A 72,089-nucleotide genomic window follows, 5' to 3' on the forward strand; every position below is an offset into this window, starting at 1 on the left:
AGTGAAATTGATGAATATTTACAAAAGCATTAATTGCCCAGATGAATAGAAGAGAAAATAGAATACTTAAATAATTCTGAGAAAAATAAATTGAACAGTCATAAATTATGTTCCAAAATAAAAATCCCCAGGACCATGTGAATTAACAAAAGTGAATTCTACCAAATACTTAAATAGTTATTTCTAGTACTGCATTACCTATGTAGAAAAATAGACAAAGAAATAGACCTATCAAATTTGTTTTACAATACAACCATAGGACTGATCTTTAAAGCGAGAAGAGCAAAAGCAGAGAAAATATATCACAGACCAATTTTCATAATAAATACTGATGCACAAATAATAAATAAAATGTAGGCAAGATGATTAAAGCAATGTATCACAAATATCATACACAATAACCAAGAATTGCAAGGCAGACTCAGTATCAGGAATATTGTCAGCATAATTGATCATATCAATAACAAAATCTGTAAAAATCATATGATTATCTCAATAAATTCAGAAAAATGAGGAACTGAGGATAATACAGAAGTTATAAACCCAAGAAACTAGAAAAACGTTGGTAACCTTAATAAAATAGTGAACCTTGAAACAGGTTGGTATGTGTAGAAAAATAATGAAATCTATTTGGCACATATTGAGTTTGAGCTATCTCAAATTAGATGTACTCCTAAACCTCATCTCTCACTTACAGGTATTTCCACAAGCTATCCCCATGATGGCTTAGGTATTGATTCTTATCAGAATTATTTTCCTTTAAGCCTCATATTAGATTCCAGTTATCTTTTTTTTATTTAATTTAATTTTTTTGTTTACAATAATCACTTTATTTCCCTCCCTCCCTTCAACCCACCATTCTCACAGCCGACACGCAATTTCATTGTGTATTACTTGTGTCCTTGATCAGAACCGATTACCATGTTGTTGATTGCACTAGGATGTTGATTTAGAGTCTACATCCCCAACCCTATCCCTTCCACCCATGTATTCAAGCAGTTATTTTTCTTCCGTGTTTTTACTCCCACAGTGTTTCCTCTGAATGTGCATAGTGGTTTTTCTCATAGATTTCTCCAAGTTGTTCAGGATTACTGCATTACCACTAATGGAGAAGTCCATTACATTTGATTGTACCACAGTATATATCAGTCTTTGAGTACAATGTTTTCCTGGTTCTGCTCCTCTCATTTTGCATCAGTTCCTGGAGGTTGTTCCAGTTCCCATGGAGTTCCTCCACTTTATTATTCCTTTGATCACAATAGTATTCAATCACCAAAAGATATCACAATTTGTTCAGCCATTCCCCAATTGAAGGACAAGCCCTCATTTTCCAATTTTTTACAACCACAAAGAGCACAGCTATGAATATTTTTGTACATGTCTTTTCCCATATTATATCTTTGGGGTACAAACCCAGCAGTGCTATGGCTGGATCAAAGGGCAGACAGTCTTTTAACACCCTTTGAGCATAGTGCCAAATTGCCCTCCAGAATAGTTAGATCAATTCACAACTCCACCAGCAATGCACTAATGTCCCAACTTTGCCACATTCCCTCCAATATTCATTACTTCCCTTTGCTGTCATGTTAGCCCATCTGCTAGGTGGGATGTGATACCTCAGAGTTGTTTTGATTTGAATCTCTCTGATTATAAGAGATTTAGAACACTTTTTTCATGTGCTTATTAATAGTTTTGATTTCTTTGGCTGAAAATTGCCTATTCATGTCCCTTGCCCATTTTTCAATTGAAGAATGACTTGACTTTTTGTACAACTGGTTTAACTCTTTATAAATTTGAATAATTAGATCTTTGTCAGAAGTTTTTATAATGAAGGTTGTTTCCCAATTTGTTGCTTCCCTTTTAATTTTGGATGAATTAATTTTGTTGTACAAAAACTTTTTATTTAGTGTTTAATTTAATTTAATTTATTTAATATTGATTTTACATTTTGTGATTTTTTTCTAGCTCTTGATTGATTTTAAAGTCTTTCCTTTCCCAAAGATCTGACAAGAATACTATTCTATCATTGCCTAATTTGTTTATAGTTTCCTTCTTTATATTCAGGTCATTTACCCATTCTGAGTTTATCTTGATGTAGGGTGTGAGATGTTGATACAAACCTAATCTCTCCCATACCATACTGTCTTCCAATTTTCCCAGCAATTTTTATCAAATACTGGGTTTTTGTCCCCAAAACTGGGATATTTGGGCTTATCATAGATTGTCTTGATGAGGTCATTTACACTAGTCTATTCCACTGATCCTCCCTTCTGTCTGTTAGCCAGAACCAAATTGTTTTGATGAACACTGCTTTATAGTATAGTTTGAGATGTGGGACTGCAAGTTCTCCTTCCTTTGAATTTTTTTTTTCATGATTTCCCTGGATATCCTTGATCTTTTGTTCTTCCAAATGAACTTTGTTGTTTTTTTTCTAATTCAGTAAAAAAAGTTTTTTGGAGTTCAATGGGTATGGCACTAAATAAATTAATTAATTTGGGCAGGATTGTCATTTTTATTGTGTTATCTCATCCTACCCATGAGAAATCAATGTTTTTCCAATTGTTTAGATCTAGTTTTAATTGTGTGAAGAGTGTTTTGTAGTTGTGTTCATATAGTTCCTGTGTTTGTCTCGGGAGGTATATTCCTAGGTATTTTATTTTGTCTAAGGTGATTTTGAATGGGATTTCTCTTTCTAGTTTTTGCTGCTGAAATGGGTTGGAGATATATAGAAATGCTGATGACATATGTGGGTTTATTTTGTATCCTGCAACTTTGCTAAAGTTGTTGATTATTTCAATTAGCTTTTTGGTTGATTCTCTAGGATTCTTTAAGTAGACCATCATATCATCCACAAAGAGTGATAGCTTGGTCTCCTCATTGCCAATTTTAATACCTTCAATTTCTTTTTCTTCTCTAATTGCTACTGCTAGTATTTCTAGTACAATGTTAAATAATAGAGGTGATAATGGGCATCCTTGTTTCACTCCTGATCTTATTGAGAAGGCTTCTAGTTTAACCCTATTGCAGATGATATTTGCTGATGGTTTTAGCTATATGCTGTTTATTAATTTTAAGAAAGGCCCTTCTATTCCTATACTTTCTAGTGTTTTCAATTGGAATGGGTATTGTATCTTATCAAAGGCTTTTTCTGCATCTATTGAGATAAGCATGTGATTTTTGTCAGTTTGCTTGTTAATATGGTCAATTATGTGGATGGTTTTCCTAATATTGTATCATCCTGGCATTTGTGAATTTTAAAATTATTCTACTCTAATCAGACCATTCTTTAGAAGATTTGATTTAGTTATTTCCTGATCAATAACATTAGAGATACTTGGAATAACAGAATCAGGTCTTGGGAAGTCCACATTTTCCCTACCCTCCTTAGATTAACAAGATTAGGAAGGTCTGCACCAAACTCAAAGATTAAGTATCTGAGAAAAAGGCAATAGACATGTACAGAAAAAGCGGACAGACTGCTGGGCAGTCCTAAGTAAAGCTAAGAGATCAATGGTAAAAATGAGATGCAGAAAAGTGATGTAAAACCGTCTATATAAGGCACATCACTTCCTGTCTCTTACTCTTTCCCTGGAGAGGCGACTCAGTGTGCTAGGCATTTCGACATCTTGGAGTGGTGTTGGTGAGTTTGCCTGGAGCTGATTCAGATTTGGGCATCTGGGTTTAGCCCTTCTTTTTCTGGAGTTCTGGCTGACTCCTTCCTACTTCATATTCCAAATCCTTACTTCCTTATCTGTTGATGTCCCTGATCCTGATACTAGCTAGGCGGTGGGAGAGGGAAAGAAAAAACCTACTCCTTCTTTCTTCTCCTTAATTTCCTCCACTATAAATTAAATAACCATAAAAATTTCCAGCTGACTTGAGTATTTTATTATTGGGGATTTCCCTAGCGACCACTTAAATTTAGATTTTCAATCTCAATCATAATTTTAACCTTTACACATTCCTGGTATGAATCTTACCCGGTCATAGTGAAAAACTCTTGTGATGACTTGCTGGAGTCTTTTTGCTAGTATCCTATTTAAGATTTTTGCATCTATATTCATTAGGGATATTGGTCTATAGTTTTCTTTCTCTGTTTTTGACCTCCCTGGTTTTGGGATCAGTATCATGTTTGTGTCATAAAATGAATTTGGTAGAACTCCTTCTTGGCTTATTCTGTCAAATAATTTGTATAATATTGGGATTAATCATTCTTTGAATATTTGATAGAATTCATTTGTGAATTCATCTGGACCTGGGGATTTTTCTTAGGGAGTTCTTTGATGGCTAGTCCAATTTCTTTTTCTGATATGGGGTTATTTAGGTAATTTATTTCTTCCTCTGTTACTCTAGGCAATTTATATTTTTGTAAGTATTCATCCATATCATCTAGATTGTCATATTTGTTGCCATATAACGGGGCATAATAGTTTTTAATGATTGCCTTAATTTCTTCTTCATTAGAGGTGAGGTCTCTCTTTTCATCTTGGATACTGTCAATTTAGTTTTCTTCTTTCCTTTTTTAAATTAGACTGATGAGTACTTTATCTATTTTATTTGTTTGTTCAAAGTACCAGCTTCTAGTCTTATTTATTGAATCAATAGTTCTCTGACTTTCCATTTTATTAATTTCTCCTTTTTTTAGGATCTCTAATTTAGTCTTTATCTGAGGATTTTTAATTTGTTCACTTTCTAGTTTTTTGATTTGCATGCCCATTTTATTGAATTCTGCCCTCTCTAATTTGTTAATATATGAACTCCATCCTTTTACTTTCACCCTATACGTATCTTCCTTCCTCATGTGTGTTTCTTGTAGACAGCATATGATAGGGTTTTGGATTCTAATCCACTCTGCTATTCACTTGTGTTTTATGGGTGAGTTCATTCCATTCACATTCAGAGTTATGATTACCAGCTGTGCATTTCCCAGCATTTTAATTTTCACTCCTATTCGTGCCTTTTCTTCTTTTACTATTTCCTTCTACACCAATGTTTGTTTTTAATCAGTCCCCCTAGTTCCCACCCTTATTTTAATTCCCTTTCTACCCCCCTCCCTTCTTATTCCCCCCTTATTTTCTTTGCAGTCTTTTTAAAGCTACCCCCCACCCTCCCTTATAATGCTTCCTTCCCTACCAGTCTGTTTGTTGCCCTTCTGTTCCCCTATAGGGCACAAATTTATTCTCTGCCCCAATGGATTGGATTGTTCTTCCCTCTTTGGTCAATTTCAATGCACATAAGAGTTGAGTATTTCCTATCTCCATCCTCTTTACCCTTCCAGTGTAATGATGCCCCCCCCCCAGCATGAGTTTCTTTGTGACATATAAATTTATCCCCTTGTGTTTCTTTTCCCATTTCTTTTAGTATTGACCCCCCTTTTTAGCTCTAGTTGTGTATATATAGATAGATAGATAGATAGATAGATAGATAGATAGATAGATAGATAGATACACATACACACATATATGTATGTATGCATGCATATATCTATATACCTATTTATGTCTTGTTATTTCATCCTATACAGTTTGTCACTGTTCCCTCTAAGTGTAATTCTTCTAGCTGCCTAGGTGATAACAATATTTTTTAAGAGTTACCAATGACTTCTTATAGGGACACATATCATTTTAACTTATTCAGGCCCTCTAAAAAAAGTTTTTTTGGTTGTTTTGTTTTGTTTTTCTATTTTCCCTTTTTTAAAAATTACCTTATGATGATTCTCTTGAGTTCTGTGCTTAGACATCTAATTTTCTATTCAGGTCTGGTCTTTACAAATTCTTGGAATTCGTCTATTTTGTTGTATGACCATACTTTCCCCTGTAAGAATATAGTCAGTTTTGCTGGGTAGTTGACTCTTGGTTGTAGACATAGTTCCCTTGCTTTCCAGAATATCATATTCCATGCCTTTCAGTCCTTCAGTGTAGATGCAGCCATATCCTGTGTTATCCTCACTGTGGTTCCATGGTATCTGAATGACTTTTTCTTGGCAGCTTGTAATATTTTTTCTTTGGTCTGATAGTTCTTGAATTTGGTTATAACATTCCTGGGTGTTGTCAGTTTGGGATTATGTATAGGAGATGATCTGTGAATTCTTTCAATTTCCACTTTTCCATCTTGTTCTAGAATGCATGAGGATTGCAATTTGGGAACTCAGTCTCTAAAAGGTGTGCCATCACCTTTATCTGTGGCATAAACTAAAGACTTTTTTTTCTATGTAGACTTAACCATCCCCTCTGCCAAATACTCACTCATCCACTCCAAATTTTCTCCCTTTTCTCTGAGAAAGTAAAATATAAGGAATCAATATTGGGACTATTAGCTACTCCAGTGATTCTCAAAAGGTGTTCTCAGGATTCCTGTAGATCCTTAGGACCCAGTTTGCATGGTCAAAATTATTTGCATAACAATATTAAGAAAAGTTAATTTCTACACCCATGGACACAAATCTTTGTCAGAAGATTTATGCATCACTGTACTCTAGCATAAGCTTAGTTGGTGAGGAATGGGAATGAAAGGTCAGAATAATTCTCTTTCTTTAAAAATAAACATTTCCTACAGAAAAAAATATTAAAGACAAACCTGAGTAAGACTGAAGTTTGGGTTCTTCTGACTCTGAGGGCTTCTGGAATTCTTAATCATTTGATACATTTCCAATTTCATAAGAGATATTTTGTCCTTGACATTTTCTTGTAGAAAATGTTAAATTTACTACAGTTTGATGTTTAACAGAACGTTGTCTTCATGAGAAACCAGTGATTGTTTATATTATTGTTTCTGACTTTAATAATCTATTTGTATCTGGAATCATTCTAAACTGGCCAAACTCAGAAAAATCAATTTGCTGAGAAAAACAATTATTTGATGAGGAGAGATTATAGCAAAGCTCATCTTACAAAACATGTTTTGTTATTTTTTTTTTCTGATACCAAATAATGCTTTGGGGATTTTATTTAGTTTCTGCATTAGGTTATGTAGTAGGTCAGCACTTGGAGACATGAAAGGTCTTGTAGTATGACTTGGTATTTTGGTATAATATTCAATCTCTACCTCAGAGTTCTTTTCATCATCCTTCTATCTCATGGGAGGACAGAGACTATTCTAAATAAAAGAAACAATAGTTGCTAACTTGGCCCCTTCCTTTAATTCTCCCAGGAGATGAATTGTAAACTGTCTTCTATCTCACTATAGAGGAAAAGGAGGATAAATGGAGCCTTTTTTTTTTGATAGTATCATTTCTCTTGCATGTTCCTTAGCATTCTCTACATAGGACTGGTACTTACAGGAATTTAATGAGCATCCACATAGTAATTACAAAGGGGTATAGAGGTCTTGGATATTTTTCCACAACAAAGAACATGTAAAAAATTGTGAAATTTAGGGCAGAAAGCTTTTCTTTAATAAATTAGTATGGTGAATAGGGAATCCAGAGGGCACAAGCTTAGGTTTTTCTTATTTCACATTATTCACAGGTAAGAAGACTCAGAGCAGAAAACAACATTGCCTATAATATACCTATATTATGATTCCCACATTTAGCAAGTATTGTGTGGATATCTGTCTGGGCTCCTGGTTGTATTTCTGAAAGTTTTCCTTTCCTAAGTAGGTAATCTAAAATCATTCTCAGATTAGATATGTGTGTAGTAGATTTAGAAGTGCTATGAGGTCCTGAGGTCTTGAATCCCAACAGGTTAGCACTGGCTAGTGGAAGGGGAAATTTATGTATTAGAGAGAGTGGACAAAAACAAGTTGATTGATTTTAGCCTCTTTCCTAAGCATATATGCAATCTGAGTTGAGTGGATATTGCAAAGTTGAGGCAAAATAAATTATTCCTAATTGTAGTCCTGAACACTATTTTATATTCGGTTGAATTTTAAGTATTAGCTTTCCGATAGATTGTAATAGTAGTCATGAAGTTAAATCCCACTTTGTCTTTCTATTAATTAATACTATGATTCCATTATGTTTATCATATTTTGTGAGTAAATAAATGTTCTTCCCCATTCCTGATTCACATTGTATGAAGGAATTGCCTCATTATAAAAAAAACTATCAGTGAAAATTTTAGCCTAAAAAAAAATAATAACAGCCATCCCTGGAGCACCAAACTAGGGATTTAATGAGGTTAAGAGAACAGGAAAAGGAAGAATAACACCTTTTATTAAAGAAAAGGCTCTTCCCCAAGACAGTCCAAACTACCTGCGTGATGTAACAATTGAAATTCTCAAGAAGCAATATTTCATAATTTTTCAGTTAATTTATAAATTAACAAAAATGTAAACTAGGTAGCTGACTCCCTCAATAATCTAAAGGGAGTCGGGGAATTGAGAAGGACAAAAGAGCAAGTAAACTCCAGCACACATCTTTTATACCCCCTTGTAACCTCATCAACCACCCCTTCCCTGAGACTCCCAAGACATTTCTGATTAGTAAATAGCCATTAAGGAGGTAGACTCAAGAGACCTTAATTCCAACTTTACTTCATCACAAAAAGAGGCAGACCTCGTCATTGATTTTTTAAGTCTTTATGGAGTCCTTCCAGAATCTTTGTCCAATCCATATTTTTCTTTTGGACTTTGTATGTGTTTGCTTTACTTTCACTGTCCCCTTCTGGTTCTGTATGTTGCTCTTTGTCTCCATAAAAATTCTTTAGAGTGTTTTTGTTTTTGTTTTTAGTCATTTGCCCATTTTTCCTATCTAATTATAGGCAGGTTCCGTTTTCTGGAGAGTTGGGGTAGACTCTTAAACTTTAGTCCTTTCTTGGTGCTATTCTCTTCTGATTTTCTGGGTTTTTACCAATTTCAGTTCTTGAAGGATGATGTGATGGTCTGAGAGCTGAGAGTTCTGAGAGTCCCATCCCTTTGCTGATTCAATTAATCCTTGGGATCCTGATAGCTCAAAGACTTGCCTTAGGCTTGGTTATAAACTTTTGGTCTTACTTTAATCTTGATCAGGTCAGGAACTATTTAAATTATAGCCTCTGGCTTAGGTGTAAGTTTTTGGTCTTGCTGTATACTTGTTCTAATAGGGCACAACCTTCATTGCCCTGTCTTGGTGCTCCACCCTGAGCTTTAGGCAAAAATATGTGTCCTCCCCTTAGTACTATCAGCCACCCCCAAACTGTGAACTATGTCCTCATCCCAAGCCCAAACTGGAACCCCTGGCTTTGCTCTGGGCTCAAACAGATCAGCCCTCTTCAGTCCAGACTGGCCTTGGACTTTTGGACTCCTCCACAGGTTTGAAATTTCAAGGGGGGTGGGTTGGTTTGTACAACTATTGCCAAGCAGGATCTCAGGATCTGACTGATAGCTTGGGTTAAGTTTCCAAACCTGGAACAGCAGACATGGGGTGGGGAGTGGGGGTGGCTTGCTCTTCACTCCTTGCTACAGCCTCTTGCTGACTTTGCCAGAAGGCCCCAGATGTTCTCTGCCTATTTTGGGGGTTTTTTCTTGAAAGTTGTTTCACTCTCCTTGTTGATTCTTTCATTCCTGTATTCATTTTGTGGCGATATTTAAATTTTGGTTGGAGAGGATTCTCATGGTGACTCTGGAATGGCTCTGATTTAGTCTGCCATCTTGACTCTGTCCCCAGAAGTCTCTCCAAGAGGCAGATCTCATGAGGATACCAGAATACCCCTTTGATCCTCACCAGATGGCTGGGTCACTGCATTCCTAAATATTGACTATAACTTGCGATGTTTAACACTTAAGAGAATTCTTGTTTATAGAAAATTAAGGAGTAGGTCTTCACCCTACTTGTAACAAAAGCCAGGTCAATGAGACGCCTTGATTTTTTGGAGAAGATTACTTCAGAACTGGTTGATCCTCAAATCCTGAGGTTCAAGAAAGGTTTCACATAAAAATTATGGCAATTCAATATTTATTTTCCATACTAGGTAAACTATTCAGAATTGCATAAGGCCACAGTCCTTGTTTCCCCAACTTTGGTTACTTAATGACAGGTGCCTGGCAGCTACTTAATCTCTCATTAAATACTAATGTAATGATTGACACCTGCATAGAATATTTTATATTTGTTTTATTGGCTAGAAGTGAGTTGTTATTGTGAAACTGATCTGTTTTCAGATTCTAGACCTTGAACATGGATGAGCATAAATGCTAGGTACAGGCTGACAGATATGACTATTTGACAACTAACTCACCTATGTTGAGGAAATTCCTTATGTTTTCAAACAACTGTGTGGTCAGTTATATATGTACGTTATGAATCACAAATTCAAGGTTATAACTCTATCATCTGGAGTTGCATGCTAGGAGATAAGATGGCAGATGGTTTCTCCAAACAGACAAAAAGAGAAAATAAAGTGCCTCAAAACAAAGGAAAGCAGGGTGATAAGGCTCACTGTAAAGGTCAGAATGTAGGGGGTTAAAATTATAGGGTTGGATAAGATATTTAAGAGTGTGGTCACCAGGAATAATTACTCAATTCCAAATGCTTTTTTATGGTAATTTATTTACAACAGGAGAAAGAGTGAAACCTATAAAATAAACAAACTTCTGTGCCATGGCAGAACACTGTGTGATGCCTACATACATGGGATTGAGCATAAAGTGTCTCTCACTCCATTATTTGACTTGTGAATTTTAAAACTACTCCACCCTACTCAGACCTTACTTTAGAAGATCTGATTTAGCTATTTCCTGATTAGTAACAATGGAGATACTTAGTCTAACAGAATCAAGTCTTGGGAACTCTACATTTCTCCACCCTACTTAGTTTAACAAGGTCAGGAATGTCAGCACCATACTCAAGGATTAAGTATCTGAGAAGATGGCCTTCAACAGACATGTGCAGAAACAGTGGACAGACCCCTGGGCTGTGCTAAGTCAAGCTAAGCTAACATTGGTACAGATGAGACTCAGAAAAGTGAGGTAGAAGTGTCTACACAGGGCATGTAACTTCCTGTCTTTGGCCTCTTTCCCTGGAGATGAGTCTCTGGCTGGCAGCATGCTAAGCATTCTGACATTTTGGCATGGTGGCAGCTATTTGTCTGGGTTTTAGTGGTGAGTTTGCCCTTGAGCTAATTCAGGTTCAGGCATCTTGGTTGAGCCCTCTTGGAGTTCAGGCTGATTCCTTCCTCTTTTACTCTCCAAAACCTTTCCTTCTAGAACCTCTAATATTCCCTCCTGGCACAAGCCAGGTAGGAGAAATCCTACACCCTTTCCTTCTCTCTTCTTCTTAAATTTCTTTCCACTATATTAATTAAATCACCATATATTTCCAGACTGACTTGGGTAATTTTTTTTATTATTTGGGATATCCATGGCAACCAATAATTAATATAGTTTAGGTCACAACGCTAAAATTATCCTTTACAGACTGGACCATCACACTTAGGCAGAGGACCCTCACCCTCTGAGAGACAGCTGGCTCAGCTCTCAAAGATAGTAGATATTTGAGCATCATTAATTCGTTCCAACCATTTTGATGTACCAAGATTATAGTGTTAGAACAGCCCAACCCTAGCTTTATCTGCTTCCAATAGCCTTAGGACATATGGGACGTAAGTAGGCTGCTCCCTTCCCCCTCTCCACCTGTACCTAAGGACATTTCCCATATCACCCACCCCTCTATACAACAACCCAATGGGGTATGGAGGCAGCTCAAATGTGACATGAGGGTTGTAGTTTAGGCATTCGATCTCTAAACGGTTCAACATCACTGGTAAGGTAAAGAGATAGCAGAGTTGGGGGGAAAGGCCAACTTAGGAGATAACAAGGAAAACAAAAGCATTTGGAGCAGAATCCAGCTGGAAAAATTTCTACAAGCCCCCAAAAGAAAGGAAGCTGGTTCACCCCCTAAAAGTGCACACTGAGGAGCTCAAAGATAGCTGAGCCTACTCCAAGTAATCACAGAAGACTACACTGCAAACCTAGAATAGCACTCCCTCTATCCCAGGAGTAGAGAAGAACCTCAATAGAAAAACAATGTAATGAGGGGAGAAAAAAAATTATAACTGGAAAAATTGGCAAAAGAACAAAATTAAAAAAAAAAACCTTAATCTCTCAAAATTACTTAGTGATAGAGAATATCAAATTATAAACTCAGAAGAGGACAATAGCAAAAAGACAACATATAAAGTTTCAAAGGAAAGCAAGAAAGGATGTCAGGTCCCCCAAAACACTTAGAATAACTTGAAAAGAAGTTAAAATCAAATAATAAAAGAAATGGTAAAAATATTTGATAATTTGGAAACCAGAATGGACCAAATGGAAATAAAGACCAAAAAAAAAACCCACTAAAGAAAAAAACTCCCCAAAGATTACAATGGGTGAAAAGAAAATGGAAACACAAAGGTTGAGGAAGAAAATAAATTATTTTAAGCATATAGAAGCTGATGACTCCAATAGGCATCAGAAAACCATAAGACAAAATCAAAAAGCAGAAAAAGAAAAAAATATCTCACTGGAAAAATAACTGACCTGGAAAATAAATCCAGAAGAGACAATCCTAGAGTCATTAGAATGTCTGAAATGTATGAATTAAAAAAAAAAAAAAGATCCTGCACATGATATTGAGATAAATCATTGAAAAAAAACTGCCCTAATATCTTTGAACAAGAGGAGAAAATAGAAATATTAAAAATCCACTAATCACCTTCTGAATGTGAGCCTAATAAAAAATATCCCAGAACCACTATAGCAAAGTTCGCAAACTCCCCGACCAAGCAAAAAGTACTGCAAGCAGATAGAAGCAAACTATTATATGGAGCCACAGTTACATAAGACCTGTCAGCTTTTACATTAAAGGACCAAAAGGCAAGAAATATGGTATTCCAAAAGTCAAAGAATCTAGGCCTACAACCAAGAATCACATAGCCATCAAAACTGAACGTAACACTCCAGGGGTAAAATGTGATATTTTAAGAAATACAGGACTTATACATATTCCTGTTTTTAAAAAAATCTGAAAAAAAATTTTTGATTAAAACATTTGACTCTCAAGAAAAAGCATAAAAATGTAAGCAGAAAAGTGAAAAATGTATGGATTATAATTATATTGAATTAAGTATATTCATACCTGCAAAAATGATAATAAAAATTATTAAATATGTTATATAAATGACACAAGTCTTCTAGGGTATTTGAATATTCAAGATACTCAAAAAGCTTAAGATACTTAAGTACTTGATCAATCATAGGATAGTAAAAAGGTGAAAGAAAAAAAGGTGATAGAAAAGAAAAAAAGGTGATAGAAAAAAAGAAGAGAGTAAACAGAATAGAATGGGTTGATATCCAAAAATTCAAGGTATTGGAAAGAGGAACAAATGGAGAGAAATAAAAAGGAAAAATAGAAGGAGTTAAATTTCTCATATAAAGGGGAACCTAAGAGAAATATGGAGAGTATGGCAGTCAATGCTTAAATTTTACTTTCATTGGAATTAGCTCAAAGTAGGGATAACACCCACACTCATCCAGTTATAGAAATCTATATTACCATATATGGAAAAAAGGAGGGGGGGGGGAATAAAAGAAGAGGGTGTAGCAGTCCACCCCTAGCTATGGGCAAGGGAAACAGTTGGTATGTACAGATTGCCTTAGAAGACAGCATGCTCAGTATTGCACATGGCTGGGAAAGCCTCTGACCCTTGACCCCAGCTTCCCCCAGGTTAGGCGGGAAAACAGGTTTCTTTGTGCTCACCTGGTTAAGAGAAACCACACCTATACCTTGTCATTAACCAATGAGAATCATCCCTATGTACTGTGTATATTTGCATATCAAAGATTATATTTAGCCCAGCAAGCTCTGCCTCTCTCTCTCTCTTTCAGGCTAGCTGATGGCTGTCCATGCTGGAGCCTGGCCTTGGGCTAGGCTCCATTTCTAATCTTTCTCTATCATCTCTCTGACCTGTGTGGTATTAAATGTGGATCTCTGGACTGGTAAAAGCCTTCGGAAGGGTCCTTTGATCAGAGCTTGGCTGTGGCTCATGGAAAACTAATAAAGACTCATTCCTGCCACCTCATATCTCTAATTTGACTCCGTCATCCCCCTCATGGTATCTAAAACTTCTATCCTGTCTCTATCTTCCTACCTTAAAGCTTCTCTCCCCTCTGAGGAAGCTTTAGAGGGGATGGTCAATAAGGAGTATGATCTTGTGTAGATGATGATCAGAAGCAAAACATTTGTGATTAGGGATAGGCTAAAAGGATAAAAAGAGAAAAGGGTAAACTATAGAAGATAAGATTAAGGGAAATGCACAAGTAGTAATAATAACTGTTAATATAACAGTGGAATGAGTAAGGAGAGCAAACTGGATTAAAAACCAAAACACCACAATATGCTGTCTACAGGAAACATTTAAAGTAGGAGACAAGGGAGTATGGAGCCAAGATTGTAGCTTATTAGTAGCAAAACCTGAAACTGCTCTGACAATTCTTTCAAACCATTTTTTAAATTGATTAATTAATTTAGAATGTTTTTCTGTGGTTACATGATTCATTTTCCAACCCCACTTCTCTTTCCTCCCCCCTCCCAAAGATGACAAGCAGTTCCACTGGGTTACACATGTATCATTGTTCAAAACCTATTTCCATGTTATTCATATCTGTAGTAGAGTGATCTTTTATAGAACTACATTATTGATCATATGTTTTTCTTCTATAATTCTGCTCCCATAATTCATTCTCTGAATGTAGATAGTGTTCTTTCTCATAAATTCCTCTGTATTGTCCTGGGTCATTGCATTGCTGCCAGTAGAGAAGTCTATTATATTCAATTGTGCCACAATGTATCAGTCTCTGTGTACAATGTTCTCCTGATTCTGCTCCTTTTACTCTGCTTCATTTCCTGGAGGTCTTTCCAGTTCACATGGAATTCCTCCAGTTCATCATTCCTTTCAGCACAATAGTATTCCATCACTATAAGATACAACAACTTATTCAGTCATTCCCCAATCGATGGACTCCCCTCATTTTTCAATTTTTTTGCCACCAGGGAGAGCAAAGCTATAAATATTTTAGTACAAGTCTTTTTCCTTATTATCTTTTTGAGGTACTAAAAGAGCAGTGGTATAGCTGAATCAAAGGACAGGCATTCTTTTAAAGCCCTTTGGGTATAATTCCAAATTGCCTTCCAGAATGGTTGGACCAATTCACAATTCCACTAGCAGTGTATTAGTATCCTGATTTTGCCACATCCTCTCCAAAATTTATCATTTTCCTTTGCTGCCATATTGGCCAATTTGCTATGTGTGAGGTGGTAGCTCAGCATTGTTTTTATTTGCATTTCTCTAATCAAGAGGGATTTAGAACACTTTTTCATATGCTTATTCATAGTTTTGATTTCCTCATGTGAAAACTGCCTATTCAAATCCCTTCACCAATTGTTGATTGGGTAATGACTTAATTTTTTGAAAATTTGACATAGTTCCTTATACAGCTGGGAAATTAAAATTTTGTCAGTTTTGTTTGTTTGTTTGTTTGTTTGTTCCTTTCCTTCTAATTTAGGTTGCATTGGTATTATTTGTACAAAAATTTTAAATTTGATATAATCAAAATCATTCATTCTACATTTTGTAATGTTCTCTATCTCTTGCTTGGTCTTAAATTCTTTCCTTTCCCACAGACCTGACAGGTATACTATTTTATGTTGACCTAATTCATTTGTAATTTTGCTCTTTCTATTTAAGTCATTTATTCATTTTGAATATATCTTGGTATAGGGTGTGAGATGTTGATATAAACTTGATTTTCCCCATACTGCTTTCTAATTTTCCCAGAAGTTTTTGTCAAATAGTGTGTTCTTGTTCCAAAAGCTGGGATCTTTGGATTTATTGAACACTAGTTTGCTGAGGTCATTAACACCTAGTCAATTCTATTGATCTACCCTTTTGTTTCTTAGCCAGTACTATATTGTTTTAATGACCACTGCTTTTTAGTTCAGTTTAAGATCTGGTACTACTAAGCCTCCATCCTTCATATTTTTTTTTCATTACTTCCCTTGCTATTCTTGATCTTTTGTTCTTTCAGATGAACTTTGTTATACTTTTTTTCTAATTCTATAAAAATAAAAGTTTCTTGATAGTTTTATAAGTATGGCACTGAATAAATAAACTAATTTGAGTAGGACTGTCAATTTTTATTATATTTGCTCATCCTACCCATGAGCAATTAATGTTTTTTTCCCAATTATTTAGTTCTAGTTTTAATTGTGCAAAGTGTTTTGTAGGTGTGTTCATATAATTTCTGTTTGTCTTGGCAGATAGATTCCTAAATAGTTTATGTTGTCAAGTGCTTTTAAATGGAGTTCCTCTTACTAACTCTTGCTGCCAAGTTTTGTTGGAAAAATATAGAAATGCTGATTTATATGGGTTTATTTTGTACCCTGCATCTTTGCTAAAAGTTGTTAATTATTTCCACTAGCCTTTTAGTTGATTTTCTAGGATTCTTTATACCATCATATCATGTGTAAAGAGTTATAGTTTAGTTTCCTCATTGCCTATTTTAATCCCTTCGATTTCTTTTTCTTCTTTAATTGCTACCACTAGCATTTCTAGTACAATATTAAATAATTGAGGTGATAATGGGCATCCTTGCTTCCCTCCTTCTATGGAAGACTTCTAACTTGTCCCCATTGCAGATGATACTTGCTTATGGCTTTAAATATATACTGTTTATTATTTTGAGGAATGGCTCTTCAATTCTATACTTTCTAGTATTTTCAATAGGAATGGGTGTTTTATTTTGTCAAAGGATTTTTCTGCATCTAATGAGATAATCATGTGATTTCTATTGGTTTTATTATTGATATGGTCAATTAGGTGGCTGGTTTTCCTAACATTAAACCATTCTTGAATTCCTGGTATAAATCCCACCTGGTCATAGTGAGTGAATAATCCTAGGAATAACATGCTAATGTCTTTTTGCTAGTTTGCTAGTATTTTTCTTAAGATTAGGAAAATAGTAGACTATATGATCTTCAAGTTCTCTTCTGGTTCTAAATCCTATGGTACTATGATATTTTTTATAGGCAAGTAAATCTCTATTAGTAACAGACTTTGTTCTACCATTGATCTAGTACTATATACATAAATACTGAAATGATTTAGCAGATTAGTTTTGAGGAGTAACTGGAGGTACATGGTGATTACAGGACCACAGGGCTAATAAATGTCAGGCAGACTTTGAATCTAGGACTTTAAACTCAAAGCCCAGTTCTCTATCTATCAAGTCACACCACTTCTTAAACAATAGGTATAGGAGCCTGGGAATATGTTTCATTCACATTGTTTTCTCTACTTTTCATCTGCTTCTCTGCCAAGGTTCAACTCCACTGAAAAAGATACCTCTCCCACCATGAGCTCATCATTTCTTTTTTTTTTTTTCTTTAAAAATACCCTAACCTGGGCTAAGTGACTTGACCAGGGTCACACAGCTGGGAAGTGTCTGAGGCCATATTTGAACCTAGGACCTCCCATCTCTAGGCCTGACTCTCAATCCACTGAGTCACCCAGCTGCCCCAAGCTCATCATTTCTAATCTCATCTGGAAGCTGCTAACTCAAACCTTTGACGCCTCAAATCTCCTCTCTTCTTGGATTGGAGGACTGTAAATAGAAAATTTTTCCTAATGCCTTCCTTTATATAGGGCAGAAACTGAACTTTTGGCTCACTCCACTTTGCATCTGCTGCTCTTCCTGTTTCAATTCCAAAGCCAATCCCTTAATGCTTTTCTTGCCTCTTTTTGTGTTGGCTGCCCAACATTGTAAGGTTCTAGAAGGCAGGGACTATCTTTCTTTTTATTGATTTTATCTTTAGTGATTAGTATAGTGTCTGGCACATAGTGGGCACTTAATGGGGTTAAAGTCTTCTAGGTGAACCACCACCTGTACAAATAATATAGGTTACCACATTATTTAGTCTTGAAGAATTGTTCAGAGAATTAAGTGGTTTGGGTCAGAGTTCAGATCCCATTCTCAAGTTTGTGAGACCACCCCAGACAATGTTATTGATATGCAGACTGTACTTCAACAATTGACAGATCTTTATTAGGCAACAGTGAAAACAACGCATAATTTGGAGTCAGAAAATTTGAGTTCAAATTCTTCTTATTCCACTTTACCAGTTAAATCATTCGATCTCTTTGGCTTCAGTTTCAGCTGCAGAATGAAAGGATTGGCCTAGCTGACCCCTAAAGTGCTCCCCGCTCTATATCAATAGCCATACAATCTACTCTGATCCCAGTCCAATTCTAAGCGGTGGATATCTCCGTGAGAGACAAAAGAAAAGGTCTCTGACCTCATTTAAAACCTCACTGTTTGGTAGCTGGAAGAGAAATGACCAACACAAACTGGAGACTCTGGTGACAAGCGTGTAAGTAATCAATGAGCCCTGGGAAAGTCGAGGGCCAGGAAAACTTACAGGTCTTACAGTTCGGGGACGGTAGGTCAGCCTGGACGTAACGCAAATGGTTTAGAGGTGGTTAGTGGGAAATCGGCCTCTAGCTATTCCAGGTCTACATTCCCAGGGACTAAAAAAAGTGTACTATTTCCTACTTCCGTCTAGTTTGTTTCTTCTTCCTCCCGGCGTCTTCCGCCCTGGGAGGAGCCAACCTCGGTTCCCCCTCTCAGCAGCGGAGCTTCTGCAGCCTCCTTAAGCTCTGCCTGATCTAAAACAGCGACAGCGAATTTCACTTACGAGTTACTTTCTCCCATACAGACCCATGTAGGGTCCTAAAAGCAAAGGCTGAAGTTCTCCTGGAGGATTCTGCCTCAAGATTGTTGCAAAGATGGACAATTTGGAGCTGTGTGTCTGGCATTATCTCGGGCAGCTTCGAGGAGGAAAGCCCCAGGTCCTCAAGTGACAGCGGAGGGAGACGTGGATGCTCTGAGGTGGGAGGAAAAAAGGCAGCTGTCTTGGCTGAGAGTACAGCGAAAAGTGGAACGGAAGGAAAGATCGGAGCACCACTGTCAGGCTCGCCTAGGACCACCCAAGCCCTCACCATGTGAGTGACAGGTCAAGTTGGCCCGCCCGGCGGTATCCCCTACCTAAGTGCCTGGAACCCTGCACCCACCGCCCTCCTCTAACTAGCCGTTTGTTTCTTTGCAGGTCGAAAGTTTCTTTTAAGATTACACTGACCTCGGATCCGCGACTGCCCTACAAAGTGTGAGTGACGTCGCCGCTGGGCTGGGAGCAGTGGGACCCTCCTCTTCCTCTCACTCCACATCCCCATTCTTAACCTTAAGCTGGTAATGGAACGGAATTGGGTGTGTTCTGTGACATCTCCCAATCTTCCATTCAGTGATGATTACCCATATGTTGATGAGGGAGATCTTTGGTTTAGGTCTCAGGGGAGGAAGCACTGTTCCGTCTCCCCTCATTGTACAGGAAAGACAACTGAGGCCAAGGGAAGTTAAGTCTAATTTACTAAAAGGGCATTTATTAAGCACCTACCAAGTGCCAGGCACCGGGGATTCAAAGATAGAAATGAAACAACCTTTAAAAACTAATTTTGGGAGACAAGGCTCAGGAGGCTTCTTGAATCAGTGTTCTTTCCATTGATCCTCTGAAGATACACCTCAGCCCCTCCAAGTAGCATCCTCAAAGAAGACGATAAAGATTCGTTTCAGATTGTTCTTTTAGAGAATGAGTTATGGCATGCAATGCATATATTAAAAGCGTACTTTGAGCAAGAGAAAAAGTAGCGATTGTGTGGTGGATATAGGACTTTTGAGTCGAGAAGATCGGAGTTTCAGACTTAATTAACTATTAGAAATACTGACAAAGGGGCAGCTGGTTCGCTCAGTGGATTGAGAGTCAGGCCTAGAGACAAGAGGTCCTAGATTCAAATGTGACCTCAGCCACTTCCTAGCTGTGTGACCCTGGGCAAGTCACTTGACCCCCATTGCCTAGCCCTTACCACTCTTCTGCCTTGGAGCCAATACACAGTATTGATTCCAAGACGGAAGGTAAGGTTAAAAAAAAAAGAAAGAAAGAAATACTGACAAATCGCTTGACCTCTCAGACCATGGAATTGCTTATCTGCATTGATGGAGATAGTTTCCTTCCACATGGTATGTCTAATACCAGTGAAACCACAATTCTGTACCATGATAGGTTTGAAATATAAAAAACAAAAAGATAAAAGACTATTATTGTCTTCAAGGAGTTTATACTTTCTCCCCACATCACTAACAACCCTAGTTGCTTCAGGTTTTGCCTTATCTTTAACTTTTTTTTTCCTTTACTTCTTATAGCTATTCAGTTACCAAGCTATTTCTTTTTTAAAAAATATATATCATGCAAAACATTTTCATAAATTTTAAAATATGCTTTGATTTGCATTCAGTTCATCAGTTCTCTCTCTGGAGGTGGATAGTATTTTTCTTCATGAAGCCTTCAGAATTTTCTTGGATCATTATAATGATTGAAATACATACATTTTTCACAGTTAAATTTTGCTGTTACTATATACAGAGATCTGTTTCTCACTTTACTTCATCAAGTCATACAGGTCTTCCCAAGACTTTCTAAAACCATTCTGCTTGCCATTTCTTATAGCACTTCCATCACAATTATATACCACAGTTTATTTAGCCTTTCCCTAATTGACAGGCATCCTTTCACTATCCAATTCTTTGCTACCAAAAACAAGAACTACTATAAATATTTTTATACACATAGGTCCTTTTGGTACAGGTAGGTCCTCTTCCCCTATTTTTGATTTTTGGGGGGATATAGACCGAGTAGTGGTTTCACTGGGTGACAGGGAATGCACAGTTTTATAACCCTTTGGGCATGGTTCCAATTTTTTTTCACAGAATGGTTAAAACATTTCACAATTCCAACAACTATGCAGTTGTTTTTTTAAACCCTTAGCTTCTAAGTATCTATACTAAGTACCAGTTCTAAGGCAGAAGAACAGCTCATTATCTCTCACTCTCTATATCCAATCTTTTCCCAAGTACTGTCAATTTTACTTAAACATCTTCCAAATGCACCCCCTTTCCTCTTCTGACTCTATCACCACTCTTGTCCTCATTACTTCACGCCTCTACTATTGTAATAGTCTGCTACTGAGTCTACTTGCCTCAGATCTCTCTCCACTCCAATCTATATTTCATTCAGCCACTAAAGTGTGGTTATGACTATTTCGCTTTCCCAAACCTCACTTCTACAACACCAAATTCCATTGGCTCCCCATTGCCTCTAGGATCAAATGCAAAATCCTTCTTGGCATTCAAAGTCCTTCAAAATCTAATCCCCTCCTATTTTTTCAAGCTTATTATAAATGATTCCCCTTTTCATAAATATGTTACAGCTTGACAGATGAAAATTTTCATCTTAAATTAGTGATATTTGTTATAATAACATTTCATTTTTTAGAGAATACCCTTATAACAAATGTTAAATCATTAGAACAACAGTGATTTTGGCAACTTGGTTGTTTTAAGTCTGGCCATGCTCTTCACTTTTTGTCATTGTCAGTCTTCTGGATACATCTACTTCCTTTGGTTTCCATGATAACAGTCTCTTATGTTTGTTTTTATTTTGTATCATTTCTACTTGTCTGATTACTTCTCAGTCTCTGATTACTTCTCAGTCTCCTTTGTAGACTCATGTCTCCTTTTCCCATAAACTTGGTATCCCATAAGTCTTTAGCCCTCTGAGTACAACATCTCTTAATCCATCCTTTTCTTTCACAAGGCTTTTACCCTAGTTTAAGTCATTATTATCTTTCACCAAGGTGACTGGCAAACTATAACTTACAGGACAAATCTAACATGCTGCCTGTTTTTGTAAGACTGCAAAATAAGAGTAGTTTTTTATATTATTAAATACAATTTTCTTGCCTTACATCCCTATTCATTCTTTTACATATTTTCTATGGCTGCTTTTGTGCAGAGTTGAGTAGTATGGTGGATAATTGGTAATAATTAAGGAAACATCTGAGCTATATAATTAGTAAAATGGACATAAAAATTGAGTCAATAGACTCCCCAGGCAGTTCAAAAATCCTGAATACAGAGTGAGATAGATTTTTATGTATTAAAAATTATAATCAAGTATGACCTGTGAAATAATAGAAAACATTCAACCAAAATACAAAAGTAGGGAATTTTATTTCTAATTGGAGGAAAGATGAGGGGCTTTCCAGGTTGGGAGGGAGAGAGCCAAAAGGGACAATTCCTTGAAATAAAAAAAAAGAGGTATCCTACTACCCCTCTCTCCCAGGTGTCTGTATTAAATCCAAAGAACATGGAAACAATAATTGTAGCTAGTTTTCAGATAAAATATATGAATTGTTTGAGATGTATAATTGTGAGAAAACACCTTGCATCAGTCTTTGGATCTGCCTGCATTTCTGGTCAGCATAATCTGTATCCTTAGTTAAAAGTCAGCTTCCTAGCCATGCAGAGTAAGATTCAAGCAATACAATAAAGATTTTTCACAATTCCCATAATTGAATAAAGTGTTCTCATAAGATACAAGTCGGAGTAGACCCATAATTTAATAGAAAGAGAACTGTAGAATTGAGTCAAAAGGTACATTCAGTTTGGCTGCATTCGGTTCCCACAATTTTCCCTCAGTAATTGCAACAAAGCCTCTATGTCACACTGATCAGTTCTCACTACTGTTCAGTATACTACAAATTGAAGTGAATTATAACTCAACAACATTTCAAGTGCCACATATATATGACCATTCTGTGACTTTTTTTTTGGCAGTACATAATCATCATGTCAAAATGAGGGGAAAATCATCTTACTACAATTTTTTGAGTTCAAGACTGAGATTAAAATATTTGTGAATAAGAAATGCCCTTAACCATTGTTGTCAAATTACCGAGTTACTAGAAATTTGTTTTGTAGAGGACTTAATAATGCTTTTTAATTAATTCAGCCTAAAATTGTAAGATAAGGCATTTATGTGTGAAACTTATACTACAGTAAAGTCAATTTCATAGCAACTAGCATTATATGAATTACAAGTATTGTCTCTCTTTGCTGTTGAAAGTTAAAGCAAGAAGGATGGTCACTTAACACACAGATTCACTGGAGATATCTTTTCAGAGCTTAGATTATAATTCTAGGAGAACTGTTTAAATCTCAATGCAAAAGGAAAAGAAATTTTCATATTTCAAAATCTATTTAGCTGTGGTTGAGGAGCTTCCACCTAACTTTCAGTTTCAAGTGATTAATCTCCAATGTAATGGCAAATGTTAAGAGAAAAATCTAGTAGAATTTTATATATGCCTTCTAAGAAATGAATATGTTTAACTAAAAACATATAGTTATGGATTTATATCACTATTTGGTAGTACCTATCTATGTGGAAAGAGTTTTCAAAAATGAAATACAAAAAATATTATAGTTCAGTTTTAATAGATGAATATTGCTGTTGATTTTGATGAGAGGGAACATTAATTTTGGGTCTCAGTTAACCACAGTGTTATCCCTCTAAAAAGAAATCAACTGCAAATATTCATTTTTCTTTGTAAATATTCTTTTCATTAGCAAGTCTACATTTTAAAAAAGTATGCATTTATTGTTGTTGTTGTTATATTTTGAATTTCAAGAAAAGATTGAGGAAAATAGCTTTCTCTGTTTATTTAAGTACCAACATGTGTTATTAAAGTTAAATGAAAAACTCCAGGTTCTTACTTTCCATAGAGTTTATTAATAATCACTTGAAGTAGAGAAAGCAGATAGGGTGAGGTCCCAAAGTTCACTCTGGATCTTTTGATGCAGTGTGTGGTTTCCACAGGCTTCCTTATGGCACTTTATCCAAATGATCTGCTTTCTTGATTTGGAGTTAGGGTTCTTTTCCTAAAATTTCTCCAAAAGATTTTAAACCTTGGATTTTAGGATAATTACACAATACCCTCTGATGAGGGTGTTGACCAATACCAGAGTCACCCTGGGATACATGGCTGAGTTATGGGATATATGACTCAATTGTCAAAAGAAAATTAAAAACACCACACAAAAAAATAGAAGAGAAAAAATTAAATTCTAGGGAAAACTATGTATCAAAATCTTATGTATATAAAAGTATGAGTAAAAAAATAAAGAATAAACCCATAACAGGTCCTTGAATCACCAGCAAGGCCCACTTAAAGTCATTTATATCTTATAAGCCTGCATGACAATTATAGCAATATAGCACTTTCCCAACAGAAGCCAGGACTACAGAAAATTGCCATACTATAAAAGAGAAGGGACTAGATTCTGAGGTAAAAAGGAAGTATGATTCCCTGGTCTGATTTTACCTTCAGTCTCAGGGATAGAGGAGCCAAAATGAAAGCTAAACTAAGGTACTTGTAGGATATCTGGCACAGGGAAGTCCTGTGTCTGAAGTTGTCAAACAGTCACTTCCTTGAAAGCTCAAAACAAATCAGTTGTGTAAATAGAATCCACTCCCCCTGCCAGCTCACCTGGCCCATCTTGTCCCATTTGCACAGCCTATACTACATGAATGGACATGAACGCACAGGGATACGTGAGGACAGAGGACTAGAGGAGTGGTGCAGGACTCAAGACTATACTTCCCTGGATAGCAGGGACATGATGGAGAGTCATGTGGAAGGATCAATATGTGGTCATACTTAGAGTAGAAAAATAGGCTTTAAATCTCTCCCTATCAGCTTTTTTTATTTCAAGTGATTATTAAAAAACTCTATGGAAAATAATAACCTAGAGTTTTTCATTTAACTATAACATGTTATCCTTGATTTTGTCTCTTGGCCTATAAATATTTACTTACTAATAAAATATTTACTAACTGATCCCTTATAAAAATTTTTGTTGCTCCTTGACCTGAATTATTTTATAAATTTCCTAATTAGTTTCCCTCCTGATAGTCTTTGCCTCATATAGTGTGCCCTTAACTCTCCTAGCAAAATAATCCTCCTAAGGCATAGGTCTTAGGAATTGACCATGTATGTAGCCTGTGTGATTAAAAACTATTAGTGACTGTTGGTGTAATTGTGAATTGATTTATTAATTCTAGAGAATATTTTGGAATTATGCTAAGAAAGTGACTAAAATTTTGGGGCAGCTGGGGTAGCTCAGTGGATTGCGAGGTAGGGCTAGAGACAGGAGGTCCTAGGTTCAAATTTGACACTTCCCAGCTGTGTGACCCTGGGCAAGTCACTTGACCCCCATTGCCTAGCCCTAACCACTCTTCTTGCCTAGCCCTTACCACCCTTACCACACAGTATTGACTCCAAGATGGAAGGTAAGGTTTAAAAAAAAAAAAAGATAGTGACTAAAATTCTCTGATCCAGAAATTCCACAGATAGGCAAATACCCCAAGAAGCTCAATGACACAAAGAAACGTTATAATTGGGATCAAAGTAGATAAATGTCCATCAGTTAGGGCATGGGTATATGAACATAATGGAATAGTATGTGCTATAAGAAATGATGAATACAGAGAAGCATGGGAAGACATGTATACTAATGCAAAGTGAAATAAGCAGAATTAAGAAAAGAAAAAAAGACTGCAACAGCAAAGAATAAAAGCAGTGCTGAAAATGAATGCTGGAAAATTCTAATGCCCAAACCTGGCCATGAAGAGATGAGAGGAAACCTAGATCAACATCTTACCTGAAGCAGGGAGACTGCATATATTCAATATATTGGTTGATTTTTGCCAACAAAACATTTTAGGATATTCAGCAAGTCAACAGTTGGGTACTTTAGCATTTTGACTTTAGCTTAGAATCTAGGACTGCATTCCTAACCACTGAACTGTCTTTGAAAAGGAAACTCCTAGCACTCTGTTGTTACATATTTCTTTGAAAGAAATATCAAACTAAATTTTTAATGGCACTTTTTTTTTTGCGTTCCAATGGATAATTTCTTTCTTTTTCCTAAATCTTCCCTTCAGACACCATTGAAAACAAAACCAATTAATCCTTTAAAAAGCATATACAAGCAAAATAAAAATATATGTTGACTATGTCCAAAAATGTATAACTCACTTTGTCCCTTCAGCCTCTATTTCTCTTGACAGGTAGGGGATATAAATGCTATTTTAATTATTAAACATTTTGTGCACTGAAAAATTAAATTTTATTACCTAGACAAGTGTCATTTCTATGTAATGGGAAGAGCAATCTTCCAAGTTAGGATCTTTCCATTTCTATGGTGAACAGTTTTTAATGACCCTAAAATAATTATATTATTATATATAGTATCTTGTTTTAAAATGTTTAATGTACTTAATTTGTTAATACTAAAATAACACTCAATTTAAAAGTATTAAATCAATATCATTCTGATAACAGATATGAGGAATTATGTAAAGACATGTCAAAAGTTGACATTTCTGAAAATCAGAATTAGCAAATGCAATTGCACAATCATATTAGAATACACATTTTAAAATTATGCTGTAAGAAATGGTGAAAGGGATGGAAGCCAGGGAAAACTTCTATGAACTAATACAAAGTGAAGTTAACAGAACCAGAAAAACATATACAGTAATTTCAATATGTAAAAAAGTAATTTTGAAAGACTTAACTCTGTTATCAGGCATTATTCTGGAGGAATGATGATGAAGCATATTATTCACTATGTGGCAGAGAGATAGGGACTGGAGGGCCAGTTCAAGATAAACACTTTTGGATTTATATAATGTATAGTTTTGCTTAATTATGCTTATTGTTTTTAATAAGGTTTCCTCCCTTCTTCCCCCAATTTATGGGAACATTTTGGAAGGAGAAGTGGACTATCAACAAGGATAATGGGAAAGAAGAAAGAAGGAAGGGAAGAAAAGAAGGAAGGAAGGGAAAGAAGGTCATTGTAGAATTTTTTTAAATGCACATAAGAGAACAGGACCAAAGACTTTTTGTCCATTTATTCTTTGTAAAAAAAGACTACTGGGAGGAAGGGGCTAAATAGGAGATATAAATTGAGAAATGTATGTGATATCCAAATAAGTACTCTCAACAAAATTTCATTTTAAAAGACCTTGAATCTATCCCTGTCATCTGTAGGATAAAATGCAAGTACAAAACTAGCATTTAAGGCTCCAAGACTTGACTCTACCTCTTTGATTTAAAGCTGAGTGTAATTATTCCCTTTTATTAATTCTTCGTTCCAACCAAAGTGTACTAGTATGTGTTCCTGACATCACTGAGCTGTCTTACACCCACACATATTCACAGACCATCCCTGCATCCTGAAATGCCGCCTTCTCTGCTTTTCAGAATCCTTACCTTATCAACACAAGTGCTACCTCATACAGAAGCTTTTATGTCTCTCTTCCAATATTATAAAACTTTTATCTTTCCTTTGCCCTCTTTCTTTTCCTACTCTTCTTAAGGGCAGGGGTGGTTCATTTTTTTTCTCTATGCTCACAGCACTTAGTGTAGTGCACCCTAAATATTTATTATTTGATGAATTGGACAACTTTTTTGAAACATCCATTAAACATAAAAGGTTTATTAAACATAAAAGGTTATATACTCATAACATTCTCTATTTAATAATAATGATAACCTAATATAGATAGAATCCTAGTTTAAAAGATAGTTGCTTCTTAATTTGATAAGTCAAGGGTATTTCCAAATTCTGTAGAGCAACTTGGAACTCAGAGTGCCAGGAATTTCCTTTTAAAGGTTAGTTCAGAGTTTAGGAATAGAATCCTGGATTCTTAGTTGTGGCCAAAATCCTAAAGCACCCAATTGCTTGGTTAATTGAATACCCTAAAAAAATGAATTTAACAATTTGAAACCTAATACTAGAGCCAAGTAGTTGCACAGTACTGTGGATTTATTTTTCAAAAATGCTTTAAAATTGTTTAACTTTTCTCTTGCAATTTTTTGAACTGTTTTGTCTATTGGTACAAAAGAGAAGTGAGGATCATTAGTGGTTAGGGGTTAGCTTATTTTTCATAAGGTAGTTTGAATTTGATTTATTTAGAGTGAAAGAATACTGAGGTCAGGTTAGAGTATTAGTCAGTCATCATTCTCTATCATTTTCTAACAATTCTATCTGAATACATTATAACAATTGAATTTTTTCCTTATTGGTTTCTATTTCCTTGCAGGCTTAGTGTTCCTGAAAATACTCCTTTCACAGCAGTCTTAAAGTTTGCTGCAGAAGAAGTAAGTGTAAAATAGTTTTTAGTAAGCACAGGTTATTGTCTTCATCTTATGAATTAGGTAATGTTTAAACAATTAGTCAGGTAAGAGCTGGGACTTGAACCCATATTTCCTTATTTCTAGTCTAGTCTAGTTCTTTCACTAATTATCATTACCTAATTTGTAAAATGAAGACAATAACCCCTTTCTTCACCCCTACTCCCTACCTCCTTCCAATAAGGCAGCTAATATGACATAGATTGGACATATATTATTATATAATTTGTATTTCCTTGTTCATCATGTTGTGAAACAAGACACATATTCCTTATACGGGAGAAAAATTCACAGAAGAAATAAAGTGAAGAATGGTTTATATTTAGACACTGTTCCTCCCATGGTGGAAGATCTCCTATTTTGTCATGAGTCTCTTGGAGTTGTCTTTTCTCCTTAAATTGTTGATAATAGTTCAGTCATTCTTAGTTGATCATGATACATTATTGTTGTTAATGTGTATAATATTCTCCTGGTTCACTTCACTCTGCATCAGCTCATTCAGATCTTTCCAGGTTTTCTGAAATCCTACTGTTCATCTTTTTTTATAGTGCAGTAGTATTCCATTACAGTCATGTAACTACAACTTGTTCAGCCATTTCCTAATTGATGAGCATCCCTTCAATTTCTAGTTCTTTCCCACTACAGAAAGAGCTGCTATTAATATTTTATAACATATAAGTTCTTTTCCATTTTCCTTGATCATCTTAGGACATAAACCTATTAATGGTAATATTGGTCAAAAGGTATACAGTTTTATAAGTGAGTATAATTCCAGATTGTTCTCCAGGATGATTGGATCAGTTCTCTGCCAAGTTTTGTCATTTTGCCCTTTTATCATGTTAGCTAATCTGAGAGGTATGTGTGAGATATCTCAAAGTTGTTTTGATTGGTATTTCTCTAATCAATAATGATTTTGAGCATTTTTTCATAGAGTTATATATAGCTTTAATTTCTTCATCCAAAAACTCCATTCATCTTTTGACTATCTATTGAGGAATGGCTCATAGTCTTAGAATTTTAACAAAGTTCTCTACATATTCTAGATGAGGCCACTATCCAAGAAAATGTTTAGAAATATTTTTTACAACTTACTACTTTCCTTCTGATCCCATTTGTTTTATTTGTACAAAAACCTTTCAATTTAATATATCCAAAATTATCTGTTTTACATTTCACAATGCTTTATCTTGTTTATTCATAAATTCTTAAGATAATTGATTACATAAAAAAGTAACAAAAATCATGTAATTATATCAATAAATTCAGAAAAAGCTTTTGTCAAAATAATGGCACTCATTCTACTTAAAACACTTGAAACCACAGATATAAATGGATTTTTCCTTAGATTAGGTAGTACATATTTAACACCATGGGCAAACATTATCTGTAATGGGGTTGTTAGAAGCCTTCCCTGTAAAATGAGTAAAACACAGATATTTATTATCACCAGTATTATTTAATATTGTACTAAAAATGCTAATAATAGTAAGAGAAGAAAAAGAAATTAATGATATCAGAATGGGCAAAAAGATAACAAAACTTGTTTTTCACAAATTGATATGATATATTTAGAAAATCCCAGAGGTACTACTAAAAAAATTAATGGAAACTGTCAATAAGTTTAGCATAATAGCAGGATATAAAATAAATCCACATAAATCATTAGGATTTTTATGTATTACTGTATTTTCTAAAGCAAATCCAGAAAATATATGAACATAATTTTAAATCATTTTTTATATAAAGTTAGATTTAAATAAATGGAGAACTATTAATTATTCATGGTTGGGCAGTTAATATAATTAAAATGATAGTCCTACCCTAAACTAACCTTGTTATTCAATGCCATCCCAATTAAGTTACTAAAAAATTATTTTGTTGAATTAGAAAAAATGGTAATAAGATTCATTTGGAAAAAAGAAGTCAAGAATATCAAAGGAAGTGATGGAGAAAAAAATGTTTAGAAAGGAGATCTAGCAGTACTAGATTTTAAACTATCATATAAAGCAGTAATTATCAAAACTACATACTACTGGTTAAAAAATAGAAAAGTATATCAGTGGAAAAGAATAGATTTACAACTAACAATCATAAAAGATAGTAATAACTGTGTTTTGACAAAGGTAAAGTTCTATGTTTTTAGAATAAGAATTTACTATTGTGATTGAAGGAAATTGGACACAGATAATAAGACATAAACTGCAGAGCAAAGAGGAAAAAATCACATGTAATACAGATCATTGGGGAAGGTGAGAGAGAGTTCCATGGAAGTTTGAAGGAGGGACAGTTGGACACCCTCCCCATCCCCACCCCACCCTCAACTGACTGGACTTCATTCTTCTGCCTGAAGGTAGTTTGAGGACAGACCACTTTCATCTCCTCTCTGTCCATTACCTTACTACTTCTACTGTGAACTGAAGAAATAGTTATTCTTGCCCAGAAGAGACCCTTGCAGAGTTATTGCCATCTTTCCTCTGAGGAAAATATTTCATTTCTTTTTTTGGAAGAGACTTATTTCAAAGCCTTCAACCAAATTACAACTTAAAAGATTAGGGAAACCTGTTCCCTCTTTCCCAGCCTCATCCTTATTACCTTCTCCCCAAAAGAATAAAAGATTCTTTAAAGAAATTAGTTTGAAGGATTATTGTTATTAAAGAGAAGAATTTAACTTACCATCTGTGAAGAAACTCTCCATTAAGATACTTGGTGAAGGAAGAAACAGGAAGTAAAGAGGGGAGGGGCTCAAGATTCAGCTTCTTTCATTTAACTACTTCCTGGTGTAACATCTTTTGACTTCCTAGTTATATCTCATCAAATTCCATCTCTACTACAATTTATCACCCCAGGAAAGTCTGCACCCACCCCAGATTACTGGATATAAATCAAACAGAGAAGGAATAAGTAGGAATGAAAACAGAAAATGATGTTGCAAATACTATTTTGGACATCAGTGTTTGCAATTATTGCATTTTATTGGATATATAACATCATATATATATATATATAAAATACTGTGACAGGAGTTGTAATGGATACTATAAGTCTTATGGCCAACTCAGCTGTATTCATGACATCGATGCCTTTTACTTATAACAAAATTATGTGGCAAGTGATCACACAATTTTGCATATTTGCCATGGCAGCCATTCAAACCTTTGTCTATATCAGGAATGTTCTTAAGTTTTTTACACCTGAGAAGGTAGCTCAATTTAGTGCTGGATGACACCTTGGAACAACTAGTTAAAAAAGATGTGTGCTAAATACTTAGAAAAACAGGGAAAGCTACATATCTAGGAAGAGAAAGGGAAAAAGACAAAAGTAGGTGTAGATGCAGAGAATAACAACAAAGATAAGAAAACAAAAGACCAAGATAAGAATGGGGCAGAGGACAAAGATAAGAATGATACAGAAACCCAGAAGATCCTGCCATTAAGAGACATTGCAAAAATTTCAAATATAGCCAGAGTTCTCCACTCAAAAATACACAAACCGTTTTCTATCCAGGAATTGGACTCTATCAAATGCAGATTCCCAAATTTCTCTCAGAACTGTATAGGGCCCTTAAAGAGCTGAAAAGAGTCTTTAAATATTTGAACCACATTTTGAAGATACTGACCTTTTTTCTAAAGTATTTAGCTCTCATGAGCATGGGCAGTTTGTAGATAAAACCAGATAAGACACTTCCTTGACAAGTTGGCCTACAGTAGAGGAAAAGGATGATTTCAATTTTGCAAACCCAACAAGCTTGGCATATCTTAGAAAATGCAGGTTAGATCTCCTGCAGACAATAAAATCATTTTGTTCTAAGCCCAATGCTTGGAGCAAATTTGACAAGATGAATTAAGAAAAAGAACATCAAGCAACATTTATTGATATATTGACTGAAACTGTTGAATCCATCATGTGTCTGAATCAAGATTCACTAGAATCTGTGGCTCATGTGGGGAGACAATTCCTGAGAGGTTGTAACTCCCATCTAAAAAGCTTTTTCAGGAATTATTTTCCCAAGTATGATAGCATTACAATTAATGAATTTAGAGATACTGGTACATACTTGCATGAAAACCATAAGGAACAAGAACTGGAAAAAATAAGAGTTAAAACAAAATCTACATAACACCGAGGAATCTCTTAAGAAAAAAAGATCGAAGAAATAAAAAATATGCAAACAATTAAAACATACTCTAGACCCTCATACCAGCAACAGAGAGGTAAAAAAGAGACTAGAAAATGCTTTTTATGCCATAGAATGGACCACTTAGTGAAAGATTGCTATTTAAAGAGGAAGTATGAACAAAATAATAAAAATAACAAAACTCAGGGAAGAACATATTATAGATAAAATACAAACAGATGCTTTGAGCACTGTAATCTTAAGGATTCAGAAACACTATGTATCAGAAATTGTTGGGAAAACTGGAAAGTAGTATGGCATAAACTAGATATAGGTCAATATCTTACCCTATCTACCAAGATAAGATCAAAAATGATACATGACCTAGGTATAAAGGGATATATTATAAAGTTGAGAACATATTATCTTTCAGATCTATGGACATTAATTATTAATGAAAACTTATTTTGAATCTTTGCATTTTGTTTTATTTAAAACGAGATTGGGAGTAAAGGTCACTTATCAAATGTTGTAGATCAGCGGAATAGAACAGAAAACAAACAATTGAAAAAAAATTATAGTAACCATATATTTGACACAAATCAAGACCCAAGTTTTTGAAATAAAAATTCATTATTTGGTAAAAATTGTTGGGAAAACTAGAAAACAGTCTGGCAAAAACAAGATACAGACCTGTATCTTACACCATTTACCAAGATAAGATCCAAATTGATATATAACCTTGTCATAAAGGGAGACATCATAATTAGAAGAACATGGAACATATTACCTGTCAGATTTAGGATTGAGAAGAATTTATGAACAAGAGATTAAAAGCGTTTTGAGATATAAAATGAATAATTTTGAGTACATTAAATTTAAAAGCTTTTATGCAAACAACAACAACAACAGCAGCAACAACAAAAAACTAAAGTAGCCAAAATCAGAAGGAAAGCAATAAATCAGGAACAAATTTTTATGGTTGGTTTCTCAGAGGTATCATATTTAAAATATATAAAGAATTTTGTCAAATTTACATGAATTTGAGCCATTCCCCAATAGACAAATGGTCAAATGATATAAATGGGCAGTGTTTGAAGAAATCTTAGTTATATGTGTCTATGAAAAAATGTTCTCAATCGTTATTAATTAGAGAAATGCAAACTAAAACAATACTGAGATATCATATCGCATCTATTAGATTGGTTAAAATGATAAAAAGGCAAGATGACAAATGTTGGAGGGGATGTGGAAAAATGGGGGCACAAGTACACTGTTGGTGAAACTGAACTGATCCAACCATTTTGAAGAGCAACCTGGAATTATGCTCAAAAAGTTATGACTGTGTATTGTTTTTGTCTCAGTAATACCATTATTAGGTTTATTTTCTAAGGTGGTCAAAGATAAAGGAAAAGAATTATATGTTCTAAAATATTAATAGAAGCTCTTTTAGGGGTAGCAAATAACTGGAAATATAACAAACAAAAAAGTTAATTTTTAAAAATACATACATGTCTTTTGGCCTTATGATATCCTAGCCCAAGAACTTACACCTGATATTATCCTAGCAGAGGAACCTGAATAATGTATTCATGAATTATTTTTAGTAAAATAGTATGCCTAAATTGGTTATTTATAAATATGTTCTTGAACTTTACAATATGATTCAACCACTCCTATTTGCTTTCCTGATGAAAGAATAGTCTTACTGTAGTTATTAAATAATTAATCTCAATAATAGAAGTCTAAACAACTATAAATTCATTTTAAATTATTAATTTTTTGCTCAGGATATTAACTTGGGTTAGCATTTTCAAATATTAGACCCATTTGTATGATAATGACATTTGATGTGGATTAATGGACATGTGCTTTTTTCAATTTAATTTCTTGAGGACAGAGACCATTTTAAGTCTGTCTTTGGGTCCTCTGCATCTCTCATAGTGCCTTATGTTTGAGGTAATTGATGGTTGTGTAATACTACCATATTTAGCTTATAGTATATTTATGTTTTTGGCATGTAAGATCTGTTGTACCTGGAAAATATTACAACTGGGTGGCATAGTAGATAGATTGCTGGAATTGGAGACTGGGAAACCTGAATTTTATCCTGCTTCAGAAACTTAATAGCTATGTGACTGAGAAAGTCACTTGAACTCAGCAGCCTCAGTTTCTTCATTTATAAAATAGGAATAATAAAAGCACTTTCCTCACAATTTGTTATAGAGAGTTAAATGAGATTTTTTATGTAAAACAATTTGCAAACCCTAAAGTACTATTATCTTCTATATAACTCATGGTCCTGTAATAGAAGATATTGTTACATATGTGAAATTATTTTATTAATTGAAGAACAAGAAAAATAAAATCAAACAGAATTCATTTCCTCACAAATTAAACATTGAATATAGAGCTATGTAAAATATTAGAAGCTATGTAAAATATTAGAAAATTCAAAACACTAACATGTCAAACTGTATGGTGAAGACTAGTCATGAAAGTAAGTGACAGAATAAATGTAATGGCATTGGAGAATGGACTGTGTCAAGTGACTAGAGCTTATGATATGGATAAAAGGTAGGTTTAGTATGACTTAAGATTGGGGTGGGGGCAGAGCCTGAAGGATAGAAGGTCCTGATCAAAGTAGAACTTCAACAAATTTCCACATGTTAGAGATCTTGTACTAAATTCCAACAAATAGTGAAGTTGATATCACTGTCGATATTTATGACTGAAGTGGGATGGAGGTTATTAAAGTTAAAGAGGTTAAAAAATTAATGTAATGTTATGAAGGTAGAAAGGAAAAAGTGATTAACATAAAATCCCTGAGCATGATGGTAGAAGATAGAGAGAAAGACAGGTATTAAAAACTGATAAATTTAGATAGAGGCCTGCAGGCCAGTAATGACACTAACAAAGATGGAAAGATGGATGTATACACAGATTATATGGATTTCAAAAGATGAAAGGTCACTGGAAAATGTTGCTAAAGGAATGACCTCAAAAGTAACTACAGAAAGCAAAAATATTCATAGCCCACAACCTGGTGATATGAATCAGGGAGGGATGTTAGTATAATTGGTTTCAAATGAAGAAAACTGCAAAGGATGTAGCATCTTTATAGGAGAGCCAAGTTTTGATTAAATAGAAGGATATTAGTTGAAAGCCTTGAAAATAATAGAAATTTTTGGCCCTAGAAAGGGCACAATGGAATAAATTCTTTATTGAGTAAATGCGTGAAGGGGTTGGGCCACAACATAGACAGATTAGGTAGGAATGAGCCTTTGAAAGAATAGGACTGATTAAAATAGGGTTTATGATTCAGGAAGAGGTGATATGGACACATCACTGGCACCTAGAATTATGGAGACTATTAATGGGGATTGGCACAGATGGTAAATTGGTCCTACATGCTCTATAGGTGGAATGTAAATGATAGAGTACTTTCAGAGTCATCTGGATAGTTTTATTTTCAGATGGGCTTTTACTGATTCTTTTTATTTTTTAGAGTGCATCATCATCAGGTGATGACAGAAGAATTGGGGCAGTGGGACAGCTGATCATTTGGGGATTTTTGTTATATCATAAAAACTCCTCCCCAAATGTATTATGGGTAGTATCTCCAAACTTATACATTTAGATTTTTGGAATCAAGAACTGAGATTCAAAGAAATGTTTGGAGAGCTTGAGAAGAGACTGCTATCATTCATTCAAACATGAAAAAGAAAGAAAAGAAAAGGCCCTTGGCGGTGGAGAAGGGAAAGGTTAAAGGAAGAAATCATAAAAATGTTCTGTATTCAGCATGAAGTTATTACTTCAAAAGTACTTACGTTATGTTTTCTTATTTTTTATTTGACTGTTAACTATCTCATTCCTAGAAAGAAAGAAAAATGACAATTTTTGTTTTTCTATTAACTATGGGATACCTTGCCAAGAACTACTATAAACTTCTCACACAGATATGGCTTAGAAAATTGTATGGCCAAGTGTTCTAAATCCCGCCTGATTAGAGAAACACAAATTAAAACAACTCTGAGATACCTTACACCTACCTGACTGGCTATTCTGGAAGACAATTTGAAACTATGCAAAACGGGCTTTAAAAGACTGCTTACCGTTTGATCCAGCCATACCACTGCTGGGTTTATACCCCAAAGAGATAATAAGGAAAAAGACCTGTACAAGAATATTCATAGCTGCGCTCTTTGTGGTGGCCAAAAATTGGAAAATGAGGGGATGCCCTTCAATTGGGGAATGGCTGAACAAATTGTGGTATATGTTGGTGATGGAATACTATTGTGCTAAAAGGAATAATAAAGTGGAGGAATTCCACGTGAACTGTAATGACCTCCAGTAATTCATGTAGAGCAAAGGGAGCAGAACCAGGAGAACATTGTACTCAGAGACTGATACATTATGGCACAATCAAATGTAATAGACTTTTCTACTAGCTGCAATGCTAGTGACTTGCAATGCAGAGGAACTCTCTCCACATTCTTAGAAAGAACTGTGGAAACAGAAATGCATTAGAATTAAGTGTGATCAATCACATAGTGTGATAGGGATATGATTGGGGTTTTGATATAAAGGATCACTATACTGCAGGTATGAATAACATGGAAATAGGTTTTGAACAGCAATATATGTATAACCCAGGTGGGAAGAAAGCACGAGGAGTTGGGAATCATGTAACCATGGAAAAATATTCTAAGTTAAAAAAAGGGGGGGAAAATAAAATTGTATGGCCTTTGCTTAAAATGCATATGATTTAAGAAAGTGAGACTCAGTAAGGTTACTAAGCATCTTTTATAATCCAGTTTTTTTAATTTTTTAATGACTTTTGACATTTATTTGAATATTTGAGCAAATTTCTATGTGACTTCACTCATAAATTTCAAAAGGTGTTTCACAAAAAGGTTAAAAGTAGTTTAATTACTTATTGGATCCAGAAATTCTTTTGACTTTTCCATTTATGTTGTAAAAATGTGCAGTATTAGAAAATATTTTATATAATACATTATTCTGTAACAGATAAACAATGAGCACAATTTGCTTTTATTTAGAATTTTAATTTCTAAGGCAGTACTTGCTCGTCTATGTATTTGTAGTTGTTTTTACATATGTTGACATAAGTTACTCTTATAAATCATTAGATATTAAAACTAGGACTTTCAGGCATCAGCTATACAATAAGATTAATACTTGGAGAATTTGAGAAATCCTTAATATATACAGCTTAGAACATTTTTTCTCTACTAAGTAAGTTCTATAGTTTTCATTTACATGAAAAAAATTATTTGTATGCTATAAATAATTATTAATACTACAGATTTTAAGATGATTTGTTTGTAAAAATAATTTTACCATTTCCCTCCTTTAGTTTAAAGTTCCTGCAGCAACAAGTGCTATAATTACAAATGGTAAGAGTTCTTTTTTAAAATCACATAACAGCTACACTGAATGAATAAGATGAAATGGACAAAATTGAGTTAAAACATATCTATGTTAACATTCTATTTTTTATTGATATAAGAGATAATTACAGGAATCACAGAAATCTAGATAAATAATTAATCAGATCTTAGTCTTTCTATGGCTTTGGCACAGTTCAGCTCATTTTTAAGTATTTTGTGGCCCCGTTTTAAAATTCATGATTGCTGTGGAAAAACCTCATTTGGGAAGTTTGCTTTTCAATTTGACCCGTTTTTTGTAATTGAAACTGTATCATGAGTTAGATAAGAATGTTGCTTTTCCCTTGCCACTGTTATACCACTATGTTTATGGCCCTGTGAGAAAAAACTACCAAAAACAGATGAATAGAAAAGACCAAGAGTAGTGCTTAACCAGTTTTCAAGAATACCATGGAAAATTTTACGAGTAAAAAATGAATAATTTAATTTCCAGTGAGTACAGAGGAAGAGAGGAAAAAGCTTAACCCTTAACCTGCATTTAGAAGGATTTGTTTTAAATTTCAATAGAAACTCATAGATAAGAGTTGAAATACTCTTCATATCAAATATTTCTATGGGATCTTCTTTGGAGGTATTCAGGAACGGCTAGACTTTAATTTTCTTATAATTTAAAGTATTGTTACACATGACTTTAAACTTTCTTCTGCCCTTAAGATTCTGTACCTAAGTAGAATGTTGAAATGATAATTCAATTAACAGAATGCTTTTAGATTCTTGGAATTAAAGTACTCCTTACAAATAAAATCATTATATATAATTTGTTACAGCATGTAGCAATATAGAATCTTAAAATTGCTTCTATGCAACTTAATGTTTCTGTAATTGACAGAAGATTTGGCAATAGCTATAAATATATAATCATAATACCTCTTAGCAAGTAGGTTATTATCTGAAATATGGATACTTATGTTCTTGTATTTAATTTTGTTCACCTTTATTTTATATACCCAGTGAAGCTATTTTGATAGTAAATGTTTTATAAATACTTGTATCTTGTTCTAGCTCCAAAAACGTTTCATCTTATTTTAAAAACTGTTTTACAGATGGAATAGGAATAAATCCTGCACAGACTGCTGGTAAGTGTCTAGAAATTCCACTTGAAAATTCTTAGAAGTCTTAGTTTTTATTAATATTTGATATGCTTTTTGACAACTATTTTTTAACCATTAATTCAGTTTATAATGCTCTTTTACTCTTTGTCTATGCTAACTTATTTCACTATCATAGATATGGAATTTAGTCTTTTAATAAGTGTCCTATACATTTTAAGGAAATATATCTAAATCCTATGCCAAATAAAATTCCCATCACGCTATATATCATCCTAGGAACACAATTGATAGTGTTGTGTATGTATATTCATATATCCAGTAGTAGATAGATTTAAATCTCTAAAAATTATCACATGTGCTTTAGTTTATAAAGAAATGTAATGAATTTAATAGGTAACTACTAACTATGCACTTAAAAAAAATCTAGTTATTGCATTCATTGAAACCTAGCATGCTTAATATTTCATAATTTCAGGCTTTGGCAATAGTCACTTTAATTAACATTATATAATGAAATGTTTAACAAGTTTAAGGTCTATACTGTCTGGAATTTAAATAATTGTCTGACTATATGACTAAAAACTATAAGATTTAAACAGAACAATTTAAAATACTTAATTATTGTTCAGTTAGCCATTGTTTTCAGTAAATTGTATCATTAAAATGAATCATTTTTATGAAATTGAAAGGTTTAAAAATCTAATTTTCCCAATAGATATTTCAAAAGTTATTGATAAAAATCAATAATTCAAATTAAAAATTAAAAATAGTTTATTTGTGCTAATATCTATAGTAGTTATAATGTATGTATTCTGGCTGATGTAATGATATTAAAAATTCAATGATGCATAAAATGTGGGATGGATAAAAATATTTCCATAGGCAGTTATTCCATGATTGGTTCTTAACCATTTCCATATTTCTTACAGTTTAATTTTCCTTTTTTTCCTCACTCTTCAGGTTGGTTTTGTTGTCATACATAAAGGATTCATGATTTAGTTAATTCACATTATTAATCGCTCAGTTAATTCTGAAGTTTTTTAATACCTAGAATTACTGCTTCAAATAGCCAAGTGTTTGTTGGACAGGGATAGTATTGGAGGAACAGAAAAAAATTTCAGGGTGAAAATTAGTTTATGTGTTAAAATAAAACCAAGACATTTGGTTGTATTTTTTATTTTGATTAATATCAAATTATTTTGTTCTAAAATATACCACTTTATTATTTATTATGAAATCTTTGGTTTGAACTTTAGCTTGTTTTCTTGAGTTCTTACATAACATGGTACCTAACTTTGTTTTTTCTTTTGTATAGGGAATGTTTTCCTAAAGCATGGCTCAGAACTCCGAATAATTCCTCGAGATCGAGTTGGGAGTTTTTAATGTCTGCTGAATGGAACTTACCATTATCTTTGAGAATAAACATTGATATTTATTTTGTAACATTGCATTCAGATTATCTACAATTTTATGTACTTACTCCTATAAGGGCATTGACCCTTTACATTAAAGAAGGAATACATCTCATGTATAAAACAGCTGCCTTAAGAAAGAAGCCAATGTCTCCACTGCTACCTCATTATGAAAGGAGTTTCAATTTAATTCTGTAATAGAAAGATATTACTAAGAACAAATTTTTCCCATGAAATAAGAATATTAAAATTTCTTGATTTTCAAATCATGTCAACTATAGATTAAATCATTGTTTCTGAGTTACAAATGATAATTGCCTGAAAACATATAGGTGAATAAATATGTATATTTTATGTACAATTTAAGATAAGAATAACATGAACTGATTAACACTTAAATATTTGTATTTATTACTATTTAGGTTTTCTAGGTCTCAGTTGGTTCCAGTTTCTTATTTGGATTTTCAGTTAAATTGAAAGTACCATTTATCTATTGAACATTATGAACTTATCCCAATTAGGGAAAATGATATCTCCAGTGAGCTAGTCTACCGACGTCCCTATATATCAAATATACTTAGTAGTGGGGATTTAAAGAATATTTAATATTTCTGTTACTGAATTTTATCCCTTCATGATTATATTCTAAGAATTCTAATTTAATTATGATCTTTTGATGTGAATTATTCTGTATTGAAGTCTGAAAAGAAAAAGACACCTTTGACAAGACTTGAAATCATGCAAAGCTCAAGAAAATGCTTTTATCTCTTTTAGAGTGCTGAGGCCAAAATTCAAGGGGGCTGGCTGGGAGAAGGGAGTTTGTTTAAGCATCATGATCATTGAAAACAGAAAAGTCAAGTCAAAACTGAAATGGTAAGAAAGAAAGGAGTAAGTCATACAAGAGATTAGAAATAACATCAAAATGACTCAAAAAATCCAGAAAGAATGAGAACAGGTGCCAAAGAAGTCAAAGGGGAATAAAGGAGAAGGAACAGAATGGAGAAGAAAAGGAATACTATTGTTTAAACAAGCAGCAGAGAAAAGCCAAGGATATATTTTTTAAACTACTATAAGAATAAAACATCTATGTCTCCCCAAAAACCTATAAGAAAAAAAAAAGAGATACTAGGTTAATATAGAAAAATGTTAAAGCACGAACATGATATTTGTAGTATGTTGGCTCTTGTATATGGTTATGAAATCAATGCTTAGAAAGAAAAGCAGCTTAAATTCTTTGTTTCTTTGTAGTCAAATGCAGCTGGTGAGAACAGCTGTGTTTGGCAAATGCATAAATTAGTACCACTAAACCAAGTTTTATATTAATTGTTTTTAGTGATATCCCATGATTATTTTGTTTCTGGCCTGATATTCATTGAAAAGGCAAAAGATTCATATGAAAAATTGCAACTTATCTAGCCATGTGTATTTTCTAATGGATGTTTTTGGTATTTTTAAAGTTATATTTGACATTAAAATGCTAGATTTGGTTGTTTTTAATGAAGACTAAGGCACAGCAAGATTCTTAGCCATCACAATGCAGTAAGTTTAACAAAAGGCAAAAAAAAAATTAGGGCAGAAAAATAGATTATTATATTTTTTAACTAGAAGAATTAAACCAGAAAAGGTTAGCCAATAGTTTCACAGTTTGCCCTAAGCATTCCAATTAATTAAGTTATACTTTAATACTGTTTATAGGCCAAAATATGATTGTATTTATGTACAACAGAAAAATAAAATGGTGCAATGAAATGACTGACATTAAGTTTGAATTTGTTAATATTTGTGAATCAAATTCATTAAAGGTAAATTACATCAAAATTTGTTTTTTAATTAAATTACATGTGTGCTCTTTAATAAGGTGTAATTTAAAACTTTAAATAAAATTCTTGTGATGACTATAAATTCCCAATTTTAAATTAATCCCATTGGTCTTCTGAAAATAATATATATATATATCTCTAACAAAGAGGACTCTTCGCATCATAATTATTAAGTCGTTTAGGCCTACTATTGAAAAAGAAATTACTTGTGGCTAATAAACCAAAAAGAAAATGTCTCAAATATGCCCCCCACTAAAGTAGACCTTAGAGAATTGTAGAATATTAACCATCAAAAGAAATTTTGAAGATTAACCGGGGCTGAGCATCTTATTTTTACAAATAAGGAAAGCAAGACCCAAAATAGTAGATTGACTCTATGTCATATAGTGGAGCTGGTGAATAGCACAGACAAATGCAGAATCCAGATTTCTTGGGCCTTCTGTGGTCTTTCCACTATAACAAATAAAAGGTGGTCTGGAGTCTCAGCACCAGTTATAAGCATTTGTTAGTAGAAAGAGAGTTTGATAGAGGTAGAAAGAGGTCTTAGCCTTTCTTACTTAAGGTAAGATGGGGTCCCAGATTTCAGCCCAGTGAAGTCCCCTCCATTCTTCACTGTAGATTGCCAAGTGCCAGCCCAGGGAGTCAGTCTGTTCAAGAGTGGAAGTCAAGAGTCCAACCATGCTCCCTGCCTGGTTTTAAGGTCTCCATCTTGGCCACTGGCTTTCAAACATCATGCCATCTGCCTTTCCATGATGACATTCTGCTTGCTGGCTCTCCCATGTTGATGCTAGAGACAGATGCCCACCCTGATGCTGGCTCTGTCATGTCATACTAATACTGATGCCAGGAGATGCCAGCATATGACACATTACTCTATGACTATTTTACGTCACACAATCTGTGCCTCCACCCTGACCCCCAATGAATCATTCCATATATAAAGACTTGTGACAAGGAAATCACTTTAAAAGACTGATATATATTAATTTAAGGTCGCCAAGGAATTCAGCTATGTAATTCCTAAATGAAAACTCAAGTCAGCCGTCAACCTTTTATAGAGTTTAATTACAAACAGGAGGAAGAAAGGAATTAGAGATATAGAGAGATAGAGGGAGAGAGAAAGGGGAGAGAAGGGAATAGGGCTTAAATACCCCTTCTGTTTAGGCTGGGCCAAAAGGCCCAAGCCCTTAGATAGCTGGGGCAAAGAAAGGAGATCAGTCCCTATTACTCACGTGACCAAAATGGAGAAACAGTCTCAGCGGCCTCCACCTCCAGCTTCCTTCAGAGCAGCACAACCTCTCAGAGCCCAAAAAACTCTCCCACACCAAAAAACCACCGTCCTCAGACCCCTCTATCTTTAAGGAAACCATCCAAGTTCCCTCCCCTCAGTTCTCACATCTACCAATCACTGTCCATCATTTTCCCTGTGCCAATGGTGGCTCTAGCTTAACCCAGGACCGCCCAGAGGTCTGTGGCTTTGCACATGTCTGTTGAAGGTCATATTCTCAAATAATTAAATCTTGATCTTTTGCTACAGCCCTTCCTAAATCCTGTTACCCTGAGTAGGGTAGAGATTGGAATAATTAAATTTTGATCTATACTGCAGCCCTTCCTAAATCCTGTTAGGACTGAGTAGGGTAGAGATTGCAATTTCCAAGACCTGGTTCTGTCATTCCAAGTATCTCCATTGTATCAATTCTAAAATCAATCATGACTCAAAGAAATTCCTGTTCTATGCTTAAGCATAGGTCAAAGCCCTTTCCATTGTTCAGCAAAAGGTTTCTTTCCTAAAGTAATCTTAAGAAGGGAGGAGGAGGAACCTCCCATGCCAATGGGGTTCACATTTCAATAGAGTTCCCACTCTCAATAGGAAATTTTTCAAGTATGAAATTTCCCAATGGTGAAATTTCCAACATTTATAAGTCTAAGAAATTTTAAGGTTTACAGACTATACATTTAGGATCTTCTCACCTGGGGCTACAAAAATGGAAAAGATGTACCTTTCATGGAAAGAGTCCCAACAATTCGGGGAATAAAAGAAAAATGATTGATAGGCACAATAACAAAACTATTTTAGGAATACTCCCCCTTTGGCATTAGTGTTTACAATCAAGATAAATGGCAGGCTCAACCCCACCCCCTTGATTCAATTCATTATATTCAAAAGTTCACTCCAAATCTGATATACTGTGTGATTTCTGCAAGCATCCTTATAGCATCTTCTCCAGAAGATCCACTTTTTTGATTCAGGATGTTAGGGATTATCTTTTCCTAAAATTATTTTATGACATCTTAAACTTTGAACTTTCAGGATAATTATACAATGCTGGCCTCAGAGTATATGCAAACAATAGAATCAATGTTCCTAAAAACAAGAAGAGAGAAAAATTAAACTAAAAAAATAAAATCACGTGTAAAATAAAATCATAACAGGTCCTTGATTCACCAGCAAGATCCAATTGAAGTAGCTTACATCCTACAAGCATGCAGGACAAGTGCATCAGTATTACAGTTAGCCAACATCAGCCAGGACCACAGAAAATTGCCATAATAAAAAAGAAAAAAAAAGGACAAGACTGAGGAAAAAGGGAAATCTGATTCCCTGATCAGATTTCTACTTCAATCACAGGGATAGTAAGCCAAAACTAAAGCCAAACATGTCAGTCTCATATATAGGCAGAAAAAAAGTGAAGTCCAACATCAGGACTTATCAAACACCCACTTGCACAAATCCTCTCTCAATTTCTAATAAACTCTCTCTTTACTAATAAATGCTTATAACTGTTGCTAAGCTTCCTGACCACATTTTATTTGTTATAATTATTGGCAGACCACTTGAAGTGGAGACAAGCTCTTCTCATTCTTTTTTCCCTTCTGGTTTCACTCTTAATTGTCCCTCTCTGTTTTTTCACAAAAGCAACTTACTAGAAAATAGAATTTTACTTATGTTTCTTCTGGAGTTCTGAAGTTTAGGAGATGCTCACAGCAACAGATTGGTGAGATCTTAATCTTGTGGTTTTTTAAATGCAATTATTTAGCTATTATGGGAGTTAGTGGGAAAGTCAGAAAGTTTAATTCAGGTCCAGAGAGACTGGATTTTTTTAGTGGAGGTGATTTTTTTTTCTTTTTAGAGAGCCACTGAAGTTTGAAATGATTTGTAAAGACCACGTGGTAACTTGAAAGGGAAGTTTCATATAGATTTTTATTTTTTTAAGAAACATTAAGTAGTTAAAGCATGAGGAGAGTCCTATAGTAAGATTTGAAAACTTGAATTATTTTTCTGTTCCAGCTTTCTCATTCTTGAGAATTTTTTTAAAACTTAGTCAATGGGTAATACTACAGGTACTCTGGAAATTCCTAAATGTATCCCAAAAGAAAGTCCATTGTATAAGATATTGATTTCATGGGATAAGTGTTCCCATAAAATCATGTATGACAAGGTAGGAAGCAATTTATTTTTGTAAAGCTTGGTCAAAATGAGTTTTCTCATGGCCTAGATATAGTTCCTTTGTCTTTAAGACATTAAAAGAATTAAAGATGGTGACAGAAACAGATAATCCCAAAGAACATTTTTACTCTTTTTTTTGGGGGGGGGGGTCACTTTGTAGATCTCTCTCCCAAGTCAATCTCTACACCTAATTGTTCCCAAAAATTTTCAAATGAATCCCTTATATCTCCTGAGTTGATATTAAGGCCTGTCCCACCTCCACCACCATTTTATATTGTTCAGAAGGAGATCTGACTCTTGAAATCTGAGCTCCCTTTAATCCTTAGTCCCTCCCACCATAATTCTGGGGTCTTGCCTCCCCCACAACCTGATTCCCTTTCTCTTCCTCTTCCTCCAGCTTTTCCTCTATATTCTGCTCTGCCTCCTTCATCCACTCCTGCCCCTACTCTTTTTCCTCCGGTCCCTCTCCTTTCTTCCTTCTTCCCCTTTCTTTCCCTCTTCTCCCCATCTCCTCCTGTCCCACCCTTCTCTTCTCTTATTCCTCCTCTTTCACTTTCTCCTCTTTATCTCCCCCCACTCCACCTGTGACATGTTCTATTTCTACTCAAACTTCAGATTTGGTAGTGGGTATCAAAACTCAAATATTTTCTCCCTAAGGGAAGTCTCCACAGGATTGAAGAGGGAATTTAATAACTATAAGAAATCATATTCCCTTTCCCCCAAGTGACATTGACAGATAGATAGATTGTACACCTTCCTTTGGTGTTGAACCTTTGCTTATAATTAAAAGGCTTGAAAATATATTTAGGGCCTGTGATCCTCGTTGGACTGACATTATGTATCTCCTCTATGCTTTGTTAACTGAAGGAGACTGGCAGACAATTCTCTCAGTCACGAATAATTCTCAGGATGAGAATGCAAAAAAAAAACTGGCTTTTAAAAGACCCAAAATGTGAACCAAACCAGGAAGACTTTGTTAAGTGATATGAAGGCTTTCTCCTGAAGACCAGAGAAATGGGTAAAATTTAAATATAGTAACCAAGAAAAAGATGAAAGGCCAGATTTTATGATAGAATAATAGAATTGGGAGCTCGATATCTTGGATTAGATGTTTCAAAACAAATAGACTAGAATTATAAGAAACCATTTTATACATCATTCTTCCTCAGAAATTTAGAGAGTATTTTCAGAAGAATTGTTTGGACTAGTCTAGTATGGACATAGAGAAATTGAAGAGAACTGAATTGAAGTATATGTTTTAGAAGGCTGTTAATGGAAAGAAAAGGAAAAAAACAGAAAAAGAGGAATTAGAAGAGAGAAAATAAAGAAAACGAGGCAGTTACTTTAGTTCCTGTCTTAACAAATATAATTGAGGAAATCACGGGCCCTTTGAGGGAAGTGGCAAGGACCCTGGCAGACAAAGGATGACCATTTATTTAACTTACTCGTGTTAATGTTTTCTTTTAAAATATATGTTTTTTTTTAAAATCCATTATTTAATTAGGCCCTTTTGTAAGTCTAATGTTGAGGATTTAAGGAAAATTTGAAAAATGCATTTTAATTCTATACCCTAATATTTATTGTAAGAGATAGCAGCAAATATATATATATATATATCTTTTAATTCATTTTCATATGCTTTCCTCAAGATAAACTAGATTGTAAGTTTCATCTTATTCATCAAGTAAAGAAACAGTCTGAGGTATAGTGACTTGTCCAAGGTCATTAATATTATTAGGGAGAGAATTCAAACTGGATCCCTCTAATTGCCATGTTCTCTGTGCTTTCTACCTCATTATACTCCTTGTAATGGAAAGAAGCATTTAAGCTTATGAAAAATGATAGGCCTTCAGTCTGATTAACCCTATGATACAGTCTTCAACAAAACACAAAATAGCAGGGGTAAAGATTATGATGCATCTACTTTAGACAAGGTTCAGAACTAAGTGGCAAGTATACTGGTTTGTTTTGGTTTTTAATGATAATCTACATTAATGACTGACCAGAAAGAATAAGTATGTCCATATATTTCAATTTAAAAGATATATCTTGGATGCTTAAATCATAATTTTGAGAAGATGGTCTAGAATTTTATATTTCAGTTAAGTACAAAACTAATGATGTAAATGTGACTAATGTCTAGGACATCAGAAAAATCAATAGAATTGTAATAAAAGTGAATTGGTGGCTGGAACAAATATTTTTTAAAGAATAATTTGTGTAGCTAACTGGAATAAGAAACACGTGGAGCTAAATTTATATCATTTTATTGGGATGCTATTTTTATAGATATTGAAATAATAAATTAAAATTATCTGATTTTTTGAAATTAATTTTAGTTCTCTGGAGTGGGGAAAGATCCTTTGAATAACAAAACAGTTCATTCCTACCTTCATAAGCAGGAATTTTGGGTAATATTTGTTTCTCAGATGAAACTGCATTAAAGCTATACACTGAAGTTTCATAATTGTAAAAAGGGTGAATCTTGGTTTTCCAAGTCTGAATCATCAGAGTAAAGTTAGACCTTAGTAAAATCCTACCAAGAAAGAAGTTGAGGTCTATCAGCCAAGAACCCCTCCCTACCCCCAACTTAGTTGAAAGAGGCTGGATTAATTATTTGGTTTTTTGTTTTTTAACTTTTACCTTTTGTCTTAGAATGAAAAATCAATGTTGCATATTAGTTTCAAGGCAGAAGAACAATAAAGGCTAGGAAACTGGATTTAACTGACTTGCCTAGGCTTACACAGCTAGGAAGCATCTGAGGTCGTATCTCAAACCCACAACCTCCTAGTACTCTATCCACTGAGTCATCTTGCTTTCCCTAGGGTAGATAATTATTATCAGTTTGCAGATGAAATTAAGTCAGATAGATTAAATGCCTTGCTCCATAAAGCATGAGGATCCCACAATAAATGTGAGACTAGGTTCAGGCCTATATATTCAAGTGTGGCACTCTACCCTACTCTTTCATGCTGCTTTTTTGGAGTTGGTCCAACCTTAATACAATGTGATGATACCCCATTAGGATTAGCAACTGATTAGGTAGAGGGCATGGGGAAGAGGGAAACTAAAGGGTGTAATTCCAAGGTTGTGAAAATATAAGGTGGTGGTAGTAGTCTCTCGGTAACCGAGGATGACGATTATCTTTGTGTGTTTTCATCTATTATAGATGAGCATGCACAAAGACACTTGTGCATGAAGGAGATTTAAGTGGAAGAGTCGATGCACAGAGACAGTCCCACTCTCTCGGCATTGGATGCCTGGGTCCAGTGGCACGAAAAGTCATTACACCTGGAGACTTCCTCAGCTGCATTGGATGGCCGTGTTGTCTTTTGTGCTCCAACACGCCCTAAGCACTCCACAGTGCTTTGCTGCGTCGCCATCTCAGCCGTTGAACCTTCTTGTTGATTTCTTCTGCCTGTTCCGCTGAAGCAGTCTTCACATGCTGGGTGAGCAAAGTCCTGGTTCACCAGGGGTCGACGTCGACCCGATGGCTACCCTCACAAGGTTTAGCCGGCCTGTTGAAGCCGTTGCCCGGGGTGTGGCTGCTGCTGCATGCTAGCAGCTACTGGGAGCCACAAGTGAGAGCTGGGTGTCAGGTGAGGGTCAGAGGTTGAAGAGCTGCTCTAAGAGGGCATGACAAGCCCTCCATACCAGAGATACTACCCCTCCCTGAGCACCCCATACACCCCGAAAATATATGACTAAATGGCAAAATGATATTACAGTGGAAAATATTGGCATTATAACATATAATATGAACTTGTTATTCCCATTCTGACTTAAGCTGCTCAGGAAAACTTTTCACCAAGATTATGCATCCTATGGATCCATGTTCATCATTATTTTGAGTAATAGTTAAGAAAATAGTGTGTTTTCAGAAGTTTTAAGGATGACTTGCCTAAGGTCAAAGAAAATCTGTCCTGTTTCATTCCATTTTCCCTCCACTCCTACTCTCTCTGGCTCCCTTTGAATTAAATGAAATGCTCCTCCTTGAAAAATGCTAATTTGAAATAATGTTAGTAATTTGGAAACTATGTATTTGGACCATTTTATGATCTGTCTTTATGATAGTTTGAAACTTCAGATTGAAATTACAAATGTATTCAATGCATGATTCCATAATTTCTCCAAATATATATTTAACACAACTTTTAAGCAGATAAAACCTAATGTAAATGGATCAATTAATTTGCCATTCTTAGATCTTTCTCAAGGTGTAAGACTACCTTAATAATGTACTATTTAACATATTGAACAACTTCATCTCATCTTTCTCTACTCCCTCTCACACAAAAAATCCCAATATTAATAAAAAGTAATTTAAGAAATGTATTGAGTGTTAGTTTGTTAACTAACTAAAGTAGGGTGAGACATAGTATTTATAATTTAGTAGGAGAGATTAGAGGTAATAAATGGAAAAGTACTTTGAAAAGTTTGAAAGCTTTAAAAGGAAAAGTTAGGACATCTGAGATTACTTCTCAAACATATTATATTATAATATTAAAAATATTCTACTAAATGAAACTGTGTTGTTTCAATGATTCCTTTAATATTAAAATCCTGTGTAAATGTAAAGGCATCTCCTTGAAGAGAGGTTATTCCATTTTTGTCTTTGTATATTTAAAGTTTAGCACAGCCATTAACAAACAGTAGCCACCCAATAATTGTTGACCGATTGTTTAATCATAAAACCCATCAATAAACTCACCTGTAGAAAGTTGTTTTTTAAAGAAATGCTTCCCATTAATTACACTCTTATTGGCTAAACACATTGTGGTGTATGATTGTAATGGAATAGTACTATGCTATAAGAAATGATGAGCAGGTTTATTTATTTTCAAAACGTATTTTTAAATGAAAAGACCTACAATAAATTATGAAGCATGAAATGAGCAGAACCAAGAGAACATTATATATTGCAACAGAAATATTATTTTAAAAATGACTCATTTATGTCCACCTCCAAAGAATTGATAATCACTAGCAATACAAAAGTTAGAGTAAAGAGACTTCTGGTCAAGATGGCGGCTTAGAGAGAGCTAAAGTTCAGATCTCCAGAAACCCTTCTGTAAACCTCAAAATTTCTCAGACTTATGAATGTTAGGGGTTTACCCCATTGGGGAATCTTCTACTTAAAAAAATTCCCTAGCAGATGCTGAGAACTCTATTTGAATGTGAGGGCTCCTTGCCTTGGGAATATCCCTACTCCACCCTACTGAGGACTGCTTTAGGACAGAGAGCTCCTTGAGAACAATGAAAGTGCTTTAATCCATGCTTATGGAAGGGATAGGAAGTTCTTTGAGTCATGACTATTTTAGAATTGATACAATGGGATACTAAGTACCTATAAAGGTGGGGCAACTTGTAAACTACTTAAACTGAAAAGGGTGATAACTTATTCAGAGGTTTTTTCTTAAACACAGCAGCATTTTTTTCTGACTTGCTAAAGAGATTAAAACTACTCAGCTGTGAATTCAAAATGGGCGGTCCTTTAGAAACATCTACAGTGATTGATAGATGTAAGGACTTAGGGGAGGTGACATAAGAGATTTTGTCCTTAAAAATAAGAGCTCAGAGAAGAGCTGGATCTGATTCTGAGGGAGCTCATTTTGAGAAGACTCATTCTGAGGATCTTGATTTCTGACTCTCATTCTGAAGGAGAGCTCCTGAGGAGCTCCTCTGAGGGGCTCTGTCCCTCTGGGGTAGGAGCTCTGGAGGCTCTTGAGAGAGGCCCTTTGAAATAATCTCTGGCTGGAAGACTCTTTGAGGAAGGACGCTGGCCTGGTGTTACTAGAATCCTTGTTTAGTCAGACCTTGTGGTGAGTGTTAAAAAAAAAAAACTGACTGATTACTCTTTTAAGACTCAGGTCTAGGCCATATTGGCTTGAGGCCCTTCATACTTATTCCTTTCTTACTCTCTCTCTCTTTCTTTGATTACTCATTGTATTGTTAATTAAAATCTCTATAAAACCCAATTGACTTGGGTATTTGAATAATTGGGAATATTTCCCTGGCGACCACCTTATATTTGATTTTAAAACCCAAGACACTGTAGTGAAACATATTTCTGCTGTCAAATTTACTCACCCTCTCTTATATCTATCACAATTTATATCTTCCACTATTTTAATCACTACAGTTTAAGACCTCAACCATTTTAAATCTCACACTTCCTAACCGATCTCAAACTGTATGCTCCTAGGACACCGAAATTCAAAACAAACAACAGGATAGATCCCGGGAACCCTCCTCCTGGACCTGGATCAAAAAGTACGGCCCCCCAAAAGCCAGAACCCGAGATCATTCGGATCTAAGAGGTAGGCAGAAGGAAGGTCCCAGGACCCATCCCCTCCCAACTCAGAGCGCTGAGTACTCATAAATTAAAGGAATTGTAAACATTAGGTCCATTCTATAACATCATGGTAACCTAAGATATGGATTATATACTGATTGGTTAGCTCTATAGGTTGTCCAAATAATAGTATTTCATACTCCAGACAAACCATAGACTTCATTTATTGCATTTTTTCTCCTAGGTGATGTCTAAACCAAAGTCTTGAACAATTATATAGTCCAGAAGGCTCTAAAATGTTCTGAGGCTTGATGAAACTGAAACATGATAATAATATTAATGATGATGATGATGATGATGAGAATATGGAGGTACTAACCATCTAAAGGAAATCTTTCAATATGGACTATATACTAAACCTCCTCTGACAGTGAATATGTTTCGTGACTATATTTCTCATTGTTTTATGTCTTGACTTAATTGATAATTGGAGAATCCCTTTATTAGGTTATTTCAGGGGAATCTTGTTTAATTTTATTATATGATTGGGAAATGCATTGTTTAATTTTAGGAAGTATTTTGCTCTACCAAATCACATGGTCATTAAGTTTTGTTTCTTTTACTAATTAAAGAACTATGTACAGTGCTATTTTGTATTCTTTGCATCTTTTAGTCAATTACATGACAAACCTGTGATTAACTGTATAATATTTTTTTGGAAAAAGGTTTCCTAAGAACACCCTCACCAAAAAAAAATCTTCAATTTGTCTTCCTTCATCATCATTCACCACTCCAATGCATCCTCCATTAAGCCACAAAAGTGATTTTCCTAAAGCACAAGTCGGACCATATCATTCCTTTTCCCTTTCCCACCCCTATTCATTAAATGTCCATGGATTTCTATTATTTAAACTATAACTTTAAAATATACTATAAATAATATAAATAACAAAAAAACTAAAATAAACTATAAAATATAAACTATAAACTCCTCCACTTGAACTTTAAAGATGTTCATAACCTGATCCCTCCTTATCTATATTTCTGGTCTTTTTATACATACACTCTCCCATTTGACACACTAGTTTACTTGCTGTATTTTATACACAATGCTGCACCAACTGTCTTTAAGCCTTTGCACTGACTGTCCCCCATGTTGGAATGTTCTCCCTCCCTACTTTGACCTCTTATAATCACTGGCTTCCTTCAAAGCTCAGTTCAAGAACGACCTTCAGTAATAGGCCTTTCCATGTCTCTAAGCTACTAGCCCCTTCCCCTCTAAAGTTACTCTATATCTATTTCATATGCATCTTGTATATCCTTGCATTTATCTCTGCTCTTTTAAAATGTAAACTTCTTGAGGACAGGACTGTTTTCACTTTTCCTTAATCTCCCTGGTGCTTAGCAAAACAGATGGAGCAAAAGAAATTCTTAATAAATGCTTATTTATTGATTGAGTAAATGAAAAGAACCACGGAAAATGAAGATGAATATTGTGTAATTGTTATGATTAAATTTGACCTCGAAGATAAAAGGAAAACATGCATCAGTTTCCCTTCTTCCCAGAGATGGAGAACAATGGATGTGAAACTTTGCCTATACCATCTGTCATGTTGAATATATGGTTAATTTTGCTGAACTGACTTTTTCCCCCTCTCATTGATATAATTTGTTATAAGGGATGATTTGCTGTTTAAGTGGGAGGATGGGCAATATATTTGGCAATGAAGGTGATAAACAAAAGATATATATGTCCATTTTTAATGAAAATAAATTTTAGGAGTCAAAGAAAATAATTACCTTTGTTTTTGTTACTTAAAATTACAAATACATGCAGTGATGTCAATTTTTAAACCTAATATATCCTGTATACAAATATAGAAATATTCATTTCTAACATTTCCTTTCTCTTGAATAATTCTCTTTTGCTGCAACAGTAGGAGGCTTGCTTCCCAGATTGAAAACCCCTTTCAGTTATTCCATTCTATACTCATGAGCTCCCAGAGGCCAGGTGGGAGGAACAACACAGGGCAATTTTTACTCAATTTTCCAAATCTTGTGGGCAGTGAGAAATTGTATTCAAGGGACATCATTTTTCAATTTCTGTATGAAGCTGACAATCATGAAAAATGTAGGCAAAAGATTGTACTTATTTCCATGGCTAAAGGCTAGGCACTGGCTCCTTGTTTTCTACACCTAAATCAAATCTCCCATTTCTTTAAATTCATCATTATGCTATTGATGACAATTTCAAGGTTCCAGCATGCTCAAAAAGCCCTTCGTGGGGCTAGAAATTCTTGTCTGACTATGCAGAAATAAAGTCTGTTTTTTCACTTGGGGCTGCAGATAGTAATTGTTTATTGTATTACATCTAGTTGAAAATCAGCCCCAGACTTTCATCAGAAGGAACCACCTCATTCTTTTTATTGGTACATTAGGCTGTTTCCTAGGTATTCATAAGAACATCCCCCAAGAATTTCTTCTTCCTGTCCTGCTGGTGGTTCCCTAGTTTCAAAATCCAAGTAAGAACTGAATGGGTCTATTCTTTTAAAAATTAAAAATATGAACAATTTAATATACAAAAAATGATTGTATATGAAGCAATGAACGTGTTTCATAGATTTTTAAAGATACTTTAAGAGTAAAAGAAAGGTATGTAAAAACATAAACTTCTATTACATAGGTGTTTTTAAAGGGTTTAGTAGATTTAATTTGATAGTAATCAAATTTTCCATTGTGTTGGTAATATACATTCTTTCCCTGTGCTCATTCCAGTGCTGCAGTGGTAACTTTCAGCAATATTTGCAAGCTAATAATGACTTTATAATTTCATTTTTGAGAAGCTTTTATTCTTACCAATTACAATAGATTCCTGATTTTTATGATTTAATATCCTTTGTTTTATGACAATGACTGTTGGTCATGTAATACAGAATCCCACCATTCTGTTAAATATGTATTATGTTTTAAAAAAACATGCACGTTGTTTAGCTTGGCATGTCTAATTCTGGACCAGCTCTCTTAGGGCCTGTTATATTTTACCCTTCTCAGAGTTCTCCAGTACCCTAAGGAGTTAGAAAGATGTCACTCTTTTCTGTCATCGAATCAAGTTCTAGTGGCTATGTTCCTCCAATTTTTAGGGGCCCTGTGACTAGTGTCCCAGTTTGGTTTAACCACTTTATGTTAGATTAACTTTTACAAAGGGATTTTTACTTCAAAGATATAGCAAGAAAAAAAGATATAAGTAATTCCCCTGATACCTTGAAAGCTATAATATATGCCCCTCCCCCAAATCACATCAGTCTCTGGAGAAGGGTTAGATGCAAAATTTGGCTAAGTTCCTCCATAGCATTAGCCCACCAATTTTCTGTATAAAGTGCCAGTTTTTCATGGTCTTGAGTCAGAATATTGCTTCTGGTTTGGTTACAACATCCAGCCAGTTTCTTGGACTCCCAGATGTTCATGTTGCTGGTGTCCCCAGGACCAATCAATAATTACATTCCCTGTACCTAGATTGGAAAAGAATAAGCAACAACAAAAAAAATCAAAGAGCCAAGCCCTTTTCTCAGGACTGTATGACCTCAAGGTGGAGGTAGAAGGACACCCTAGAATCCATTCTTTTATCACAGTCTCACCCATTGTAAATGAAGGGTTCACTTTTTAACACTCAGACCCAAATGTATCAAAAGTCACATAAATACCTGGTCAACCATTTGGAAGATGATATCCACGTGGATGATGCTATCTTAGATGATCATGTACCAGTTCACTATTACACTAGATCCCCCCAGATGTCAAAGTTCTTCACCTAAAAATTATTTGACAGTGTTTATTGACAACTGATGCTTTGTTCCTAACTGATTTTTATCTTCTTTTACCTACCCCCAAATTTAGCTTTGTCCCTTGTTCTCCTTTCCCATTTATCTGTACCATGCTTAAGTTCTCACCAGTCCTCCTCAAAGCATTTACCTTCTCCATTAAGCCTGTGTTACAATGAGGCAGAAGTAATCGGGATAACTGATGCATTGCCATCTCTCACTTCCAAAATGGCATGTAGATCATTCTTCCCAATTGATATTCCCTCTCCATTCCTCCATACAATATTATAATTTATATATTATATTTATTTCTCAAATGCCATTGATTAAAAATCTGTCCACTAATTAATGCTAGCCAAAACATATATTGAATGAGAATATCTCTGATTATATCTTAAGGTTAGGCATCTCTAAATGTGCCCAGATAAAAGGGTACATTCAGATTTGCCCACAAAGGAGGAGAAAGTCAACATAGGTTAATTGTTGTTTTAAGAAATATAATATTTTTCATGAACTGTGAATTTTCAAAACTGGCAAAATTACCAACTAAAACATTTCAATAGTTGAAAGATGTCGTGGTCATAGAATCACTGTATTTGAAACAAGAGGAACTCTTAGAAACCACTTAAACCCATCCTTATCCTTTTCATTTTACAAATGAGGAAATTTAACCCAAAGAATTTAAATGAACTTTCCAAGGTAACACATCTAGCTTTAAGCAGAACAACTACTGCAATATCACTCACATCATAATGGCAGGAATGAAAATTACTTTAATGAAGGCATAGGAAACAAGCTCATCAAATCACAGATGACACAAAGCTGGGAGGGAGAGCTAACAGACTGCATGAAATAAGCAGAATGTCAAAAAGATTTCAACAGGTTAGAATGACAAGCCAAGTCCAGTAAGATGAAATTTAAAGCTGTATATGTAAAATTCTACCCTTGGCAGGTAGGTGGTATGGTGGGTAGAGCCCCAGGCCTGGAGTCAGGAAGATCTGGGCTCAAATTTGGTCTCAGAAACTTCCTAGTTGTATAACTCTGGTAAAGTAATTTAACCATTTGCCTACCTAGCCCTTCCCCTTCTGTCTTAGAGTTGTTACTAAGATCAAAAGTAAAGGCAAAAAGAATAAAATAAAAAATTAATTTTATAAATTCTGGAATGCAAAAATAAGACTGGACAGTAGCTTGTGAAATAAAGATCTGGGACACTTAATGCATTGAAATTTCAAAAGTCCACAGGGAAATATTGTAGGCACAAAATGGATCCAGAGTCAGGCAGACTTTGGCCCTAGACACTTAACCTCTCTCAACCTATTTCCTCTTCTATAAAATGAGGAGAATAATATCTGTAGTACCTGTGCCTCAAGGTGGTTGTGAGACTCAAATAGAATAATGTATATGGAGTGTTTAAAAAGCTCTAAGAGCTACATAGTCAATATTTGTTATTATTTTAGTCAAATTTGGAATTAATTGGATGACTTCTGAAGTTTTTTTCCAACTCTGAGGTGCTATGAAATATTAATGTATGATTTGCTTAAAGTTGCTTCCTTTGGGTAAGCAATCCATTTCATATTGTTTTCAATTACTTGACCCAGCAAGTTGTCTTGTCTAATATAGTTAACTGGATTTAGAAAAGAAGTGCCTAAATATCCAGTCAGTTACTTCTGGATTTCTTTGTCTCTCAATCTCTTCCTCTCTCTCTTCCTCTTTCCCCTCTCTCTTTCTCTCCTTTTCCCTCTCCTTCTTCCTCTCCCTCTTTTCTCTGTCTTTACAGACAGATGTTCTATCTCTCTGTGTGTGTCTCTATATCTGTGTATGTCTCTCTGCTTCTATCTCTGTCTGTTTGTATGTCTCCACTTCTCTTTTTGTGTCTTCTGTTTGTGTGTGTTGCTGTCTTCTTTGTTCCTTTCTCCAAGCATACACAATAACTAGACACTTATTCTGAAAACGTGTTTTCCCAGTTCTATGTCTGGCTTTACACCCAAAACTGCATTTCTCTAAAGATGTACCAGCACATAAAAATACTTGAAGGCAATTATTATAATATCTCAGATTCATATAGCGTTTGTCAGTTTAGTGCTTTATTTACAAAGACCCTTTGTAACAAATTGTACAAGATTACTAATCCCATTTAACAGATGATGTAGCTCATGTTCAGCACTTATTAAAGTAATATTTTCAAGCTTATATGACTAATAAGTAAGTGCTGGAGCCAGGACTCAAACCTTGGTCTTTCAGAGTCATCCTGTGCTCTTTCCATGATACTGTACTACTCAGCAGCCAAACAAACAAATATGACTCGTTTTTTCTGGACATCACAAGTACAATGAAGACTTCTATGGTTTCTTGGCTCTTGAGCTTCTCTTATACAAGATAAATCATCACCACTATGAAAAAAATTAGCTATTAATTTCCTGTTGCACATTGGCAAATGAAAGTACTAAGGGAGTGATTTTTTTACATCAAATCAAGATGTTTTATCCTAGGATATGATGGTTTTATTCTAGGGTTCCATTGGAAGTTGGCAAACAAAAGCAGGCAGGTAGCTATCAGCACAAAATTCTGATTTTCTGGCAATTCTATTTTATAGTGTAGAAATTGTTATTACAAGCATATAGTGATGATACAGGATGTCAATAATTGTTTGGTAGAGCAGCAGTAGGGATTTCATACATTATTTTTAAATGCATAGTTTGTAACTGGCAAGACTTTTATAAGTGAAACGTGTGTAATTTTGTTGTCACTCAAGGTCACAAATGTTGACAAGAGGTATAAATCTCCCTTGGCAAAGGAGATATGTCACTACATTCTTGATTTAAAGGAAAACTGTCTATTGTCTTAAACCTGTTTCAGTTATCTTCAGCTGTGAATAACAATTAAGGGGAGTTTCCCCATACAAATTAATCACCTAATACAAAATTAGGACAAAATACCACATGATATTTGGTAATAGTTATATGCAGAGATCCCATGCAAGAATTTGATTATTTTCTAATTTAATATTCTATTTTTACCAATTACATGTATTTTTTTTAACATTTTTTTAGTTCTAAATTCTTTCTCTCCCTTCCATCCTTTCTCTTTGAGATAGGAAAGCAATTCACAATCACTGGGAACCATATTTCCATATTAGTCATATGAAAGAAAATAGACCAAAACAACTAAAAGAAAAATAAAGTTGTTTTTTTTTTTTTAAGTATGCTTCCATCTGCATTCAGACTCCTTCAATCTGTGACCAAGGTTCCAGATCTCCTGTTGCCAGAAGCTCTGGTATACAGGTAGCCCTCCTTGCACTGAGACTGTGACCCATATCCATGTATGGACAATGCAACAGGGTCCTCCCAGTGATAGCAAAGGGACCTATGCAATTTCCTAATGACCAGTTGTTTTATCCCCTTGCTGTCTGAGGGCTGACAATTTCAGAAGCCACTGTTGTGGATTCAATTCCCTCCAGTGGTTTGCTGAGATGCCTGCTGCAATCTTATTGAGGTGTTGTTTACACTGGCCTGGGCTCCACTCTCACCTAGATGTGATAGACTTTTCCTGATGACTTTCTAAGATCTCAAAATGAGAAATTGTTTCAGTATGAAAGTTGTCATGACCAGGAAAATTATTTGACGCTCTTCTTTTATAGATTCTGCTCCTCCAGAATTCATTTTGAAGCATTAAAGTTGTTGGAGGGGGAAAGATTAGGCAAATTTCTGACTTTTCTCTGTCATCTTCACCCAACCCCTAATCCCTTCTCCTTATTTATTTGCTAATGCTGAAAATCTGAAGCTTTAGAAGTTTGGATAATATTGATGATGAGAAAATTTCATTGAAACATAGGCTACTATACCAATAACTTTCCTATTGTGAATTTTAAAACCATTCCACCCTAATCAGACCATTCTTTAGAAGATCTGATTTAGCTATTACCTGATCAATAACAATGGAGATACTTGGTAAAATAGAATCAGGTCTTGGAATAGTAAAAATATAGTAAACATCTTCTTTTGGAATTGCACAAAAGAGGGCATAAGATCTTGAAGGATAGGGTTCAGTGGTATCTCCCTAAAGTAGAATATTTGGAGTTCATCCTGACTGTGGGTACCCGCTTGATTTCTCCCAAACAAATTGAGAATATTTAAAATTTAAGCACTCCTCCCACTAAGAAACAGTTGAGAGCAATTTTGGGAGCAACAGGGTTTTGCAGACAATGGATTCTTTGCTATGGGGAAATTACTAAACCCCTTATAGCACTAACAAGGGATTCGGTCCCTTAACCCCTCAAATTAGAACCAGAACACCTGTCAGCTCTATCAGATTTAAAACAGGCTATCCTGTCTGTCCCCGCTCTAGGCATCCCAGATAACAACAAGCCATTTACTTTGTATGTACATGAGTGAAGAGGGGTAACTTCAAGTGTTTTAACTCAGACTCTGGGGCCTTCTCAGTGCCCAATTGCTTATTATTCTGCCCAACTGGACCCAGTAGCATCAGGAACACCACCATGTCTTAGAGGAGTAGCTGCTACAGCCTTACTAGTGTGAAAAACTGTTGATCTAGTATTGGGATGCCCACTAACAATTATGTGCCCACATGAGGTAGAAGCATTGTTGCTAAGACATAGAACACAGGCATTTTCTGATCAGCAAATTACAAGGTATAAAATAACCTTGTTAAACAATGAAAACATTACCTTGAAATGCTGTTCAACCCTTAACCCTGCTACCTTGCTTCCAGATTTACCAACTTCAGGAGAACCATTACACAGTTGTCAAACACTAGTGTCCATGGCAGAAAAGCCTTGGGATGATCTCTTGGACACTTCCTTAAAAAACTCAGACCTGATCTTATTTACTGACGGTTCTTCTTTTATGAGGGATGGCATACACTACAGTGGAGCTTCTGTAGTCCCAGAATTTGCCACTGAGTGGTCAGCTTCACTGCCCTCTAACATTAGCGCTCAAAGGGCAGAACTCATAGCTCTGAAACATGCTTGTATAATTGCCAAGGGTAACAAATTTATGCAGATTCTAGATATGCTTTTGGCATTTGTCACTCAATTGGGAGACTATGGCTCCAGAGAGGATTTTTAACCTCAGCTGGAAAATCCATAGCTAATTCAGAAATTATTAATGAAATTCTTTCTGCTCTCAAACTGCCTGAAGCCTTAGCTGTAGTTCATTGCTCTGCCCATACAGGTGGCACTGACCCTGTCTCTAGGGGAAATGATAGAGCAGATACTGCTGCAAAGCTAGCAGCCATAGAAGGGCCTGAATTAATTTTAACATTAACAATCACTAATGATTTAAATTTATCATTTTCCTATAATGAAAAGGAAGTGGAAAAATGGAAACAAAAATTCAAAGCAAAACAGATTAATGGAGTATGGGTGTCATCTGAAGGAAAACCCCTGCTCCCTAGAAGTTTCTATCACCAAATTTGCCAATCTGTTCATAAAAATGGTCATTTTGATACCCTGGACATCATAGACTCTGTTAAGAAAGTATGGATAGCCTCTGGTATAACTACCATAGCCTCTAATGTGTGTTCAGCCTGCTCTAACTGCCAGTCATATAACCAACACGCCTTTTGTGGGAAAGCTTTTGGTAGGCGTCCTCTGACTTACACACCTTTTGAGCACCTATAGATAGATTTCATAACAATGCCAAAGGCAGGACATTATAAATTTTGTCTAGTCATAGTAGATCACCTGACCAGATGGCCAGAAGCATTTCCTGAGACCTGAGCCACAGCAGTTTTTGTTGCTAAGGTGCTTTTAAAATAAATTATTCCTCACTTTGGCCTGCCAGCTTGTATTGATTCAGATAGAGGAAGTCATTTTACTGATCCTGTCTTAAACCAAATATATTCTTGCTTGGGGATAACTCCCAAATTCCATGTTCCATATCATCCCCAGAGCTCAGGCCAAGTTGAAAGGATGAATAAAGAACTTAAAACTATGATTGGAAAATTATGCACTGAGACACATTTAAAATGGTCTGAATTCTCCCTCTGGCCCTATTTTATCTTAGAAGCAGGCCTAGAGGAGACCTATACATCTCACCATTTGAGATGCTTTTTGGACATCCACCTATACAGGCTAAGCCTTTCTCCCCCGCATATACATCACTATTAGGGTGAGATACTACTATTGCTTCCTATATACAGGAATTACAGCACAAACTGCATGAACTGCATGAATCCAGAACTGTAGTACAAGCTGGACCACTAGACTTTTCATTTCATGACCTGAACCCAGGAGACAAGGTGTATATTAAGAATTTTCAGTGTACTGGAGCAACTCAGTCTTTCTGGGAGGGACCAAATATTGTTAACTACTCCAACTTCTGTAAAGGTTGGAGAGAAGGACTCTTGGATTCATTGCTCACATGTAAAGAGAGCATCTTCTATTGAGACTGATTGACTGTATCCTATCACATGCATTGAAAATAATAATCCATTGACAAGTGGATGCTGTTTTTCAAGAACACATTGAATTCCTGATTTTTTTCTTTTTCCCTTATTTTTTATTATTGCTTCTCTTTTATTTTGATTAGAATATTTCATTTTCCCCCCTTTCCTCATTTCTTGCACTAAAGGTACATACAATTAAATAATTTTTCTCTCTCTGCAGTAATATAAGTTTAATATATATATATATATATATATATATATATATATATATATATATATATACTTGCTATAACATCAATACATACCCCAAAGCTTTAAACTGTGGGAACCTGCCATTTATTGATAAAATTTAATGGGTCTATGATTAATGTTTGTGTCTGACTTCAGGAAATTGGATAAAAACAAAGAGCATAGACTTAACCTGAATAGTGCCAAAAGAGCACATAGGAAATACTAATGTGGACTCAAAGTTGCAATGCTTGACATATGTGAAGTCATAGGACTTCTTTGTATGTACACCCTTTGTGAAATACTCATATAAGTACCAAAATTTGACTATCATGTTGGCTCCCTATATCCCTGAGAATGAAAAAAGTCAGACCAGGGAATGATGCTTCCCTATCAAAATAGAATTCTAGTTCCTTTCCTTTTTATAGTATAGCAATTTCCTGCAGTCTTGGCTACAAATGGGTAAGTGAAATATAACAGCATTCTGTCCTACAGACTTGTGGGATAGAAATTACTTTAAATTGGACCTGTACAAGGGCCTATTGTGAATTCATTCTTACTTACTGAACATTTTATTTGGTATTTTGATTCTGATTTTGAATTTCTTTTCTTTTTTCTCTTTCTCTTTATCCCAAAAGTTTAACTTTCTTCTATATTTTTCCTTTTATATATTTTTGTTGTTGTTTTGTTTTTATTGTTTTTGAATTCTTTTAATATTTGACTCATACATCCCCATAACTTAACAAAGCATCTTCAGCTGAACTGGATTTTTTTTAACACACACTTCAGGGGGGGATTGCATTTTATTAAAAATACAAGATTTTGAAATTATTTTGTTCGAGAAAGATCTTCAAGGAAAAAGTTTGCTAACTCCTAAATCCAGAGAATGAACTATTGCAGAAAGATGCCAGAAAACCTAAATTACATCAAGATCAAGGATGAACCTTGGGTATGGTTGATTGAATTGAAGGTTAATTGAACATTTATTTTGAATATAAACTCGTATGCCAAAGGGGACTGCCCCCTAATTGACTTTTGTCAATGTGCCCAGCAAAACATTGGTTTTCTTCTCTTTTCTTCTCTCTCTCTCTCTCTCTCTCTCTCTCTCTCTCTCTCTCTCTCTCTCTCTCTCTCTCCCCTCTCTCCTATTTCCCCCTTATCTCTAACTATTGTAATTTCATAGCTGGTATGTTTACAAGACCCATCAGAGAGACTAGTCTTCCTCAGGCCTCAGGGGAATGATTGTGAATTTTAAAACTATTCCACTCTAATCAGACCATTCTTTAGAAGATCTGATTTAGCTATTTCCTGATCAATAACAATGGAAATACTTGGAATAACAGAATCAGGTCTTGGAAACTTTACATTCTCTACCCTTCTTTGTTTAACAAGATTAGGAAGGTCTGCATCAAACTCAAGATTTAATTATCTGAGGAAATGGCCTTCAAAAGACATGTGCAAAAAAAAAAAAAAAGGACAGACCTCTGGGCTGTCCTAAGTCAAACTAAGTCATCATTGGTACTTATGAGACACAGGAAAGTGATGTAAAACTGTCTATATAAGGCACATCACTTCCTCTCTCCTCCTCTTTCCCCTGAGAGACAACTCCGGTTGGCAGTGTGCTAAGCGTTCCAACATCTTGGTGTGGTGGCAGCTATTGTCTGGGTTTGGTGGTGAGTTTTTCCCTGGAGCTGATTTCAGGTTCGGGCATCTTAGCTGAGCTCCTTTGGAGGTCAGGCTGATTCTTTCCTCCTTCATATTCCAAAATCTTATCTCCTAATCTCCACGCTCGGTACCAGCCAGGAGTGGGGGGGGACCTACTCCTTTCCTTCTTCCTTCTCCTTAATCTCCTCCACTGTCAATTAAAAGAACATAACATTTCCAGCTGACTTGGTCTTTTCATTAGGATTTTATAAATTAAATCCTTGGTGACAAAAATAATTATTACATTCAGTCTCAGCCATAATTTTACTATTTATACTATTTATCTCTGCCAGATGACTGACAAAGAACTTGGCTCAGTTCCTGAGATCAGAGGGCCCACTCTTCATTATGGAGACTTTTCTGACCAGAGATAGTCAACTGTGCTCCACTTAATTGTGTGGCAATTTCTAGATGGCACATTGGATAGAGTGTTGGAATTAAGAAGATCTAGATTCAAATTTGGCCTCAGATACTTACCAGCTCTGTGGGCCTGGGCAAACCTCTGAATTCTTTTTGTCTTAGTTACTCATTTATAAAATGAGGAGAAGGAAATGGCAAACCATTCTATTATCTTTACCAAGAAAATTTCAAATGGGCACACAACAATTTGAACATGACTGAAATGACTGAACAACAACAAAGAAGGACTTTGGGAGATACTAGGTTTCTAGTTACCATTTTTTTTCTTTAGAATATTTTTCCATGCTTACATGATTCTTGATTTTTCCCACCCTTCTTTCTTCCCCACTTCTGGAGCTGACAAGCAATTCCAATGGGTTATACATGTATCATCATTCAAAATCTATTTCCATACTATCCATATTTGCAATAGAGGGATCATTTAACGTCAAAATCCCCAATCTTATCCTCATTTAACCATGTGATCAAGCAGTTGTTTTTCTTCTGCATTTCTGTTCCCACATTTCTTTCTTTGGAGGTAAATAGTGTTCTTTCTCATATATTCCTCTGGATTGTCCTGGGTCATTGCATTGCTGCTAGTAGAGAAGTCCATTACATTTAATTCTACCACAGTGTATCAGTCTCTGTGTACCATGTTCTCCTGGTTCTGCACCTTTTGCTCTGGATGTGGATAGTGTTTTTTCTCAAATTGAATGCAATGGACCATTAGTGGCAATGCAATGACCCTGAACAACTTGGAGGAACTTAGGAGAAAAAAATAGTAACAAATAATGAACTGGAGGCAGTCCATGGAAAGACCTCCAGGAATTGATGCAAAGTGAAAGGAGCAGAACAAAGAGAACATTGTCTCATACCAATTGTTAAGTCTGCCACTCCAAATTTCATTTTAAGGCATTATTTTGATGCTGTTTTGAGTGATATTTGGGAATACTCTGCAATCTTGGCTCTGCCTCAAAATAATATTGTTAATACCATATACTAGTATAATATACCTATCTTCTTTTGGAAGGTGAAAAGAGAGGATATAGGACAGGGTTCTTAACTAGGTGGAATAGGACTAATATTTGTCAAGATTTCACCTCACAGGAACAATAGGGGATTCATTTTCCTTAAAGATAATGAAGTTGTCCCTGTCCCTAATGATCTTTGTCTCCCTTGACAGGATTCCTGAGAAACTGGTACCCTTTTTTTGATGAATGTCTGAAGGAAACATGAATAATCATATTCTGCCCTGTGCTGCTATTTAGAAAGAGTTCTTAGCTCATTTTGAGAAAGAAAGTGCCCTGTCTTAACTCTGGTTCTCCTAAAACCTAGGTTATTGGCTTCACCTAGGATTTTATGTCAGACACTGAATAATCAATAACCAGAACTACTATCTTGTTTGTTACTTTAGACTAGAATTTCAACTAATACAGAATTAAAAGTCATTGTTCAATTTCTTAAAAACTATTTTGGTACCCCACTATTTAATTCCATTTTTATTACATTTATCACATTGCTTAATGAATTTTTCTATTTCAAGTTACATTGTATTTCATTTAACTGGTTATTGTTGTTTTGGGGTATATGGGTATTTAAGGAGGATAACACCTCTGGAGTGAAGATTACCAAATGCTTTTCGAGGCTGCTCATCCACATTCATCTCTTACCTCTGGCCCCAAGAAGCTATCGTATGCACAGTAATCACACCCAGGGAACCATCTCAGCAGATGGACTAAACCAGCTTGAGGGAAATTGATAGACCACAAAATCATTGATGATATAGGAGAGTATCTACCCCAAATATATGAAGACTCCCCTGGTGGAATGGACCAGTGAGAAAAAAAATTTTTACAACAGCTATGAAGATGGCTGATGTGGCACCATAGAATGCTTAGAGAATGATCAGACATTGAAGATGCCAAGGTCTTTACTGCATCCCAGGCCATCACCAGTCATCGTTACTTTTGTCTTGCCATAGGACTTGGATGACCCTGGAAGACAGAGTGAGGCTGATAAATTTGTGCAACTCTACTTCATGATGTCTTTGGTCCTCTTCAAAAAGGGATGAAAGACAACAATGTTATTTATTTGTAGATTGTGCTTTACAAACTTTTGGAGCTGATTTTTTCTTTTTGATCATAGACTATATGATACATTTTCCTTCATGTACATTTCTCATGAGGAAGAGGAGCAGTTAAGGGCTTTTAAGGATCAGAGTAACAATCTAAGTAAATCACAGGAAACAAGCCATAAAGGAATTTAAACAGAGTGTAATAGCCAGGGGGACTTAGAAAAAGAAGAAACCACTGAACAGCTGTTTGGGGACTGAATTCTATGTGGCACTTCCTTTTTCTTTCACTGAGTTGAGCAGTTACTAATGGAGTCAGTCAGTTCAGACTAAAGGGTAAGTCTCTTCCCCAAAGCTTCCTTCTTAACTAGTAAATCTAAATTCCCCTACTACTACATAGACTCTGAATCAATTTTCTGGTATAACTCAAAGTATCTAATTTATTCTGGTATAGGGTTGTTGAAAGAAGGAGGAAATGAAAGGAAGGAAAAGGCAAGTCCCTGATATATTCTTTCCTAATATAACTCTTGAGGGCTTAACCAAGGAAATCTCTTCAGAGAATACGCTCTGGGTTCCCCTAAGGGAAAAAGAGACTCTATTCCAAATATTGGCTTCAGTTGAGCATTGAGATCTTCATTCAGTTCAAGCAAAAGGATTTTTGAGATTGGTATTTCTTCCACCCAGCTCCACAGAGTCCCAGATAAGAAGAAGCCTGGGTCTTTGGCTCCAACTGTTTTTGAGCCTGGATGGCATTCCATCCCATCCCCCTCCTATGCCATCCCCACCCCCATGTCTGGTGAAAGCTTCATTTGCTCCTTTTCTCAGCATCTCTTCAAACTTCAACTTTCTCTTTGCTCTTGGTCATCCCTTTGTTCACAAGAGATGTCTAACACATTACTGATAGATACATAGAGATCTCACTGAATGCATCTATTCATTCAGGACTCTATGCTTCCCAAGTCAATCTATCCCATATGTGGATATTCCTAATCATTAAGATTTTCCTCATGTTCAACTGAAATCTGCTTATATGGAATTTTCTTGTTATATATATTACATACATAATATTATATATTTCTCACCTTTAAACATTTAGTAGTTTGAAACAAGGTGAACTGTCAACTCCCATACTTGAAATTAATTCCCTCCTTAACTCTGCTTCTTAGAACCTCTGGTTTCCTTTGAAACTTAACTCAAGTACCCTCTTGTACCTGGGAGCCTTTCCTGACCCTCTCCCTGTTAGTTGCTAGTGCTTATCTCTCCCCATTCCCAATTTTCACGTATATATTTTATATAAAGTTATAAATGTATGTGTTGTTTATGTTGTCTCCCCTCATACAATATAAGCTCCTTGTTGGCAGGGATTATTTTATTTTCGACTTTGTTCTATTTTCCAGAACATAATGCAATACCTAGAACATGACAGGTACACAATCAATGTTTGTTGATTGTCATACACTTAGTACTGTGAACAAGGGGATGACCAGGAGCAAAGAGAAATCTGAAGTTTGAAGAGATGCTGAGAAAAGGAACAAATGGAACTTTCACAAGACCATGGGGGGTAGAATGGAATTCCATCCAGGTTCAAAAGCAGTTGGAGCTAAAGACCAAGAGTTCTTCTGATCTGGGACTCTGTGTGGAGCTGGGTGGAAGAAATACCAATCTCAAAATCCTTTTGCTTGAACTGAATGAAGATCTCAATGCTCAACTGAAGCCAATCTTTGGGATACTCTCTTTTTCCCTTAGGGGAACCTAGAGTGTATTCCCTGAAGAGATTTCCTTGGTCAAGCCCTCAAGAATTATATTAGGAAAGAAATCTTTCCTCTTGCTTCTGACCTTTCCTTTCCTCATTCTTTCAACAACCCAATACCTGAATAAATTGGACACCTTGAGTTATACCAGAAATTGTTTCAGAGTCTATGTAGTAGGAGGGGAATTTCAATCTATCAGTTAAGAAGGAAGCAATGGGGGAACAGACACCCTTTAGTGTAGACTGATTCCATTGGTAACTGCTCAACTCAGTGAAAGAAAGAGGAAGCATTACACAGAACTCAATCTCCCTAACAGCTATTCAGTGGTTCCTTCCCTTTCTAATTCCCCCTCACTATTACAGTACATATTATAGGTAATTAACAAATATTTGCTAATTGTCATACATAATTCTATTCTCTAGGACCAAGCAAAACAAATCTATTCTTTTTTCCTCTTGAATTAAGAGGTAGTATGAAAAAACATTTAAACTGAGTATTAAACTTAGACACAAGAAAAACAGATTTTAATCTGATCATAAATAAGTTACTTTACCCTTGAGACCTCAGTTTGCTTATCTATAAAATGGAATGATGATTTTATCTCATTGGTTTGTATGAGGAAAGCACTTTTCTAAAACCTTTTCATGAAAACTTATGAGGACCTTCAACTGATCCTCATATAACATGGTTTTGTGTACTGTCACTTTCCTCTAAATGAGTTCCAGCCTGTCAATACCTTTTTTTAAAAGACAGTCCCAAAAACTGAAAATAGTTTTTCTGTGTTCTGACAGAGGAATAGTGCCTATAAACTATCACTGTCCTTGGATTTTTGACACAGCTCCTCTGCTAATGTAATATCAATATTTTTTTTGGTTGCCATGAGAAACAATTCATAGAATTAAAGAATCCCAGAATTAGAAGGAAACTCAGAGGGTCTCTTGACATAACTATACCTGATGTATAAATCCATTCTACAACATCCCTGACAAGTAGTCATAATTTTTGTTACTTGGAGATGTCCATTGACAGGAAACTTACTGCCTTCTAATGCAACACACTCCAGTTAGCTAACTCTGTTAGGAAGTTTGTCCTCAACATAAAGTCTAAAGCTGATTTTCTATAACTTCCCCAACTAGGTGGAAGAGTAGATAGATTCTGGGACCTGCAGACAGAAGGATTTGAGTTCAAATTTAGCCTCACACCCTTATTAACTATGTGACCCTGGACAAATCATTGAACTTTTATTTGCTTAAGTTTCTTGTATTGTAAAGTGGGGATGTTAATTGCACCTACTTCTCAGCATTGACATGAATGTCAAAACAATATTTGTATATCACTTAGCAAAGCAAATGAAATATAATAGGCATTATATAAATGCTAGTTATTACAACCATGAAACTCCTTCTTCTAGGGTCAAGCAAAAAGTGCCTGGAAATTAACATCGACCTTGTGTTTTGGATACTATCTTTATGTGCTGATGAAAGCTATATGGCATCAGCTGTATTAATCAGGTGTCATGAGACACCACTGATAGAATTATAAAATTTCACCTAATTTAACCCATGTCTGGTTCTCATTTATCTTCTGTATCTTTGCTGATAGCCCTTTATTTACTTTAAAACTTCTTCTATTTCCCTTAATTCTTCTTCCTGAAGCTAAATAACCCCTGCTTCTTCAGTTGATTCTCACAAGGCATTTTTTGAGTGTCTTCTCCTCCCTTTAGAACCATTGAGCCTTCAGTTCATAAATCCCAGGTATTCTTCATATGAACTACTTTCAAGGTACATCTTGTTTTGGAGGAGTTTTTGAACTCAAAGATTGGCGCTGCAAATTTACATCGCACTGATTCTCACCCACTAGATCAATAGTCTTACAGTAAATTTCACAGAGTCCTCAAATAAGGCATAGGTTGGTTAAAGGTAGCAGAAGCCTATTGAAGCAGAAATTATGATTCTCATAGTATATCTATTGTGAAGATTAAATTTACCTCTACTCTGATTATAACAATGAAATTAAAAATTGTAACCCCTGACTATTTTTAGAATACCCTACTTAAAGTTGAATATGGAGATCTGCCCATTTTTAGATCTAATCACCAAAAGTATAAACATTGAATGAGAATTGACTAACTGCCTTCTAGAACAGAGCATCAATTGTGATTGGTAGATGTAAAATTAGGGGAAGACACAGGAAGTGATGCAAGAAAAAATATCTTTAAAAGGGAGTGACAACTTCCTGAAGGAATTCTATTCTTCATGCTTTCAAGCTGAGACTAGTGAAGAGGGGGAGAAGGATCTGCTGACAGGACCTGAGACCCTGTTCCTTACTGGACTGACACGTGGTGACTCTTAATTGATGGATTTTTCTGAAGAGACTTCCCCAGGTCCTGGGCTACAAGGGTCGAGGCCTCTCAGGTTGAGGACTAAACTTCCCTGCCTGAGTGGATTCAGGGGTCCAGAGATAAATTACTTAGTGCTTTAGGCTAGATATATTACCTTATCCTCTCTCTGATTTCCTACTTCACTCTTTCTACATTTTGTAAATAAATTGTAAAAATTCCCTTTTGGATTTATATAAATTTCTGGTGACTACTCTTAAATAATCAAGTACAACCCTTTTAAAAATAACTCCTTTTAACTATTACACTATAAAAGGATAAATATACTGTTATTTACCCCCTTAAAGTGACTGCTTTTAGCTTAGTCTAAATGATCTAGTTGGTAAAGAAGCATATAACATAGTCCAACTTCCTTCCATGCCCAGAAAATAGGTTATTATACCCCTTGACTTGAAAGGAGACAATAGAATCTTAATTATGAAGCAAGTAAAAATGGGAAGGAGTAAACTTTATACAATAAAGACAGCAGAAATTATTTTATTATATAGCATTATCTGTTTTGGAATGTTTCCTTCTAGGCCAGTGATGGCAAACTTATGGCACAGGTGCCAAAGATGACATGTAGAGCACACTCTCTGTGGATATATGGCAACCCTAACCCCCACCCAGTCCCCCAGAGTTCATTACTAGAAAGGCAGAGGGACTCAGGTAAAGCTGATCCTTTCTCCCTCTCCACTGTGCCTGATGACATTTTTTACATCATCCTCCCCTCTGCCTAGCAGCCCAATGGGAATGAACAGAGGGTAAGGTGGGTGGCTCAAAGGTGGGCAGAGGTGGAGAGGAAGAGAGTATTCAGATAACTAAACTCCTTCTCTCTACACTCACTGAGGACCTTCCTCACTTCACCTGTCCTTCTGCCCAGGAGTCCAATGGTAGTGCTTTATTCCTCCTGTGTGTGTGTAGGGGTGTCAAAGGGCATCCAGTACTTTTTGGGGTGAAGGGATATGACACATGGTCACTAGGCAGGGGCAGGCAGAGAACTTGGCCTGGGAGGTGGGGCAGGGGTAGGGTGGAGCCCAGTACTCCCTCTCTAAAAGTTTCATCATCACTGTTCTACACTAAGTGCTATCTTTTTTTTTACATTTTCCCTTAATTCATTATATTGTATTTATGAATTTCATGATAGATGAAGTCACATACATAAAGCATTCAGTACAATAGAGAACATATTATTCCTGAGAATCAAATTTTTATTACCAGTTTTGACTGCCATCTCCTTATCAGCATAATGGATCAGGAAAGTCAAGTGAGTGTGTTCAGTTTTGGAGTAATTTATTAGTACTTCCTAACATTAAAGTCTGCATCAGTTTTAAAAAAGCAAACTGAAAATGAATAGACATGAAGATGCCTACCTCCTTTGGTACTGGAATTTCTGGTATTATTGGAATTTCAAGTCAATGTGTAAACCATTTGGAACAGCGGTGAGGCATAGGGAGGGAAATATGGCTTCCAGTCATGTTGTCCCACTGAGATGTCACTGTTTGGTCTTTTCCCACTGACACTGACACTCTGATAGCTATCATTAATAATCCCCTTGATTGCAGACCAATATGAAGAAAATTGTGACCATGCCATTACGACATTTCTAGAAAATATCTTT

The 72,089-nt window shown here is 35.2% G+C and overlaps 1 protein-coding gene and 1 long non-coding RNA gene across 2 annotated transcripts; both read left to right on the top strand.

The window, feature by feature from the left end:
* The first annotated feature begins 18,533 nt into the window (after nucleotides 1–18,533).
* Nucleotides 18,534–42,054, top strand: UFM1 (ubiquitin fold modifier 1). Its single transcript, XM_007495370.3, has 6 exons — nucleotides 18,534–18,956; nucleotides 19,061–19,117; nucleotides 28,013–28,070; nucleotides 37,598–37,637; nucleotides 38,732–38,764; nucleotides 40,056–42,054. Coding segments are annotated over exons 1-6 (258 nt in total). The 5' UTR covers nucleotides 18,534–18,954; the 3' UTR covers nucleotides 40,124–42,054.
* A 24,441-nt stretch (nucleotides 42,055–66,495) lies between these two features.
* LOC103098405 (uncharacterized) lies at nucleotides 66,496–68,245 on the top strand. The gene is made up of 2 exons (XR_468211.3): nucleotides 66,496–66,676; nucleotides 67,738–68,245. It is a non-coding gene; the product is annotated as an uncharacterized LOC103098405 (long non-coding RNA).
* The last annotated feature ends 3,844 nt before the right edge of the window (nucleotides 68,246–72,089 follow it).

The sequence above is a fragment of the Monodelphis domestica genome, chromosome 4 (genome assembly GCF_027887165.1).
Source record: "Monodelphis domestica isolate mMonDom1 chromosome 4, mMonDom1.pri, whole genome shotgun sequence".
Lineage (NCBI taxonomy): Eukaryota > Metazoa > Chordata > Mammalia > Didelphimorphia > Didelphidae > Monodelphis > Monodelphis domestica.

Excerpts from the sequence above, each read along its gene's own strand:
- UFM1 (XM_007495370.3), top strand. Across the intron at positions 19,118-28,012 it reads CCGCGACTGCCCTACAAAGT|GCTTAGTGTTCCTGAAAATA; the intron begins GTGAGTGACGTC and ends ATTTCCTTGCAG. Across the intron at positions 28,071-37,597 it reads TAAAGTTTGCTGCAGAAGAA|TTTAAAGTTCCTGCAGCAAC; the intron begins GTAAGTGTAAAA and ends TCCCTCCTTTAG.